At 37.5% G+C, this 72,089-nt stretch overlaps 1 non-coding gene across 1 annotated transcript; it reads left to right on the forward strand.

The window, feature by feature from the left end:
• Window positions 1-23,241: 23,241 nt before the first annotated feature.
• Window positions 23,242-23,348, forward strand: LOC141654288 (small nucleolar RNA R71). Its single transcript, XR_012547849.1, has one exon. It is a non-coding gene; the product is annotated as a small nucleolar RNA R71 (small nucleolar RNA).
• Window positions 23,349-72,089: the final 48,741 nt, after the last annotated feature.

Raw genomic sequence — 72,089 nt, forward strand, 5'->3', positions numbered from 1 at the left:
ACTCGGTCGAGTGGTCACACCACTCGGTCGAGTGGGGGTATTTACAGGGGGTTTCCAGAACCTATTTTTAGGCCTACTCGATCGAGTGAAGGGGGCACTCGGTCGAGTGGACCACCACTCGGTCGAGTGAATACGACACTCAGCCGAGTGTCGCTGGGCAGTCCAATTTTTGGCCATTAATGGCCTCTAAGCTTCCTTATGGTTGATCATACATGCCATGGGGTCCAAATGGTGATCACTACACGCACCATCCTACTATGAAAGGTCTACTAGTCTTGGCCTTATGGCCAGCTTACAACATAAAAATTAAATTGTTCAAAGTTCCGAATAAAAATTAAAAGTCTAAAGGATCTCGAATCATAAGGCCACTACTACTTGGAGGACTTTATCTTCTTGCCAATGCTAGACACCCACTTTGCCTATCCGGAGCGACTCTTCACCGTCTTGCATCCTCCTTCCGCTTGTTCCTCCTCCTCTTCTTCATTTTCCTCTTCCTCTTCCAGTCCCTTGCGAGCTGCCGCCTCCCACACTTCATCTAAGTCCATGCCCTCCGCCGCCGTGGATGTTCCCGCCTCACTTCCACTCCCTTGGTAGGCATAGCTCGGATAGAGCCTGGCATCACCCATGTATGGGTCACGCAAGTGTCCCACGCAGAAAGGAAAGTTGATCTCCCAATCCGATGGTTGTATACCATAGGCCTTGAAGACTTCTAAGGTGTCTCCGGGTCCGGACCAAAAGCTAGGGCGGTGGGCGGGTCGTACTCCTTGATTATAGGCCACCTCGTGCATGTACCTCAACACAAGGTCGGTATTCACTCGGTGTATAATGTACGACATGGGATAGTTGGAGTCAAAGGTGGGTGGGGCTTGACCAAAGTTCCCGGCATAAGGTGGGGGCATAATAGTTGTAGGCGTGGAGTGGGGAAAAGATGTGGGAGCTTGCTCGACGGGAGCCCGGGGTGAGGGAGGTAACGGTGGTGCCTCCCGTCTCTCGGTGGCATCCCCAAGGTCAATGGTGAGGTCACTAGGGATGGTATACATTTGGGCCTCGGGGCGGGGTGATTCCGCTCTCTCCAAAGGGGAAGTCGGAGGTAGATTCTCACCGGCGGGAAGTTTCATGTACCATTCCTCATAAACCCTCCAAGAATAGGTGCCATCCTCCTCTCCATCTACTACCCAAGACTTAACTTTCAACCAATCAAGATCAAAATAAACCACTTCTTTAGTCATGGGTGCATCCACCGCCCCCGGTTCATAAGCTAACATGTTCTTGGCCAATCGACTAACCAAGGCCCCACAATCTAAGGAGCATTGGTCCACCTCGTCCATCCTCTCAAGGGCAAGACTCACCAAAGACACGACATTAAAGTGAAGACGGTTTTCATGGCGGGAGTTAAGGTAGGAGCTCAAGAACAATACTTCCATGGAGTTGAGCTTGCTCGGGTCTCTCCTCCCAAAGAGGAGATTGGTCAAGGAGCGCAAGAAAATGTTTAAAATGGGGTGCTCAATGTCACTAGTTTTTGTTGGAGTATGTGTCCTCGACAATAATGCGATCACATGTTTAAATCTCATATTAAGAATACTAAAGGGAATGTAATATTTTATTGTCAACTGATCCACATTAATCGGTAATGATTGGCTGGCTGACTAGAGTTTGACATTACTGTCGTATGACGGTGGTGATCAGTTGATCCCTTAAGGTTATACCTCTAGGGTAACGCTCTTAATTGATTAATTAATTAATTGTATGATGATGCAAGTTAATTAATTCCTTAAATTTGAACAAATGATTTTGTGAGTAATGATACGTATCTTATTGTAATTCGATTAAATAAGATTCGTACTAAGTAATTAAATTGTTTTATTACTTAAGGTTTATTTATTGTTTATGAAACAATTCAAATAAAGAATGAATAGTTTATTATAAATACAAGTATTTGTGATTTATAATTCTATGACACATTTTAAGTAATTATAATTGTGAATTACTAAGTTAATTTTGTATGTGATTTATTTCATTTATATAATGATTTTTAATAAGTTAAAAATGCATTATTTAAATTACATGTCTAGTGACATGTCCAATTGTCACACAATACAAATTAACATATTGACAAACTTAAAATAGACCCTTATAATCTTAAAGGTGCCATGTAAATGAAGGGGTGAGGGTTGGTTGTGCTTTATTCTTTTAATTAGTGGAAGGCATCATCATTACCTACTAATCTTAGGCTTGCTTACCTAAACTCTTGAGAAGAGAAAATAGAAAAAAGCATTGGGCACTCTTCCCATGTCCATAATTCCGGCCACCCTAATGAATTAGAAGAGTTTTTCTCTTCTAATTTATATTATTCATTCATATAAGTTTCTTACTTAGACAAGAACTTATCTCTCTAGTTTTGTTGATTGAACACACTAGAAAATTCTCACATTATCTCTAATATTATTCTCTCAATACTAGAAGTAGTATACTAATAATATTAGTAATAATTTAAGGTCACAAATACTAATTTCTAGTAACAAAATTAGTACTTTGTTTAAGGGTTATTACCTTGGTACAATCCTTAAGGAGTAGATCTTGCAATTGGATCTAGGGTTTCTCTTGGGCATTTGGATTTTTTCTTTAAGAAGACTAATTTGGTAGGAGACCAATTAGTAAATACCATTCGGCCCTCATTGTAAGAATAATCGATTTTTTTCTTCTTACTTTGTATTTTTGTTTTGCATGCATAAGTTCCTTTTAGTTTATGACTAAACTAATAAACACATAGTTATTAGAAGTGTCTAATAAGAGATTAATGAATCTTACAGTTGTTACATGCATAATCGGTTTTGCTTTTCCGAGTTAAAATGTTAACATATAAAACTAGAAATTTGTGATTTATGATGATAATAGCCACGAAATTTTTGCATGTTAAACATTCTGGTCCTAAATTGATTTTAGGTCATTTTGATGATTTATGGTTTTTTATTGCTCTTTAATATGATTTTTAGTATTTTTATTACATGTTATTGAATAAAATGTCACTTAAATTACTAAAATTAGGTAGACTATGATTCTGACCTTGAAATTTTTACACGACCTCACATGCATATTTTACACATTGTATGTAAAATTTCGTATAAAATGGTTTTATATTGCATATTTTATGATATTTACACATTGTATGTAAATTTTGAGATAAAATGGTTTTATTTTGCATGATTTATGATTTTTAGATGTAAAAATCACATAAATAGTGACTATTTTGGCAAAAATAGCTAAAATGAATTTTATGGCATGAAAATTTTTCCCAATATTTTATATATGATATGAACATCAGATCTAAAGTTGCATGTTAAATTTCGTATGATTTAATTGGTTATTAATTTTTATGAGATATAAATTGATAAATAGCAACTTTAATAGTCATAAATATAAAAATTCGATTTTGGGCTTAAATTTGTCATTCCCAGGTTCTAGAAACTTATTTAGAATATTCAAAATTTTAGTTTTGATTTATTGCATAATTTTTATGTTTAATTTGGAATTAAAGGGTTAAAATTATGTTTTATTCGATTTATTTGTGAAATAAATTAAAAAAATCTAAGGATAATTTTTATTAAAATTTTGGGATGTTGGGAATTTTCCAAAATATACAAAATTATGATTTTGAAATTTTCGAATTTTTATGACTTAGTTGGGAATTATTTCTTTATTATTATGAATAATAGATGTTTAAAGAGCAATAATAAAATATCAAGTTGAATTATTGTCAAATGTTTAGTGAAGACTAAATTTTTGAGTCCTAAGAAGGTTGGGGTAATTAACTTGGACATAGATTTGATTTATGTAATATTTTGTGATTTTAATAAGTTAAGGTCACATTAATCCATAAAACCGGACCGAATATACGATATTAACTTAAATAGAGCGATTTGGCACATCACATGGCATGTTTCATACATATATTAATGCTGCATTTTTAGTATGATTGTCATATTTTATTCTATATAATTTTGAATTATGTAATTTGTACTTAATATGGCCTTAGTTTTTAATTGGTATTTCCCGAAATGACGGGGATATCGATTTGGTTGTAATTGTTGTGATCTCGTATCACTTTTATTTTATTTTGTTTTTTCATTTTATAATGTATAAAGTAGAAAAGCTATGTAATTTATTTATTTCGGAGTTCCTTGAAGACGGTGCAATTCGAGAAGGTGATCCGACAAAGACGGTGTTACCTTGAAGTGCGTGCCAAATGAAGTTCAGGGGACCAAAGGAGTTGGTTTCCGAATTTGTAAATAGTTTATTTGATTTACTATTTTAGGAAGGCCATACTAGGATTTTATTGTTTATGCTTTGCATTTGTTTTATATGTTTGCATGCATAGCCAAATCGCCATAACTACACATCCATATTATTTTATCGAGTCATCGACCGTGTCAATTATAATTATCGTAGTTCACCGCTTTAGTTCACTTAAAACGTGATAGATAATAATTTGACAAGACCTCTCACTAAATAATAATTGAGAATTAGCCTTACCAAATAGTAGAACCATGAATCCCAATTTCATAAGGAAGTAGGCTCGGCTCACCGGGGTGCTAAACTTGTTACGTTGGGTAGGTGGGTAATAAATTGTTATTGCATCAAAATTTGGATTGAGCTCAACGGAAGTATTCGTGACCGTAGTCGCATGTGTTCCGGACTAAAGATAAACATTAGAGTAATTTTATCGACCGAGAGTTCTAGAAGTAGAATCGATTAAAAAGTTAATCCACCGAGTTATATTAATAAAGGATGAATCAGCTCACCGTGCCCGAATTGATATGAATTTGGATATGGGATCATTTATAATAGTTGGGTAGAGGTCACTATATGAATGCTTAAAACTTGTTAAAAATGTTTACAAGTATTATTAAAACAATAGATGTTTATTAATTCCTTCACTTTTAATTTTGTAGTCCAATTTGTTTTCTCAATTGCAATGGCAACTCCAAATTCATCCGCAACCACTAGATCGAACACTCTCACCAATGTTTCATGGCTCCGATCCTTCATGGATCGTTGTAAATTAGAAAAGAATGGGTCAAACTTCGCCGATTGGGACGCTCAACTTCGCTTGGCCGCAGAGGGTGACGACAAGCTTCGTTACCTTACCGAGGCCTCTCCCGCCGCACCTAACGCTAGGTCTACCCCCGCCGCTAGGCAAGCCTATGAGACTTACCAAAAGGAGTCGGCCGCCATCAAAAATTTGTTGATCTTCTCTATGGAGGCCGAACTCCAAAGGAGTGCTATAAAGATTAGCACCGCCTATGAGATCTATACGAAGCTTGTGACCATGTTTTCACAAGCTCCGAGGATCATTCAATATGAAGCGGCATCCGCATTCTTCGATCTCAACATAAAGGAGGGCCAAAAAGTTAGCCCTCATGTGCTCAAGTTGATGGAGCATGTTGAGACCCTAAAATTGCAAAAGGTAGAGATTCCCGAAGAACTCATCATTGATCGAATTCTTCATTCCTTAAACAAGGTTAAGTCATATGTTCAATTCAGGGTGAATTTTAATATGCAAAACTTGAAAGTATCCCTCAATGAATTGCACAAAATGCTTGTGCAAGCCGAGAGGGACATGGGGCTAAATGCTAGCACCACCAAGGATGTGCTCAACATTAATCAAAAGAGCAAAGGGAATTTCAAGAAAGGTGGCAACAAGGGAAAGAAGCAAACTCCCTACAAGAACAAATGAAAAGCTTGTGAAGCTAACTCCTCTAGCCCAAGAAGGGTGCCCCGTCCGGGGACAAATGACACTACTGTAATGGTGTTGGGTATTGGGTATTGGAAGAGAAATTGTCCAAAGTACCTTGGCGATATAAAAGCTGGAAAAGTTATTCCAGTAGGTAAATTACTATCCCTATCTTTTATGTTTCAATCTCAACTTTGGTATTTTGATACAAGTTGTGATGTTTTACCCTTTTTATTTTAATTAGGGCATCAAGCAAGGACAAGGGCAAAGAAAAGCAAGCCTAGAAGATCTTGAGGGAAGCTAGATGTAGCCGCCCATGATGCTAGATCGATGGAAGCTTGGCTTTATTTTGCTTTGTCTTTATTTTTCATGCTGTATTTTGAAATTTTAGAACTATTTTGATTTCCTCGTTCAACTTGAAAATTTGGTTGTTTCCTTAAACAATGGTTGTATTTTGGATATTGGTGACTTGATTTACAACCCAAGTCACTTATTTTATCGTATCGTTTGTTCTAAAATTTGTCATCATACACTACTTGCTTCGAGAAACATTAAGATTTTATCAACTTAAATTGATCATTAGACAAATATAATGATCAAGTCATTATATGTCCATGAGCTATGAATTCGATTCTCCTCATGCCATTGTGACGAAAGTCACAACTTACTTATGTAAAATCAATTATAAAGTTATATTGAGTTATTGAACTAAGGAAATATTACCAACCTTACCCTATACACCTATCAAGTTTAAATCGTCTAGTATATATTATTTTTCCAAATTATCTCAAACAAGTCGCTATAAAGTTGATATGTGATATGTTTTCCTCCTTCACCATCATTATTTATGGCTCAAGAGCTATCTTTGGAGAAAAAGTGCTTTTCTCCTAAAGATAGAGTGGGAGTGAATCTAGCCACAAACCTTGACTAGATGGGATCTACGTGAAGAGACCAAAAGAAGATGTTCTTAAGGAAACTACGTGAGGAGACCAAAAGAAGATGTTCTTAAGGGAACTACGTGAGGAGACCAAAAGAAGATGTTCTTGGAATGTAAGATTTTGATCTATGGAGGGATATAACTGGAGATTTTAAAATTCGGTATTTTACTTAAGAGCCTCATGAAACTAAAATATGGTATCTATGCAAGTAAATGGATTTATTAGGGATTGTTGAGACCAATCCAAAGTAAATAGAAATTTATGATTAAAAAAGTTGCATAGAGTGGCATGTCGATGTCTACGGAAGTTAAGTTAATGGTTAACTATGCTAAAGATTCAAATCATTGCTATACCTTATTATGAAAATAAGTAAGGTATTAAAACCACTTTCCAAATGGGTATTTGAAAGGGATATGTGAATGACATATATGATTTTAACTAATACTTAGAAGAGCAATGATCATTCCAATTCATGTAATATTTCGACTAGATGGGATCTACGTGAAGAGACCAAAAAAAGACGTTCTTAAGGAAACTACGTGAGGAGACCAAAAGAAGATGTTCTTAAGGGAACTACGTGAGGAGACCAAAAGAAGATGTTCTTGGAATGTAAGATTTTAATCTATGGAGGGATATAACTGGAGATTTTAAAATTCGATATTTTACTTAAGAGCCTCATGAAACTAAAATATGGTATCTATGCAAGTAAATGGATTTATTAGGGATTGTTGAGACCAATCCAAAGTAAATAGAAATTAATGATTAAAAAAGTTGCATAGAGTGGCATGTCGATGTCTACAAAAGCTAAGTTAATGGTTAACTATGCTAAAGATTCAAATCATTGCTATACCTTATTATGAAAATAAGTAAGGTATTAAAACCACTTTCCAAATGGGTATTTGAAAGGGATATGTGAATGACATATATGGTTTTAACTAATACTTAGAAGAGCAATGATTATTCCAATTCATGTAATGTTTCGAATGAGATGTCAAAAACGAAACATGTGAAATTAAGTGGGAGTCAGTGGCAGTCATGTTTAGACATGAAGATCAGTGGGAGCAATCGTCCTTCATGAATCGCATAACTTATTACTCATTGGGAATGACGTGCCAATACTGTCTTTCATAAAGAAGTATTTAGGTTTTCAATTCTGGATGATATTGGACATTATGTGAATCTATTAAAACATGGGATGTTGTATTGGCACTTAGATTGGTATCTTATGTTGATAATGATCCTTCATCTTAAAGATACCAACCAGTTAAGTAGGTTTTTCATATTGATGAAAATTGAATTGTCATAGAGTCATGATTATTCAAATGAACCTAAGAACTGTTGTCTACAGGATTCAATTACTAATGTTTCCGCCGTTGGTATAATCATATGTGCCATAATGCACATATCCTAGATGAATTAAATGCTTGGAGCATGATAAGTCGATAACAAGTTAACCCATATGAGGGTCATTGATAAGCCTTAAGGAACCGTCATGAATTCTCAAGGAGAACTAATGGTCTGTTCTGGAGTTTGGAAGGATAACAAGTTGTGTGTTAAGAGGTTACACGAACTTAAGTTTCCAAACTCATTTGGATTTGTGAAAATCCTAGGCAGTTTATTGACATACGGAGTGAGAGACTAGAAAAGTGCATTTTGTTGTCATCCATTGCAAGATTCTACAAAATGAACCTAAGTACGTTGTGATTAGGTGGTGTACTTTAAAACTACAAGTAGTGTTGTCCACCGAAACCCACATCACAAGTTATATGATAACTGTAAGAGCTTCTTTCAAGCTAAAGAACCTAAAGTCTGGTATGGAGTCTAGACATGTACTTAGTAAAATTCATGCTATAAGGGATAACATGAAATTGAAGGAAATCGCAATTCACAAAGTTTGAACACTTGGACACATGGTATGTTCACAAGCTAAACTCTTATTGCGTTAAGCAAGTGCATAAGTACACTTATGATTATAAGACATAGAGTAGTAATATGGTATTGACTACTCGTGTGTGATAATCACATTTATTTTTTGAGTTATCATTAACTCATCTTATACTTTGTTACATCTAAATGGGTTGTTGAGACAATATTGAACCCCATTAAAGTGAACTGGATTAACATAGTATTCGCTCCTAGTTACTTATATGAGGTGACATCTCAAAATAACTAGAGTGTGATGCGATTGATGGCAAGTTCAAGTGCCATAGAGTCATGAGAGATGACTAGTCGATCACATAGGCATACTGTGAGGGACACTCTGTCGGGCTTATGACCGCTTATAGAGTTCTGGAAATTTTTATAGTCTGGTCATGGCGAGAGCTACTATGGTATTCTTATGAGTCGATTCTTTGACTAATGACTGTTCGCCTAAGATGACACAGTTTCAGAGTGACTTTGATTTATGTTCTGCGACCTTCGTAATTGGAGTCTAATGGGCATGTTTTAGGTCATGATGAGCTGTGGCTATTCGAAGGGAAGAGTGCAATAGGAATTGTCCACCCCCGTCGGGGTTATCTTATATCTCAAGGCCACTCGAGGAGTAATGAACTGGAAATGCGTGGCCACGCTCGGAAGATATCTATGGTAGATAATTCCGGCCAAACAGTTATTCTCCAGATCGAGAAAAACCACTCTTGATATGATCAAATGCAAGTACGACCTGAAAGACACCTTGCATTGAGTGGGAGATATTAATAGGACAAGAGAATTGGTGATGCACACTTGTCGCGGACACGTGGGAGATTGTTGGAGTATGTGTCCTTGACAATAATGCGATCACATGTTTCAATCTCATATTAAGAATACTAAAGGGAATGTAATATTTTATTATCAATTGATCCACATTAATCGGTAATGATTGGCTGACTAGAGTTTGACATTACTGTCGTATGACGGTGGTGATCAGTTGATCCCTTAATGTCATACCTCTAGGGTAACGCTCTTAATTGATTAATTAATTAATTGTACGATGATGCAAGTTAATTAATTCCTTAAATTTGAACAAATGATTTTTTGAGTAATGATACGTATCTTATTGTAATTCGATTAAATAAGATTCGTACTAAGTAATTAAATTGTTTTATTACTTAAGGTTTATTTATTGTTTATGAAACAATTAAAATAAAGAATGAATAGTTTATTATAAATACAAGTAGTTGTGATTTATTATTCTATGACCCATTTTAAGTAATTGTAATTGTGAATTACTAAGTTAATTTTGTATGTGATTTATTTCATTTATATAATGATTTTTAATAAGTTAAAAATGCATTATTTAACTTACATGTCTAGTGACATGTCCAATTGTCACACAATACAAATTAACATATTGACAAACTTAAAATGGACCACTATAATCTTAAGGGTGCCGTGTAAATGAAGGGGTGAGGGTTGGTTGTGCTTTATTCTTTTAATTAGTGGAAGGCATCATCATTACCTACTAATCTTAGGCTTGCTTACCTAAACTCTTGAGAAGAAAAATAGAAAAAAGCATTGGGCATTCTTCCCATGTCCATAATTCCGGCCACCCTAATGAATTAGAAGAGTTTTTCTCTTCTAATTTATATTATTCATTCATATAAGTTTCTTACTTAGACAAGAACTTATCTCTCTAGTTTTGTCGATTGAACACACTAGAAAATTCTCACATAATTTCTAATATTATTCTCTCAATACTTGAAGTAGTATACTAATAATATTAGTAATAATTTAAGGTCACAAATACTAATTTCTAGTAACAAAATTAGTACTTTGTTTAAGGGTTATTACCTTGGTACAATCCTTAAGGAGTAGATTTTGCAATTGGATCTAGGGTTTCTCTTGGGCATTTGTATTTTTTCTTTAAGAAGACTAATTTGGTAGGAGACCAATTAGTAAATACCATTCGGCCCTCATTGTAAGAATAATCGATTTTTTTCTTCTTACTTTGTATTTTTGTTTTGCATGCATAAGTTCCTTTTAGTTTATGACTAAACTAATAAACACATAGTTATTAGAAGTGTCTAATAAGAGATTAATGAATCTTACAGTTTTCATGTTACTTACACTAACCTTTTCCTTGCTTGTGTAAAGGTGGTAATATTTTGAAGCTTTCAAGTCCTTCTCAATATTGTCATGGTGACTCACAACTCGCTTACCCACCCCTAGATGGTCGGCAAAAGCATCATTACTCAAGTTGAAAGAGGTATTCTTTAGCCTAAAGCTCACCTTATGGTTCTTCTTGTTATAGGTGAAGGAGCTCAAAAACTCGAGGGTGAGGTTGTGGTAACTTATCTCCTCCAAAGTGTACAAACCCTCCAATCCAAGGACCGTGAAGATGTTATGCACCTCCTTCTCTATCCCTAGGGCCTCCAAGGTACTTACCGACATACACTTAGTTGGGGCCATCCTCCTAGTGGCTAGGACCTCAAACTTGTCTCGGTGCTTCTCACTCTCAAAAGCTATGGAGGGGTAGTCGGGGAGGGTGATAGCGGGCGGTGCCTCTTGTGGAGGTTGGCGAGCATTCCTTCCACGACCGGTTCTCGCGTTCCTTGCCATGCTACAAGAGAAGATCACACAAGATATGGAACAGGAAATGTAAGAATTGAAGCAAATTTTGAATATGGATAGGATTTTTTCAACTTTTCAATTTTATAGACACCAAAATAACGGGGATTTCTATCATAGTTTCTTGTAATTTAATTGACCTCTCCAAAATTTTCTTATGTTACAAAAATTATTTTTCCGGAATTTGAAGATCCTTGTGACATAACACGAGTTTAAGCATGACCTTAATTACATGTATTATCCCAATTCATCACCCGACTTGTCAAATTTTGACTCATTCATGACACACTATACTTTAAGGCTTCACTTAAGTGATTATATGACATTACCATTAACAACAATCTCGTCAAAGTTGGTGGAAATAAAACTTAGCTTGTCAAAATAAATATAAAAAAAAATTTTGGGTGAGTGAAGTGTTTCTCTATCACAAGAAAATATTTAAGTTGAACAAGTAATTAGTAATACAAGTAGTGAGTATAAATTAAAAATTTAATACGGTTGGTGTCGAATTTCCAAGATTTTGAGATAAAATTTCTTTTAGTCCCTCTTATAAGGTGGTAGTAACCATAAAATCCTCAATACTACAACATAGGCAAATCACCATTAAGGCACCAAATGCATTATTCATGAGGTTTTTAGAAAAATATAGAAGAGTTTTCACCCAAGTTTTAAGACAAAATTGTTTTCATTTTGGTTTACACAATACATTATCAACTAAGACAATAGTCTTACAAGGTGATTAAACTAAGTCTAGTTCATGAAAAATCAAAATTTGGGCATGACTTGTCAAGAATTCTAAAATTTAAGACGGAGTTTTAAGACGAAATTTACACATTTTATACAAGATCCATTCATGACAACAAAAGTTAGGCCTTTGTTGTCCAACTATACACAACAACAATCACCAAAATCCAATCATTGACTTAAGAACACCAATTTTCGAGTTCTACAATAGTGGACAAAAATTTTCTACAAAAAATTTGATTTTATCAACAACAATGGTATTAAAAGCTTACTAGTACCATGAATTAAGCAAAAGGTACAATTAATTAACAAAACTTGAAGGATTTAGAAATAGATCTAAGAAATTCAAATTTGGGGAAAAAAAGATGGAAGAAGATGAATAAGCTTACCTTGACCAAATTAGGGAGATTAGATGAGAAAGATGAAGAAATAGGATGAATTCCAAGCAAGTTAGAGCAACAATGGAGGTTTTTGGGAGAATTTGGTGATGAAAGAGATGAAGGTATGAAGATATGAAGATAAGAATGAAGAATTGGGGAAAATAAGAGCTTAAAGCCGAGTAACTCAACCCGTGTGAATCCACTCGGTCGAGTGCCGAGTGCACTCGGTCGAGTATGTTTACACTCGGTCGAGTGGATGACCCACTCGGTCGAGTGACGGGTTTTACAGAATGTATAACCCCCTGGAATCAGGTCTACTCGGTCGAGTCGAGGGTCCACTCGGTCGAGTACCCGCTTACTCGGCCGAGTTGGTACCTGCACTTGATCAAGTGACCCCGTTGGGTTTCAAATTCTCACTAAGAGTTTGTCGACGGAATTCCTGCAAGACAATACAAGGTTCAGGAGTCCACCACTTATCGGTGACCCATCCCGAGTTAGCTCATTACGACACTAAGGGTGCCGATCCCTACTTCTTACATCCACACTAGCACTCATCTTACCGAAATGTTGCCATTCATATACTAACAATAACACTATCAAGCATTAGATAAGCACAAGGTATGCATCAATGGAATGAGATTATCATTTTCCAAGAGATGTCAAGACATGTAAATCCATTTATACACATGTGAAATTTTATGGCATGCAAGAGTCTATCAAGAATCATATCATTCACGGAATCATATCACATTGTCAATATCGTTCACCCTTACTTGTAACCACCCACGTAGTGACCAACCGAGGCAATAAGTACTAGTTTTGATATGAGGGCACCCACTCATACAAAACCGATCTCCTATCATACTCAATCGGGTTCATTTTATTAGACTCACCTAGTTCATTTTGGTTCATTGGTTTTGGGTTCCAAAATCGTCGCTCTGATACCACTTTGTAACACCCCAACTATCCGGCCAAGATAATTGGGGCGTTACCATCTCGGTTTCCCGAGGTAGTGAAATCGGAGATACAATCTAAGAACAATTTTATAAATAGAATATTTAATGGTTTACAACGAATAAATGAATAATGAAAGATTACAAGTCATGACTCCTAAACTAATCTAATCAAACATGTCTGACTCGGAGATCATCAAGCCGCGTCCCTTCTCCCGCATGCTACCAAAGCTAACCTGTAAAACACTGCTCCCCATATGATCGGAAATATCATATGGATCAACACATGCCACCCCGGAAATAGGTGACATTTACACGGACACAACAAACGTCAGTTTTAATGATAAATGCAAGACATGACATAATAAGGAATTATGCAACATGCTGATTATATGAATGAGAGACGAATAAATCAACATCATACCGGTACCGGGACACGCCCAGACGTACCCATAACCATCATACCGGTACCGGGACACGCCCAGACATACCGACCATCACACTAGTGATCGAGGCCATTTCGTGTTCACAATTAAGCATATGTGGTCGTTGGTCAATGGTCGATACAAAACACAATTTATACTTCACAAACAACTCTACAATTAGTAAAGAGGCAAGTAAAGGTCGGATCCCAAGGGACGGGTATTGAAATGAGAATTCTATTGCAACTAGTAGTGTCTAGGGGTGTCACAAATTGAGTTGGTGTAGAAGGTCACTAAACTAGAATAACAATGAAAATAAACTAGCAAGATGAATGAAATAAGGGGTGTAAACAATTGATTAAAAGCACTAGGGTGTCATGGGTTCATAGGGGAATCATGGGATATGATCATACAAACATGTTCTCAAATTATAAGCAAGCAATTATTGTTGTGATGGATCGAGTTGGGTTATGTCTTACAATCCTAGGAAAGTTTGGGTCCCGGAGCCGAATCGATTAGATTGTACAACACCTACAAGTCGACTTAATCTTTCCTACTCAACACATGCATGGTCTAACAAGACTCGAGTTGGGTTATGTCTTACAAGTCTCATTGAAAAGATAGAAGATGATAGTAAATGCAAGGATTCATAGGCTTAGCATTTCATCAAATATAACATGTGCATGTATTAAGATCAAAACAAGCAAGCAAATAAGATATGAAAGCATATTGATTTAAGCATGAATCATTCCCCATGTTGGTTTCCCCTAATCACCCATTAAACCCTAGCTAAGAGACTACTCACTCATTATCATGTTGATCATGCTAGAAAGGTTGTCAATCATACTAACATAATGAAACATGATGAATAAATGAAAGTAATTAACAATAATTAAAAAGGGATTAAGAGATTATACCTACTAATGATTCCAATAATAAAGCAAGAATAATAGAAGTACTTGAATCCTAGATTGAGAGGTTGTCAATCTCCCAATAATAACCCAAATAATCTTCAATTACCCAAAATAAAGGAAGAACAAGAGAGAGATTAAAGAACTAAAACTTGGATTAAAACTTGATTAATACTTGATTACAATATTGAAGAGAGATTTGATTGATATTAACTACACTAATTATTGATAAGAAGAACATGCTCCTCTAATTAGACTAATGGGGTATTTATAGTGAAAATTAGGGAGGATGCATTAGGGTTAACTAAGGGCTAAACTAGTAATTACACTTTTTAAGTTGAGCAAGGAGGAGCCGGTATTTTCTGAGAGAAGGGCTTCTCTTTTCGTAGCTTGAAGAATGAAATACGTCTTTGTGCAGGAACCGTGCGGATTAGAGTCGGGACGGCCGGATTTGGCGGTGCAATCCGAGCGGATTCAGGAGAGGGACGCTCGGATTGTTGTGGGGGAATCCGAGCGGATTCCAAGGAGGGACGCTCGGATTGTGTCTTTGGGGACGGACGGATTGGCAATCCGGACGGATTGTTGGTCAGCGTCAATTCTTCTTCTTTTCTTCCCTTTTCTTCATAAATTCCTTGGGGATTTCCTTGGGGACGCAAGGATCCTTTCTCAACATTGCTCTTCTACTATGATATGTACAAAGGCCTTCTAGTCTTGTCTCTTCTTGATGCTTGGTCATTGAATACAATCAATTTAGCCTCGTTTTGCCATGAAAATGCAAGATTCTTACTCCTTTCCTACCAAGGGATCAAAATCTCAAAGAATATGCAAAACAAAGAACTAAAGATAAGAAATGACCCAAATAGGCACTAAAAAACATGGAAACAATGGTAATTCGGGGGCTAAATATGCGCCAATTATGGTCACATCAACTAGGTACCGGGACACGCTCAGACGTACCGGGTCCGAAAGCCAACCGGATCCCCTGCCAGACATCGTGTCTCAACCACACGCGTCCTTCCGTACTCAAGTCATTAATGTGAACGTTCCCCTTGGAGTGGGAAGCTCCAAGGGGCGACCCGAGCGTAAGACGGTTTCCCAACCATCTTACGTCTCTTCAACAATCAAGTACCACCATCGAAGATTTCCAACACAACACAAACACAACCGTACATGACAATTGGAATAACAACACTTAACATATGACCAAATTCATGAATTTCATCCCCCATGTTATGAATATCAACCCATCCAATACCCACATGACATACTAACTGATTCATGAATGCATATGACAAGGAAAGACACATAAACATGCTTATATAACATTGAAACCGAGTAGGATAACCTATCTTTAAGCGTAATCCTCAAGCTAATCGAAATCACCAAGTATCCATCTCATAAAATCGTTCATCCTACATAAATCATGTAATAACTATCACAATTCACTATATACTAGATTATAACATAAAATCCCTCATTATAGGTTACTAATTACTCATTTTACCTAATTAAATACTAACTAGTTTTGAAACCCGTGAAAAATCACGGGTCCTATACAAATTTTCTTTTTTTATTAATACTACTTGTATAAAACAGATTTTGATTTGGAAACATTGCAGACGATAAAATAGGATGGAAATTATGAGATTGAACATAATAACACGGTAATATAAACAATAATAATATGAGATTAGTGGGGAATAGAGGCATATCATGAGTAACTCTTCTTCTCCTCTATTAACAACCTAGTAAATGAATGGGATTTAGGCATTTAGTAGAGAGTTTTTTTGAATGTATATGTTGAACGAATGGCGTCGCTCATTGCTCTGATGATTCATGATTTATGCTAACTCGTAAATTCAGTAATGATTTGCATTCTCAATTCATCATACTCAAATTAAATAGTCTAATTACATGTATATAGACATAAGTTGTTTATATAGAAATCAATGATTAATACTTATACATGGGTTATGTATTATGTAACTTCAAGATATTGGTGCTCCGGAGATTGAAGATTTTCTTAACCGCTAATTTACCAAAGGCGGTCAAGTTTTTCTCCTTCAATAGGTAAAAGAAAAATAGCCTAACAAAGTGAATGAAGTAAGACTAATATAGTAATTGAATACATTGAATACGTGTCTCTCCATTTCAAATTTAATTATCATTTGATGGTTTTTTTTTTCTCTTGTAAGATTATCCGTCGATGTTGTGTCGATACTATCACTACAACTAAAAGGCCAAGAATAACTAATCACTTCCAAGTTGTGTCAAGCTAGGGTACCTTTGTCCTCAATCGTTAAATGCTTTCGTCAAGAGTAGATTCCCTATGGTGTTAGAAACACTGGAGGATCGCGGAATTTCCCCTCTTGCCTAGACAAGAAGAAGGGTCGTCCCCTCTCTACCATGCACAAAAATGGATACGATGGATAAAGGGATCAATAGATATTTGAGTTTCACTTTGGGAGTTTGCTTTTGTTTTTGTTTTTCCCCCCAATTTCTTGTGGCATTTGACATTTGAGAACACTTTCTTTGCCATTTCTTTTTGATTTTTGGCATTTCAACACTTGACAACTTTTTTGCATTTCTTTTTGAACATTTTCAAAGTCACCCCAATTAGTAACGAGGGTGCCTTGTATTTGAAGCTTAGGAGTTTTATTTTTTTGCTCCTCTTTTCATTTGATGCATTTTTGCAAACTTTCTTTCATTTTTCATTTCTTTGAACTCAAATTGATTTCTTTTTGTGCCCATTCCCTTTGATGACAAAAATGTGGTAGAACATGGATGAATGATGGAAGTATGCATGGTTTCAAGGGTCACCTTGGAATAAACGGTAGCCAAGGAGTTATCACACCACAAGGTACTCTTGACTCGGCCTTAAACCATGGGTCAAAGGATACTAGCATGACACATCCTAGGGTGTTTTACAAGTATTCTAACAAGCAAAGTCTTAAGAACAAAAAGCATCTACTAGGGCCTATGTACACTTGTCAAGCTTCCCAAATAGACGGTTTCACAAAATTTTTCTCACATGCAACTACATGCCATGATGCAACTAACATATAAACATCCTAATGCATATGATTCTACCAACTAATATGCCATATAAACTAAATGCAATCCTAAGTTCACATTGTTTTTACCGCATCAATCAAAATAAAGCCACATAGTCATTAACATAAAGAGGAAAAAGGAGATTGGAAAGATCATACCATGCGGTCTTCAATATCCTCATGTCTCGGATGTGGCGTAGTCAATCAAAGTGAACAAGGATAAAACAAACACAATCTATACAAGACAATATATACAAAGGAAATGAACTTGTTTTTGGATTTTTCAATTTTCAAATTTTTATGATTTTTGAAATTTTTCAATTTTTATGGTTTTTGAATAAAAGTTAAGTGTTAGAATTCCCATCCCCACACTAATATGGGCATTGTCCTCAATGGCCAAAATGATGGAAATTATGCAAAGATGATGCATGATTTCTATACTAAATGCAATTCTACACTAAGCTACACTACATGATGCATGGTTTTTGTTATGACGGAGAGGATAATTTAGATTACCTCCCGTTGTGTATGCATTAACTTCCCCAAACCAAATAAGACACTATTGCTAATGTCAAAGCATTGGGGTAGTTCATGCACACACTATGCTATGCATGAAACTAGTTTTGTCATTTTGGATTTTACAAATGGGAACAATAAAGAACACCTCAATGGTATCGAGGTGTGAGTCCTTTGATGTTGCTAGGACTAAACCAACAATGATCAAAATGAAATAAAATACAAAGAGATATAGACAAACCGTGGGAGAGTAGGAATCTCCAAGGCTTGCTAGTCCTCCATCATGCTATCATCATCACCACTTCCCTCATGAGAAGTGGTCACATTGCCACTTTCCTTGGCACTTTCTTCTTCACTTTCTCCATCATCTTGTTCATCATCATCTTCACCATCTCTTTCTCCATCTCCACTTGCTTCTTCCTCAATATTATCATCAATTTCTTCACCATTTCCAACAACCTCATTGTCTTCCACCACGTCCCTAGATGCACCCGGAAACAAGGCTTCTTTATCCGCCCAACTAGGCAAAGGACAAGATGGATCAAGGAGTCCTTGCCTAGCTAAATGTAGGAGGGGAGGATATTGAGCCAAATAAGCATTCTTCCGATCTTCATAAGCTTGCTTGTGCATTTCTTGCATAAGAAGAGTGACATAGTCTTTCCCAATTTCAACTCCTTGCGGTTTGAACTCTTCATACACAAAGGGGTAAGGCGGTATAACAATGGAAGAGGAGGGGGTTTCATGATCACCCTTTTGTTGTTGAATGATGTACTCGGCTTCTTCGGATAGGGGAAGTAGATAGTTGGTCCGGTGGACACTTAGACGACAAATCTTCGCGGGTAAAGTGAATGATCGAGCCTCACTAGTAAGCCATCCACACTTGGTGTCAAGGGGGTTTTGAGCAACCCACTTGAACTTGTTAATCATGATAGGCATATCAATAAGATGGCCACCTTCCTTTGCCTTGTACTTGCTATCCTTATTGAAATTAGGATCAAAGTGCTTGGCTAGGACCGTGACTAGGCCGCCATTAACAATAACGGTTGTACCCTTCTTCCCACTATCAACATGGAGCCATCTATCAACCAATAGCCTCAAAGAATTGAAAGGCTTGGTATGGATTCTTCCGACATTCAAAGCCGATTCAAGGAGAATAAAATCAAGTCTTGTGAAATGATTGGTGTCTTTCCTAGCAATTATGGTATTTCCCACAACTTTGTGCCATACTCTTATGCCCGGATGATGGACCAAAAGAGCATGACAAGCATGAAAATCATCAAATTTCTTCCCGGAGATTGCCTCCCAAAGAGGCTCGGGGTCATACTTTCCATAATGCTTAAGATATCTCGATTCATCGCTAAGACCCAAAATTTCACCCAATTCCTTAAAGGTAATGCGTCTACTAATGTTAGCTAGACGAAACTCAAGATTTTCCCTATCTTCAACTTTGGTAACTTTTAAAGAACTTAAGAATTCCAAGACAAGGGAAGGGTATGTTGATTCCTTTGTTTCAAACAATTTCTTCAAACCCATGGCGTTGAAAAAGGCTTTTGTTTGTTCAAGAACACCCAATTTCTCCAAAGCATCTTTACATATGAATTTGGTGGATTGAATTGATTTCATAGCAAACTTGGCAAATGTCTTTCTATGGGTATCGGAAATAAAAGTTACCTCCGGATAATGCAAGAGTTGATCGATTACCGGAGTAGAAGGTGATGCTCCCATAGAAGTTTGTTGTTGTTGTTGTTGCACTTCCAAGTTTGGTGTTGCTACCACCATTGCCAAAGCTTTCTTTGTTTGGAGAGCTTTTTGCCTTTGAGAGAGAGCCTTTGCCATTGGTGCCTTTGTTGCTCCTTTTTTTGCACCCTTAGTCCTTGCCATTTGATGAACCAACCAAGAAAAGAATCAAAAATCTTCAATTTGTAGAATGCCCAAATCGATTTGAAGGTGAAAGGCTTTGCCTTTATGAAATCAAAAATCGACTCAAAGGTTGAAGATTTTGTTCTTGGTTTTGATTTTTGTTGAAGATGGAGTGATTGATTTGTTGTTTGAAGGATGGTTTGATTTGATTTTGGTGGATTTTGTTGAGGGTTTTTGTTTTTGTGATGGAGAGGATGAGGGTTTTGATGTTGTGGGTAGTGTTTATGAATGAATGAATGAAGGAATGAAGGTGGGAGGGTATTTAAAGAAGTCAAAATTTTCGAAAACGCAGGGGCAATCCGTGCGGATTAGGCCCAATCCGTGCGGATTCTGCAGCTTCAAAATTTTCAGAAGCTCGCCTAAAGACGGGCGGATTCTGGGGAATCCGCTCGGATTCTTCTGTGATGGGACGGGCGGATTTTTGCTGCAGACGGACGGATTTCAGTCCGAGAGAAATTTCTTTGTTTTTCTTGTATGCAAAGACAGGCGTCTTCTTCACAAGACGGACGGATTCTATGAGACGGGCGTCTTTCCGGAAATCCGCTCGGATTCTTCAACGATCAAGAAATTTTCAATTTCAGCTCGGCTCAGACGGGCGTCTTCTCGGCAGGACGCTCGGATTCTCGTAGACGGGCGGATTCTCGGGAATCCGCTCGGATTCTTCCTGTTGTACACGGATTGACTCCACCCGTGCACAATGCATTACCCTTTACCATTCTTCCATTCTTCTTCATTTCTTGTGTTCTTCGTTGTGGGGGCATTACTAAGGCATGGATAGCCTAGGCAATTCCCATCCCCACACTAAGGTAAAGCACTACACATCAATTGAAATCGTTAGTCCCTCCCTCACTTCTCTCTTACATGACAATTATTTTGATCAAAGTAAATAAAAATCCAAAAATGACAAAAATGCAATACAAGAATTGAAATGTAAGTTAGGGAGTTAGAAATATTTACAAGTGGTGGTTTAGGGAGGACTCCACCAAACTCTCATTCTTGATGAGATGTCAAGGGGGCATGTTCAAGGTGTTGTTGATGTTGCTCAACACCTTGAAGAAGTAATCAAAAGCTTGTTCATTATTATGGTAGAGGTCCTCAATAGACCGTGCCCCTTGTTGTTGATCATGATCGATGGCATGCCCAATGTAGGGATTAAAAATCCCTTCAAATTCGTCGTCCCAAAGACCACAAACTTCATTGAGTTGATCATTGAAAATCTCTTGCTTAGATGGAGACAACTCTCCCAATTTCTTTTCTTGGCCAATGAGGCCATCCTCTTCTTCCTTGGTTGATTTTGATGAGCTTTGCAAGCTTTCCTTGTCACAATTCACTTGCTCTTTGAATGGAGCATCTTCAATTTTCTTCCTCCATTGGAGTTCCGATTTCTTCCTTTCATCTTTCCGGCTATAATGATCAATCATGAAACATGGCTCATATAAACGAGGAGCTCTCATGGTCTTGTCAAGATTAAAAGTTATGCTTTCATCTCCCACTTCTAGAGTGAGCTCTCCATGTTTCACATCAATCACCGCACCCGCGGTGTGTAGGAAAGGTCTTCCTAAGATGATTGGAATGTTGGAATCTTCCTCCATATTAACAATGACAAAGTCTACCGGGATGAAAAACTTCCCAATTCGCACGGGGACATCTTCCCATATCCCTAATGGTGTCTTCGTCGATCTATCGGCCATTTGAAGTGTGATATTGGTGCATTTAAGCTCTCCCATTCCCAACCTTTTACTTACCGAGTACGGCATGACACTCACACTAGCCCCTAGATCACATAAGGCTTTGTTGATCGTCGTGTCGCCAATGGTACACGGTATTGAGAAGCTTCCCGGATCCTTTAACTTTGGAGGTGAACTCCCTTGAAGTATTGCACTACTCACCTTAGTGAAGGCGATAGTCTCAAGTTTCCGGATCGACTTCTTCTTTGTGAGGATATCTTTCATGTACTTTGCATAGGCCGGTACGTGATTGATTAATTCCGTGAAAGGAATTGAGACTTCTAAGTTCTTCACAATCTCCATGAACTTTCCAAGTTGATCATCAAATTTTGGCTTGGCTTGACGACTTGGAAAAGGAAGTCTAATCACAATGGGCTCCTTTTCTTTGGCTTTGTCTTCATTTTTCTTTAAACTTTCTTCTTTTGATGATTCCCCTTCTTTGGGGCTTTGCACAACAACTTCATTTTCACTAGCTTTCACAACTTCATTCTCAACTTGCTCCTTTGGTGCTTCATATCTTGTACCACTTCTCAAGTGAATGGCACTAACCGTTTCATGTCTAGGGGATTACTTTGAGGTGGTAATTGCCCCTTTTGTCTTTGTGAGCTTGAAGATGCTAGTTGAGTCAATTGTGTTTCCAACATCTTGGTATGAGCTAGAATGTTGTTTATGGTGGTGTCCTTTGCTTGGCTATCTTTTTGCATTTGGGTGAAAAATTCTTGTTGATTCTTTTGCATTTGGAGGACCGCTTTTTGGACATCAAAACCTTGGTCATTTTGGTGATTGTATGGATTTTGATTTTGGTAACCTTGGTTTTGATTGTAAAAGGGTCTTTGATTTTGATTTCTCATGGGTGGTGGAGTGTATGTTGTTTGAGGGTTTTGAACATTTTGGCTTTTGTATGAGAGATTTGGATGGAACTTGGTGTTTTCATTGTAAAAATTTGAATAAGGGGTACCACTTTTGTAAGCTTGGAAAGCATTAACTTGTTCGGTTGTTCCCCTACACTCACTTGGGTCATGACCCAAAGTTCCACAATTCTCACATATCCCACTTGGGATTGATGAGGATGCCGTCATGGCATTGAAATGATGCTTCGATGATTTTGAGTTTTCCTCAAGTCTAGCCATAGCTTGTTCAAACTTCAAGTTGATTGTGTCAATGTGAGCACTAAGTTGAGCACCCAATTGAGTAACGGAGTCCACTTCATGCTTTCCTCCTCTAGTAGCCTTGCGAGGTCTACTATATTGTGAATTATGGACCGCCATTTCCTCAATCTTGTTCCATGTTTGATTGTCATCAACTTCGGTGAACATTCCATTTGATCCCATATTGAGAATGTTCCTAGAATCTTCATATAAACCATTCCAAAATTGTTGTACCAAAAACCATTCGCTAAGTCCATGGTGAGGACATGAGCGACAAACACCTTTGAACCGCTCCCAAGCTTCATACAAAGATTCTTCATCCCTTTGCTTAAAACCCGTAATTTGAGCTCTTAGCATGTTAGTCTTTTCCGGTGGGTAGAATTTTTGTAGAAAGCTAGAGCCAACTTCTTCCAAGAATCTATTCCAAGGGTGGCCTTATCAAGGCCCTTCAACCATTGCTTCGCGGTGCCGATTAACGAAAAAGGAAATAAGACCCATCTAATTTGGTCTTGAGTCACGCCCGTTTGAGAGATAGCATCACAATAATCGCAAAAGGTTTCCATATGAGAATGAGGGTCCTCACTAGGCATTCCCCCGAATTGGCTCCTCTCAACTAGTTGGATAAAGGCGGACTTGGCAATAAAATTACCGGTGAGATGTTGCGGTGTAGGAGTACCATTTGGTAGATTCTCCTCGGTGGGTATAGAGTGTGACGAGAATTTAGGCATTGTAGGTGGATTTTGTGTGGTATTGTTTAATGGGTTCTCTTCTCCTTCTATTGCGAAAGGATTGACAAACTCACTAGTGGGTTGAACAACTTCACCAACACCTCCCAAATTCCTCCTAACAAGTCTCCTATTATTCGTCAAGGTTCTTTCGATTTCACGGTCAAAAGGTAACAAATCACTTTGTAACCTTCTAGACATGCAAAATATCAAACAACTCGAAAACAATTAGAACAAACCTTGAGGAGTTTTACTTCCCCAAGGTGAAGAAGACACAACTAATAACAATAAAAGAAATCTTAAATCAATTAAACACCGTCCCGGACAGAACGGCGCCATTTTTGATCGAGGCCATTTCGTGTTCACAATTAAGCATATGTGGTCGTTGGTCAATGGTCGATACAAAACACAATTTATACTTCACAAACAACTCTACAATTAGTAAAGAGGCAAGTAAAGGTCGGATCCCAAGGGACGGGTATTGAAATGAGAATTCTATTGCAACTAGTAGTGTCTAGGGGTGTCACAAATTGAGTTGGTGTAGAAGGTCACTAAACTAGAATAACAATGAAAATAAACTAGCAAGATGAATGAAATAAGGGGTGTAAACAATTGATTAAAAGCACTAGGGTGTCATGGGTTCATAGGGGAATCATGGGATATGATCATACAAACATGTTCTCAAATTATAAGCAAGCAATTATTGTTGTGATGGATCGAGTTGGGTTATGTCTTACAATCCTAGGAAAGTTTGGGTCCCGGAGCCGAATCGATTAGATTGTACAACACCTACAAGTCGACTTAATCTTTCCTACTCAACACATGCATGGTCTAACAAGACTCGAGTTGGGTTATGTCTTACAAGTCTCATTGAAAAGATAGAAGATGATAGTAAATGCAAGGATTCATAGGCTTAGCATTTCATCAAATATAACATGTGCATGTATTAAGATCAAAACAAGCAAGCAAATAAGATATGAAAGCATATTGATTTAAGCATGAATCATTCCCCATGTTGGTTTCCCTAATCACCCATTAAACCCTAGCTAAGAGACTACTCACTCATTATCATGTTGATCATGCTAGAAAGGTTGTCAATCATACTAACATAATGAAACATGATGAATAAATGAAAGTAATTAACAATAATTAAAAAGGGATTAAGAGATTATACCTACTAATGATTCCAATAATAAAGCAAGAATAATAGAAGTACTTGAATCCTAGATTGAGAGGTTGTCAATCTCCCAATAATAACCCAAATAATCTTCAATTACCCAAAATAAAGGAAGAACAAGAGAGAGATTAAAGAACTAAAACTTGGATTAAAACTTGATTAATACTTGATTACAATATTGAAGAGAGATTTGATTGATATTAACTACACTAATTATTGATAAGAAGAACATGCTCCTCTAATTAGACTAATGGGGTATTTATAGTGAAAATTAGGGAGGATGCATTAGGGTTAACTAAGGGCTAAACTAGTAATTACACTTTTTAAGTTGAGCAAGGAGGAGCCGGTATTTTCCGAGAGAAGGGCTTCTCTTTTCGTAGCTTGAAGAATGAAATCCGTCTTTGTGCGGTGAACGTGCGGATTAGAGTCGGGACGGCCGGATTTGGGCGGTGCAATCCGAGCGGATTCAGGAGAGGGACGCTCGGATTGTTGAGGGGGAATCCGAGCGGATTCCAAGGAGGGACGCTCGGATTGTGCTGGCTGGACGGACGGATTGTTGGTCAGCGTCAATTCTTCTTCTTTTCTTCCCTTTTCTTCATAAATTCCTTGGGGATTTCCTTGGGGACGCAAGGATCCTTTCTCAACATTGCTCTTCTACTATGATATGTACAAAGGCCTTCTAGTCTTGTCTCTTCTTGATGCTTGGTCATTGAATACAATCAATTTAGCCTCGTTTTGCCATGAAAATGCAAGATTCTTACTCCTTTCCTACCAAGGGATCAAAATCTCAAAGAATATGCAAAACAAAGAACTAAAGATAAGAAATGACCCAAATAGGCACTAAAAAGCATGGAAACAATGGTAATTCGGGGGCTAAATATGCGCCAATTATGGTCACATCAACTAGGTACCGGGACACGCTCAGACGTACCGGGTCCGAAAGCCAACCGGATCCCCTGCCAGACATCGTGTCTCAACCACACGCGTCCTTCCGTACTCAAGTCATTAATGTGAACGTTCCCCTTGGAGTGGGAAGCTCCAAGGGGCGACCCGAGCGTAAGACGGTTTCCCAACCATCTTACGTCTCCTCAACAATCAAGTACCACCATCGAAGATTTCCAACACAACACAAACACAACCGTACATGACAATTGGAATAACAACACTTAACATATGACCAAATTCATGAATTTCATCCCCCATGTTATGAATATCAACCCATCCAATACCCACATGACATACTAACTGATTCATGAATGCATATGACAAGGAAAGACACATAAACATGCTTATATAACATTGAAACCGAGTAGGATAACCTATCTTTAAGCGTAATCCTCAAGCTAATCGAAATCACCAAGTATCCATCTCATAAAATCGTTCATCCTACATAAATCATGTAATAACTATCACAATTCACTATATACTAGATTATAACATAAAATCCCTCATTATAGGTTACTAATTACTCATTTTACCTAATTAAATACTAACTAGTTTTGAAACCCGTGAAAAATCACGGGTCCTATACAAATTTTCTTTTTTTATTAATACTACTTGTATAAAACAGATTTTGATTTGGAAACATTGCAGACGATAAAATAGGATGGAAATTATGAGATTGAACATAATAACACGGTAATATAAACAATAATAATATGAGATTAGTGGGGAATAGAGGCATATCATGAGTAACTCTTCTTCTCCTCTATTAACAACCTAGTAAATGAATGGGATTTAGGCATTTAGTAGAGAGTTTTTTTGAATGTATATGTTGAACGAATGGCGTCGCTCATTGCTCTAATGATTCATGATTTATGCTAACTCGTAAATTCAGTAATGATTTGCATTCTCAATTCATCATACTTAAATTAAATAGTCTAATTACATGTATATAGACATAAGTTGTTTATATAGAAATCAATGATTAATACTTATACATGGGTTATGTATTATGTAACTTCAAGATATTGGTGCTCCGGAGATTGAAGATTTTCTTAACCGCTAATTTACCAAAGGCGGTCAAGTTTTTCTCCTTCAATAGGTAAAAGAAAAATAGCCTAACAAAGTGAATGAAGTAAGACTAATATAGTAATTGAATACATTGAATACGTGTCTCTCCATTTCAAATTTAATTATCATTTGATGGTTTTTTTTTTCTCTTGTAAGATTATCCGTCGATGTTGTGTCGATACTATCACTACAACTAAAAGGCCAAGAATAACTAATAGGCTAAAAACCTTAGCATAATTATTGGAACAAAAATACATAGGCTAATATCAATTAAAATGTCAACGACATAAAAATACATCCTCAATATGGTGATTACTCTATTCACGAGCTTCAGATTTGATCATCCATATGAACACATCCTCCAACATCAAATATCGTGTTAAAAGATATTGAACTAATATCTAAAATAAAAAAAATTGATAATTCTTAAATTGTGTTCTGTACTCATCGATTGTCATGTATTAATAATTAAAATAGGAAAATCTCCCAAAAAAACAGAAATTCCAAGAAAAAAAAAATGAGAAATACTATGCTCCCTCTTAAAAAATCCACATACTTGTCGGTTGTCATTTGCACGTATTGATCTCCAGGTATGTCATGCTCCTGAAAGTTCAATCAATTGTACAAATTAGTATTATGCGAAAATCAATTGTAAACGAAATACAAAATTGCATAAGATATACCGAGTATATTTAAAATATTATCAAATAAGTTTGACCAATATAGTAAAATCTTATAATGGAAAAGAGAACATGAGAAAAATGAATGAGCTGTAGGCTGATAAAAAATTATAATAAAAATGCATGTCTATTGTTGTACTCATGGAATAAACATTATCATCTCAAGAAAAAAAAAGTAGTAATTAAGAAGTCATAATATCATCAAAAGATTTAAGGTAAACTAAAAATATGAATCATTATAAAGAAACTTGAGAAATGAGTTATGGAGAAAGAATATGAAAAATATGGTTAAATGCTTGTGGTGAATTGAATAAAGTATTGAAGTGGAAGAAGATAAAAAGTTTGTTGTCTTCTTTAATTTTTTTTAATATTGCAATTGTAAGAATAAATATTAGGGGACATAAAAGACAATAATGATGATATGATGAGACTTGTAATATGGCTTCTTGAAATCATGTGGTTATATCAAATGTCATTTAAAAGTGTACTCAATGTTAGCCTTTTTATACTATTTATTATATAGATTTTAAAGAAAATATATACTTTAATTTTATGAGTTGTGTTAATATGAAAAAATTTAACCGATTCACTAACATCTATGTTCTCTTCCAAAAATTTCAATTAAAATGTGAAATATAATTGTAAATTATGAAACTTTTATGTGAATTTTGGTAAATTACATCTTTTTTTGGTTTTTTTAGCTCATCAAATCTTTAATATATACGTTTAGTTTAAGAATATTAATGATGTCTTTTGATTTTCTTATTTGTATGTTACACAATATGTAATGACTATTTTGTAAGGACTTTTAGTAATCATTCAATTTTTTTAAGAATCATATCAAATAACCAATAATCTAATAATAATTAATAAATAATAATTAAACAGTCAATAAAAATTAATGGAAATTAATGGGGTATAAAATAATAAATGCTAATGCCATGTGAAATTAAATTAAATGCTTTAATCTAGCCTTTTAACTATATTGTATAGATTTACTTAAGTATTTACAGAATTTGTTTGTAAATTACTTAAATTAAATAAATATTTTCTTTTCCATATATTTTATATTTTTCAAAACCTTATCCTTTACGTGAAATAATTTCATGAACTAAATACGGTATTTCTACCCTTTTAAAATTCTATTATTAGTGTTTAATTTCACTTAAGTATTTACAGAATTTGTTTGTAAATTACTTAAATTAAATAAATATTTTCCTTTTCATATATTTTACATTTTCCTAAGAAAATATTTTATATGATCTTTAATACTTATTTGTCGATTAATTAGTTCTGTAAAACATCTTCTATATATAACAAAGTTATAGTAACAATAATAGTGAGTTAATGCCTTTAAAAAAAAAGTAGTGAATTAGTGACAATACAATTTTTTTTGTTTTCAACTTCATTTATTCTTCTTCGTTCTTAATTTCTTATGCATTCAATTTTTTTTATTTCGAATACATATAATAGTACTCCATATGAAATATCTTGAAATTATTAACTTATAGTTAATGCGTATTTTTTTTATTGTAGTTTTTTTTTAGTTAATTAAATTTAAATCTAATGGAATATGGATGGATTTTTAAAGTAAATAAGTGAATTAAATTAATGCAATATAATAATAAATTGGATAATCCACGTCATATTAGTTTGCCAAGTCACATGTTATTGTATACGTGGCTTTTTTTCATCCAATGTGGCATTGTCTATGTGGCATTTTTAGACTAGCCTTTTAATAGTATTTATAGATTAACCTCTCTTAGTAAACCCTAACTTGAATTTACTCATAAGACAAAGAGGAAAGGGTGAGATTTCTACTTACAAAGGTAGATCGGGGTATAGGAGGCATGTTCCACCATTAATCCAAGCTTGAAGGTTGAGGGAAAGGCATTTAGGGTGTTTTAGAGAGAAGGGAGAGGGTTTTAGTGTAAGAAGGAAGAAGGATGAGAATGAATGGGATAGGGTTGGATAGAATGGAAATCCCGAAATATCATCTCTCGGGTACAGTTCAGCACACTCGACCGAGTGGCCGGTTCACTCGACCGAGTGGCTCTCACTCGGTCGAGTGTACCCTGACTCGACCGAGTGTCAACTCACTTGGTCCACTAGAGGTATCACTCGGTCTACTAGAAGTACACTAGGTCTAGTTTAGGTCTTACTTGGCCTTATCCGAGTACGTGTGGGTTCCCTCACGCGTCCCTAGGTCTAAGTACGGGTCCCACAGATGCCGGGTATTACATTGTATACCCATTTGGCTCCTATGGGCGTCTTTCCTGCTGGAAATTGAGTCAAAACCCATGTATTATTATCCTCCGGTGCTTGTAACTCTGCATTCATGGCATCTATTCACTTGGGATCACTCTTTGCCTGATGATAGGAATAAGGCTCATGATGAACATTTAATGCTGGATTCAGAGAGGCAACAAAATCAGAAGAATATGCAGAAAGATTTGCAGAATGCAATGCTGTAAAACATAAAGAAGAATCTGATGATGTATCAGAAGAACACGCCCCTCCCGCAGGAGGATGAAGTAATGAGGCAGGTAGTCCTTTACAACTGTATCCTTGCAACCTCACTAATAGCTGTCTGTTTCTTACTGACTACGTGTTGTTAGGGCAGGTATCAACGGTAGAAACGGGAAGGGTAAGAATCATATTGTATATCTGTGGGATTAGTAAAATCATTGTAAAAAATGTTGTTTATGGATATTATGTGGAGTATTAGTAGTATCTTGGGAAATAGTAGTTGTAGTATTATTATTAGGGTTTTGATATATACAACCCATTTGGTTGTATTTAAGGAACTAAATATGTAAAGAAGTTCTAAATATATGCATTAATTACATTGGGTTGTGTATAGTTTAGTCTTGAATTTCTAACTTAATACCAAATATGGAAGATATTAAATGTTTAAATACAACCCAATGGGTTGTATATATCAAAACCCTTATTATTATTGTTAGACACTGAACTAGTGGTATTAGAAATGGAAGTAGGTGTTTTATTTGGAATATTAACACTATTATTGGAATTACTTGTATTATTGGAAGTATTAATACTATGAGGTATATTATTGTGGAAAGGAGTTGTATTTATTATAGTCTTTGCTAATTGATGAATTAGGAGAAACTGGTGAAACAAGATTTGGTGGATTATGGGAAGAAATAAGAATGTAAGGTGTTCTTAACTCCTTATTAGGGAAGTTAATACAGCCAGTTTATTTTGAAATGAAAATATACTCTCTTGAAAAATGACATCTCTGCTCACTAGAAGCATATGAGCATCAAGATCATACAATTTGTATCCTTTTTGACCAAATGGATAACCCAAATGTATACCTCTTTGCCCTTTTATCAAACTTGTTCCACTCTTTTCTGCTGCATAGCATACACAACCTATAACCCTGAGATGATCATAATTTGCCTTGGTACCAAACAACACTTCGGATGGTATTTTCCATTGAATAACAGAAGATGGCATTAGAATTATTAAGTGTGTAACAAAAAGAATTAGTTTGCCCCGGAATCTGTTGGGTAACTGTCCTTGTAGCCTTAATGCACGAGCAGTTTCTAACAAATGTATGTGCTTCATCTCCACTCTCCCATTCTGCTGTGGATTCCCAAGAAGACTCTTTTGATGAAAAATGGTAAAAATAGGAAGCACTAGTACAAGAATAAATCCTATAAGGCCCCCCCAGAGGTCCACATGGATTAAATAAAACACTTTAGAAGCAAAAGAAGTACTAGAAGAATATGGTAACTTGTGATGTTTTTGATGTGACTCCTATTTACACACATTTAGTCCCCTAATTAGCCTAGTTCCTATGCTTTTTAGTATGAATTAGGGTCGTTTCTTGTCTTTAGCCTCCTTCTATGCATATTCTATGAGGATTAGTGTCCTTTGTAGGAGAAGAGCACTAACTCGGTTAGACGGAGTGAAGCGGAGCTAAATTGATATCACATAACGACCAAGCATCAAAGAGGAAGCTATTACCTAAGGCTCAAATCAATAAAACGAATAAATGGGCAGTGACAACCGACTCCCGCGACCCCTCAAATGATCCCCACGGATCTTGAAGCAGTCACAAGAAGAAGAACCAAGATGTCCCATAATCCGGGCATCCCGATCTCAAGACGGGCGTCCCAGGCCATAATCCGGGCGTCCCGTGCCCAGGACGAGCGGATCCCAGAGCAGCACGAGCAAGTACTGAGCGAAGTCGCGCGTGTCCTTAAGGGACTTGCAAGCTAGGACGTGCGTGGCCTTGCGGGACTTGCAAGACACCAATCTTCTCTTAAGGACTTAATCGTCATTTAAGCCCTTTGTAACCCTAATTCTTGTACTTAATCTTTAGTATAAATACCCCATGGTACTACCTAGCTAACAAAGAAGTTTTCTTAAATTAAACCAAGCTTTCTTAGATTAGATTAGGAGTAGATTAGGATAGATTATCCTTTAATCTTTCCACAAATTACACATTAATCTTTCCTTAATTATTGTTCAAGTTTTATTAGGTAATTGAAGATTATTGAGTTATTATTTGGAGATTTGACAACTCTTCATCAATTAATCAAGTTCTCTTCTATTATTCTTTCATTTCCATTTGTCCATCTTAATATTGGTATAATCTCTTTACTCTTTACTCTTTATTGCTTATTCCCTCACTCTTTAATCATGTTTATGCTTTTTAAGATGATTGACACCATTGATAACATGTCTTCTATGATAATAAGTGAGTAGTTATTTAACTAGGATTAGTGGGGGATTAGGGGAGTCAATCATGGGATAAATTTATGCTTAATGAGTTCATATGAATGCCTGCTTATTGTTCTTCAACTTATGCATATATCATGTTTGATGAAATGCTTGATTGACAACCTAACATATTTCTTTTTTCTTTTCAACAAGGCTTGTAAGATATAAACCAACTCAAGCCTTGTTAGACCTTGCATATTGTTGAATAGGGAAAACCCAAGTCGACTTGTAGGTGTTGTAAAGTCTTAACCAACTCGGCCCCAAGACATAAGTTTCTTTAAGAATTGGTTTATCATGCATGTAGTTTAATAGGAAGAATTAAGTCGACTTGTAGGTGTTCTAAAGTCACAAATGACTCGGCTCCGGGACCCAAATCTTCTTATGAATTATAAGACATGAACTAACTCAATTCCAACAATAATAATTGCTTGCATCCACATAACTCATTTATGCTATCTCACCATGATTCCCTTATGATCACATGACATCCTAGTGCTTTTAATCATTTGTTTACATCTTTTAATCTATTGCTTGCTTTACTTTATTGCTTTCATTAGTTTAGACTCATCAACTTCAAACCCCAACAATTGTGACACTAGCATAAATTGAGATAGATAGATTTAGAACCCAAAGCACACCATCCCGTGGATCAACCTCGACTTAATCACTTACTAGTTGTTTGTTGAGAATATAAATGTGTTTGATTGAGTGAACAATGACTCGCTCTACCATCAAAATAGCGCCGTTGCCGGGGACGGTGTTTTGTGATTAAGTTCTTGTTTGTTTGCCTATTTTAATTGTGCTTTAACCTTGAGGAACTTATTTCTCAAGGTCATTCTTACCGTTTTTGTGTAGTTTCCTTGGTTGTAGTTGTTTTCTTGTCTTTGCTATGATGGCTCAAGACTTGACACATGGAGTATGTGGTGGATCTTTTGAGTATGACTATAATAGGTATGGGAAGTTTGAGGAGGAAGTCAACACAAACTTACCTTACAAATCATACAATGAAAATCCTAACTACTACCCCAACTTTCCCCACCAAAATTCCCACATCCAATATCCACAACAACCACCCTCCCAATACCCACTTTACAACCAATTCCAAATGCCACAATACAACCACTTTCACACTCACACGCAACAAAAAGATGAGCCCAACTTTGGCATTCAAAATATGGTTCTCCAAATGATGGGAGACCAACAAAATTTCTTCAAACAAATGCTAGAAGAGAGCCAAAATAGAAACAATGTTCTTCAAAGCATTGCTACCTATGGTGAGGAATTGGCAATTTGAATTGCCCAAATAGAGGCAACCCAAGAAACCACCCAACCAACCACTCCCCACCAATCCTTGAGCATTGATCATGAATGTGAATTTGAGGTAATGATCTTTGATGAAGAAGATGTAAAGTGGGAAGAGCCAATCTCCTTAAGTTCTTGTGAGTATAAAAGTGTGGTATTTGATGAAGAAGACATGAGGTTGAGTAAGCCAAATACTCTTAGCCTTTGTGAGTATGAGGGTGTGACTTTTGATGTGAACATTGAGATAGTGGAGGAAGAGTTATTGAGGAGAAGTGAAGCCCCTATTTATGATTCATATGGAGAAAGCGATGATGACGCATCTATGGAAGAAGATGATGAGGGAAAGATAGACTCAAATGATAAATGGAGTTGTGAGATCAACTTGCTTGAGGAACCCATCCTTGAGAAGTTTAAAGATTGTTTCGATGAGGAGGAGGAAAGCCTTCATGAAAAACTTCTCACACCCACTATATATGGAGCTCATGATAGTTGGAGATGACATTATGGACCTTCTCACGAAAGTCAAATCGTTATACAAGAATTACTTAGTGGAGAAGCTCAAAGACAAAGCTAAGAAGGAGCCTACATGTGGAAATTTGGCACCCACTATCCCAACTCTTAAGACACCCCATCATCGATGCCATGAAAGTTCACCTTTTATCCTTGAAGGATTGACTAGTCCAAGTCTTTTCGTCATCAAATTTGGAAGAATAGGAGCAACCGGAAAACCCCCAATGACAATAATTTCAAGTTTGCTAGTTTTAAAAGCCGGGAAGGCCAACATGACAAAGCAAAGAAGAAGGGGAAGGAGTTCAAAGGGAGGTCCCTCATGGATTGGCCCTACTCTATTTTTGCAATGGTTCAAGACTTATTCATGCTTACTTGAGGACCATTCACAAACTTTTGATCAACTTTTAAGAGCCTTGAGCTCTACGGAAAATGGATTACAACATTTCAAACTAGTTTGGTGGAGTCTTATCTCAAACCAACGTTTGTAATATATTCCTTTCTAAAACTTTGCATTGTATAATATCAAACATACTCATTGCATTTTTCTTTACATGAGAGTTGTGAGGGAGAGTTCTTTATCTATTCTTTGAGGAAATTTCAGAAAATGATGATAAGAGGGAATCACAAAGGGTGCAAGGGAAAGGATTATTATGAAATGATTGAAAGACTTGACAAGGAGCAGATCAGGACGCCCATCCCGACAGTAGCCCGCTCGACCCGAGATGTGCTCCAGGCAAAATTATTCACTGACATAAGATCTGCGTGATTTAAAGTGAGGCCGCACGTTCCAGCTACTGATCTGCTCGAGCCAACTTTAGGACGCTCGTCCTGGATGGTACATTAAGCAAAAATTTTCCTGGTTGAAAATCTGGGCAGATTATTCAGAGGACGCTCGACCCCTACTCTAAGACGCTCGAGCCGACCTCAAAACGCTCGTCCTGAGCTGTACTCAAAACAAAGAGGATCTGTTGCAAGAGAATCCGCGCGTCTCCTTGATAGGACGCTCGTGAAGCAACTTCAGGACGCTCATCCCGACGTCAAGACGCCCGGACAGCAGAGGATGAATGCTGGGCTGCAGTTTTGTACGCCCGAGCCCAGCCCCTAGCCCGCTCATCTCAGCACCTTTCTTTGATATAAACGCCTCCCCCACAACCCTATTCCCTTATCTTATCAACATCCAAACCAAATATCATCATCCTCCTTACAAAATTTCTATCACAAAAACCCCATCAAAATCACCAATCATTTTTGAAATCCCTACCAACCACATCAAGCAAGAATGAATCTAAGGAGCAAGAGCAAGAAGGCCGCCAAGACCATACCCAAGCGTCGCAAAGGTGCTACTTCAACCGCCTCACGGGAGGCAAAGGGCCAAAAGAATGTAATGATACAGGGTGTTGCACAACTTGAGTATTTCCCGGAGGTACACTTCACCAAAAATGAACACTGCCAACGATTTGAGCAATTGCTAGGTAAGGACTATGAACCTACTTAATTCATCGATCTAGATGTATTTGAAATACTTGGCATTAGGCATCAAACGGAGGTATTCTTCAATGGCTCTGGTCTTGTGAAGATGTTCTATGCCCATGAGGACACTTACTTGAGTCTCACAATAGAGTTTTTTTGTAGTCTTCGTGTTGTCACTAATCGGCGAAAAGATGTCGGTTTGGAGTTCCGTCTTTGCAATAGAGACCATAGCTAGGTTGACTCTAGACCAATTTGCACGTATCTTTGGTCTTGAAGTACCAAGGATTGACACCGATAAGCCCTCCGACTTTATTGTTAACCATCTTTGGAAGGCCATTTCCGGGGGAGAACTTCTCTCCTACAAGCAATGTTATACTTTTGCTATCCACCTAATGTAGCGTGTCGCCATCAAACACATTTATACCCAACTACTAGCATAGAAAGCAAGTCGGGGTCGATCCACGGGACGGGGGTACTCAAATTGTTCAATCTAATTGTAGTTGTGCTTGGGGTTGTCACAATTGAAATGGGTTGATGATTCTAAACTAATGAAACCAATAAAAAGCAATGCAAGCAACAAATGAAAGGATGTAAACAAATGATTAAAAGCACTAGGATGTCATGGGTTCATAGGGGATTCATGGAAATAGATCATACAAACATGTTCTCAATTAGATGCAAGCACTTATTGTTGTGATGGGATTGAGTTAGTGTATATCTTACAATCCCTAAGAAGGTTTGGGTCCCGCAGCCGAGTCGTCTAGACTGTACAACACCTACAAGTCGACTTAATCCTTCCTATTCAACTCTATGCATGGTCTAATGAGGCCCGAGTTGGTTTAAGTCTTACAAGCCTCATTGAAAAGATAAGAGATGGGTAAAAAAATGCAAGGATTCATAGGCTCGCATTTCATCAAATATAACATGTGCATAGGTTGAAATCACAACAAGCAAGCAAAATAATTATGAAAACACATTAAATTAAGCATAGATCAATCTCCATGTTTGTTTCCCTAATCACCCACTAATCCTAGCTAAAAGACTACTCAATACTTATCATGATTATTATGCTAGCAATGGTGTCAAACATCACAACACAAGTGAACATGATAAAAGAGTAAGGAAATAAACAATAAAGAGTAAAGAGTAAAAGAATTATACCAAACTTAAGATGAACAAATGGAAAGGAAATAATAATAGAAGAAAACTTGATTGATTGATGAAGAGTTGTCAATTCTTCAATAATAACCCAATAATCTTCAATTACCCAATAATAAACTTGAACAATAATTAAAGAAAGATTAATGTGTAATTTGTGGAAAGATTAAATGCTAATCTATTCTAATCTACTCCTAATGAAGGCTTAATCTAATCTAAGAGGACTTCCTGCCTTGATTATTACAAATGGAGTATATATAGTGGTACATCATTAGGTTCAAAGGGTAGATTAGTAAATAACAATGCTAAGTGTTGAGTAGAGAATTGCAACTCCCGAGGGACATGCGCGGATCACGTAGCAAGGAAAAGCATTTTGTCAAACAACCCGCTAGTCCTGAGTGAAAAACGCGCAACCTGAGCCTCAACTTAAGCGGGTTGATATTGTCCTGAGCGGGTTGAGCTGTAACTCGCTCTACTTGAGCTTGACCCGCGCGGGTTGAGCTGCTGTTCTCCTTTTTCTTGCTTTTAAGCCTATGATCCTTCTATATACTCTTTATTCCTACTTCCTTGGTCATTATTCTTGCCTCCTCTTCATACTTAGTCCATCCAAGATCGTCAACAAGCTTCCGAATATGCGCGAGAGACGGGAATTCCACCTCATTATCTTCTTTCCTACAAGACATATAAAATGCAATAGGAAAGCAAATAGGAAGGATTTGATAGATAAAATGGCCATGAAATGCTATATTAGTATGCAAAATAGGTTCAATTAGGGGACTAAATGTGCGCAATTAAGAGGTACATCAAACATCCCCAAACCGAACATTTACTCGTCCCGAGTAAAGAGGTGACTAGAACCAGACCTTTATTTAAACTATCCTAGTAATAATACAACCGATGTGAGACAATTAGCGGGTCTCACTCCGCCCCTTCAACTCACAACAAGACACTTATAAGGTAAGATGCCTTTTTGCAAGGCAAGATGGGGCTTGCTAAAATGGCGATACATCCAAGCATTAAGCACACAAAACAAGTGATGGATGCATCTACAAAAGAATAGCCACTTTCCTCATCTAAGTGGCGGAAATCATCTACAAGGGAAGCAATTTAAAGGTACACAGTGCATCATAGATATTGTTTCTCCAAGCTACTAAGTCTAAAAGGATACCAACAAATCACCTCTAAGTTGTGTTAAACTAGGGTACTTTTGTCCTCAATCGCTAAATGCTTTTGTTAATAGTAGGCTCCCTATGGTGTTAGAAACACTGTAGGATCGCGGAATTCCCCCTCTTGCCTAGACAAGAAGAAGGGTCGTCCCCTCTCCACCATGCAATAAAAGTGGGATCAATGGATAAAAGGGATCAATATGATTTGAGTTTCACATTTGTAGTTTGCTTTTTGATTTGCTTTTCCCCTCAATTTCTTGTGGTATTTGACTTTTGAGAACATTTCTTTTGCCACTTTTGATGTTTGGCATTTTGATACTTGGCAAATTTTTCAATCTTTGCATTTTTGAACATTTTTCAAAGTAACCCCATTTCGTAACAAGGGTACTTTTATTGAAACATAAGAGTTTATTTTTGTACTCCTCTTTTCTTTGATGCAATTTGTGCAAACTTTTTGATTTTCATTTTGATGCTTGAACTAAAATTGAGATTTTTGTGCCCATTCCCTTTTTATTTGGCAAAACATGATGATAGAAGTGTAAGAACGGTTGCATGGTTTCAAAGGTCACCTTGGAATAAACAGTAGCCAAGGAGTTATCACACCACAAGGTACTCTTGACTAGGCCTTAGTCCATGGGTCAAAAGATACTAGTATGACACATCCTAGGGTGTCTTGAGGGTATTCTAGCAAACAAAGTCTCAAGGAGAAAAATTATCTACAAGGGCATTATATACACTTGTCAAGCTTCCCAAATAGGCATTTTCACAAAATTTTCTAACCATGCAACTACATGCCATGATGCAACTAACATATATACAACTCTAATGCATGTGCTTCTATCAACTATTATGCCACATAAAATAAATGCAACTCCTAACAACACATAGGTACACAAACCGCAACAATAAAATACACCACATCCTCCTTGACATGTAAGCCCATCCTCCTCATATGAATAATGAAAATAAATAGAAGGGAAATAGAGATTAGAGCGATCATATCAAGCGGTCTTCACATTCCCTTGCTAATGCCTCAAATGAAGTGTCGTATCTATGTGAGAAGAGAACAAAATACAAGTATATACAATTCTACACTACTAAATTAAAGAACATGTTTTTGGTTTTTGCAATTTTCAAATTTTTATGAATTTTTATTTTTATGAAAATAAAGAACATATTTTTGGGAATTTTTGAAATTTTTCAATTTTTATGCATTTTGTAATATAAATTCCCATCCCCCACTTTATTTTGGACATTGTCCTCAATGTACATGTAGGAGTAGGAATGAAAAAGAAATACATGTTTTTAGATTTTTAAAGTTTTATGGAATTTAAAGTACAAATGCAATGATATGATATGAATGAATGCATGCTCTAACTAAATGCAATTTTATATGACATATATAACAAATGAATGCAATCTACACTATACAAGATGATGTATGTTTTCTATTTAAACTATGGTCACCTATGATCAAACCTCCCCAAACCGATTTAAGCACTATTTCTAGTGTAGAAAGGAATAGGTTTGGTCATTAGTGATTATGCCTGAATTCAAGTCTATATGCAACTAACTATATGAATCATGTGAGGTATGCAAACTAATATAATCATGTGAGATATATTACAATGCAAAATATACATAAGAGATAGGGAAAGAAAGGGTCTTAATCACGATCTCAATTAAAGCCTCCATCATTAAGGCTATCATCATCTTCACTTTCTTCTTCTTCCTCTCCTCCTCTTTGATCATCTTCATTCATGCCTTGGTTTTGGAACACAAGGTGAGGTTGCACCCAAGAAGGCCTAGGACCATTAGGATCAATAAACCCTTGTTGTGCCATATGGTAGTATTGAGGATAAAGGGCTAAATAGTTGTCTTCTTGCCCTCGGTGGATCCTAAAATCCATGTTGCTCATCATACCCATCAAGATATCCATGGCCGATGGCGGGGTGCCGGGAGTAGGAGGAGGAGGTGAGTAGGGTCGGTAGACATGGGGGTATGGAGGTATCTCCGCATAGGAGGGCCAAACACCGTGAAGGAACGGTGGAAATCCAAGGCTTGGGCCTTGGGACGGTGATGGTGCATGGGAAGGAGTAGAAGGTGCCTCCTCACGTCTCCTAGGTTGTGGAGCCACAATCCTCTCAATCGGGAGGAGGTAGCTCGGCATAGGTGCAAGGTAGCTCAACCTAGGTACGGTAGGAGGAAGGTCCCAACAAGGAAGGGTGAATGTAGTGCTTCCCTTGGTGTACCAATCAATGCTTCCCAAATCATTATACTTACACCATTTGTGATGCCTAAAGATAGCCTTCTCATCAATCAAAGTGTCTCCGGGTAGAGCTACATACCTCTCATCATCATTAAACCCCGGACATAAAACATTGGCCATCCTAGTCACAAGACCACCCATCACAATTCCCTTTGACGTTGTCGTACCCTTTGCTAGATTCCGAAACCGGATAAGTAATTCAAGTGCGGGATTAAAGTTGTACTTTGGTAAACCTTGGACATTTAGATATGACTCGATAAAAGTCATGTCAAGTTGACTCATACTTCCCGTCTCACTCCTACCATGAATAGTCCCTAGTAGTTTCACAAATCGCCTCCTATGCTCATTTTTGATGAATACTACCTCCGGGAAATCATCAAGTTGCTCTACCTACGGTACTAGCTCCTCTTCTTGCATTTGGAACTCCGGTGGAGCATTAGAATTGCTTCCTTTTAGCCTCTTTGATCCCTTAGTAGTAGTAGTCTTACTCTTGCCCCAAAAACTCATTGTTGTAGTCTTAAAATCCACCAAGTATCACTACTCAAGAATGCTTCAAATCTTTACAAATAAGAGCCAAACAACCTTGAAAGTACCTTATTAGAACACTATAAGCATTGAAGTGAAGCTAGAAGGCAAAAATCAAACCCAAAGACAAGATGGAGCTCACGGATTTTGGGACCTCCAAATTTTAAAGTGATGCAAATGGGTGATTTTGAGTATGTAGAAGGTTGGAAAGTTGGTTTTTATTGTGTAGAAATGGATTAGAATGATTTTTAGAGTAATTTGATGGTGATTTGGTTGGATTTGATGGTCATTTGAGTGATTTTTGTGAGTTGGGATTGAGCTTGAAGGTAGAAGATGGTAGGTGAGATTTGAGTGTAGAGAAATGTCATGGCTGAAATAAGAGCATACACGGGTTAGTAGCTGAACACGGGTGGGTTGTAAACAATCTGCCCGGATTCCTGAACAGATTCTGCAAATTTAAGCTGAACCCGCTCGGGTTGAAATGAACACGCTCGGGTTGGCAGCTGACACGCTCGGGTTAATCTGAACCCGCGCGGGTTGAAGTCTGGGATGCGGGTTTTCTTCAGAGCTCGCGCAGATTCTTGGGTATGGAGCTTTTTCTTTTTTTCTTGTCCTTCAATCCGCACGGGTTGGGCTCGGGGTGCACAGATTTCGAGCAATTTTGTCCCAACACCTTTTTAATGATAGAAAATATGTGCACAACCCAAAATCTCCATTTTCTTCATTTCTTTACATTTTCTACGTTCTCATTGTCATCAATTTCCTTCAAAAAGCTCAATTAAAAGTATGAGATCCCTCCCTTTCATCTCTCATGCAATTTATTAAATGAATGAATGCAAAATTACACTAAATGCATATATAAAAATTAATGGTTATTTAGGAACTCCATCAAACCAAAGATTATCAATAAACAATTTCATGGAAGATTATCACTAGCACTCAAAGCACGTAGAAGTCGGTCAAATTCTTGGGAGTGAGATATAAATAAGCATGGATAACAACACAAGATTGTGCAATGAAAATATGCCCAAGTAATAGACCGAACAAGCATGTGAAGAATGTTATGGCAAAAATTATAAGAGACGTGATGGATGGTAGGAACATGAAATGGGTAGTTGGTTGGCAATTCACTCAACTCGTCCTCCAAATAGTCAAAATCACCACATTCAATGCAAGTACTCTCATTATCATCTAAGGTTATTTCAAGGGTGTCTATTTGGGGTCCCCAAATGTCCTCATATTCTTCATCCCAACAAGGACCATTATCAAAGGGGTTGTCATAACAAGGCTCACCAAGTTCAACACAATTGTCTCCCTCTAAAATGTCATCCTCAAAGGGTGAGTTTTCACTCAAGCTCACATCCATCTCACTCTCAACTTGCCCATTAACATCAAATTTCATGGAAGTTGGGTTATGTTGGGCCTGGAATTTCACACTACTGACAGGATGGAATTCTACCCTGGCCTGACGATCAGGGCAGGTCCGTCAGGGTAGTCCAAGTTTGGCACCAGCCGATGAGCCTAGACTCCCGCGTCATCTTCAGGATCAAGTTCAACCCTGGCCTGACAATCAGGGTGTCAGGAAGTCAAGCCATCAGGGTATCAGGACGTCAGGCTATCAGGGTATTAAAAGATAGGCGCCAGGCCGGAGAGGACAACGGTCAAGTGTATGATCAACATTTGACCAATTCATGGATAATTATATAGGATTATTACCACATTAATATGGTAATTAAGAGCATATTGATGATGAAGATTCTGTCATAAATAAGGAGCATTAATAGGCATTAATGCGCAATAAAGACATCAATTAAGGAGGAATATTCAGCATTAAGTACAAAGATTTGGCAGCCATTCAGCCTGGCTATATAAGGAGCATTTGAAGATTATTTGGCAAGACGAGACACACTTCAACATATACAACACACGCTCTACAAGATTACAAGCCACACAACACTTAGAGAAATATTACATACATAGATCTATTACATACTTATATTCTCCCAATTACATAGTGAAATCCTCTCCTGGCTTGGTGCCCGTGGTTTTTTCCCATTAAAGGGTTTTCCACGTATAAATCATTGTGTCATGTTTTCTTATATTGTTTATTACATTTACATTCGTTTCCACTTATATTACAATCAACCATGCCCAGGTACGATCATGATAACATCAAAATAGGATAATACTAGTTAACCCCCATACTATTCTACCCTGTTCAAATTTCCAGCCTTGCGTAAAATATGGACAAAACAATTGGCGCCGTCTGTGGGAAAACTAGTTTATTAATCCTACAAAAATGTTCACAAGATTTTTTCTTGTCACAAGTTTGAGAGCCTTGAGAAAAATTGGTACAATGGTTTTTTATAACTCTCATTTGGAAAGAAGAAATGCTAGATCCTAGGGAAATATTACTAAAACAAGTAAAAAACCCTTCCAACGATCATAAGTGTTACAACCTCCGGTGTTGCCTAAGGAGAATGTGGAATTCAAGGACATATTTGTCACTAAAGAAATTCAAAGATAAATTTTTTTCTATACCCAATACATGTTTTACAAAGTATAAGAAATATATCTTAAAATTTTGGCACTTGCTTTTATTCTACGGTGAATTTTCCTAATTATAATAATTTGATGTTTTTAGGAAATGTAACCTTAAACTTCAAAGAATTCGAGCCTGGCTGGAAAACTTAGTCCTGACCGGAACAGGCTTCCAAGTCAGTTATGAATAGTATCAGTGCAAGCCTGATCATCATTTCAAGCCTGAACATTCTTAAGATCTGATTAGGACAGGTCAGTCCTTTCAAGGCAGGCCCGATTATTCTTAAGATCTGATCAGGACAGGTCAGTCCTTTCAAGGCAGGGAATGCTAGCCTGATTATTTGTAAGATTTGATAAGGCCATCAATCCTTCTACCGCCATAGTGCAAAAATAAATCATCAAAGGTATTAAGTAATATTCCTGCACAGGTAAGTCGTATCCTTCGCATAACTTTTAAACAAATATGTCATCATAGTACATATTCCAAGGTAAATATGAATTAAATATTTGTTAGTAGTGACCATATTATACATGATAGTTTTTGGGCAGTCCTGATATGCCAGGGTGAGTCAAGCCAATCCTGACCTGGCTGATCAGGGAAAAATAAATCGACCAAGCCTGACCTGATTGTCTTTTTGAAGGATGAATTAACCTGTCATGAGTAGCCTGGCCTGATATGCTTAGATCTTTTATCACGCTACTATTATGAATCCTTACGTGATTACTCGTTAACTTTTCCTTACTATATATCAAACATGTCTGGCATGATTTTAGAACCTTTGATCAATAGAATTTTTAATGTTACACACATTATACAACATGAACGTTTGGAGACATAATCTATCATGGCCTGCTAGTTAACATGATTGTGATTTATAATTCATGTGTATCATTTATAAGCTACTTGTGATATCCTTGTAAGATATTTCGGTCCTGCAAAGTGCAACTTTATGTGACATGCGGTAAGTTTATGAGTTACATGGTGATCAAAGGAGACATAACCGTCAGCCCTGAACGGATTCAAGCAATACTGGAGTTCCAAATTACCAAAACCTGTCAGGGGCATCCAAAACTGACAGGGCGGATTCTGACCTGAACAAAAATCAGCCCTGGACTGTTATTTTGAAACCTTAAAGCCTTCCGAGTCAGGTAAGTTCCTCACCTAGCAATTACAGTACCCAGTTAGGGGCATATGTGTAGCATCATCTGACATGGAAATAGATCAGGTATGAGTACCCTGACATGCATGTCCTAATAAGATCTCACTCCCCTGATTCTGTCAGGCCTGAATTAGTAAGTTTCTAAAAAAAAAAGAGATAAATATATACATATATATATGGCTTTGCTTGATCTCATTTTGATAAAATTGGAGTATATGCTGATGTTATCACCTATAGGCTCAATATTGATATATCTTTGAAGTCTGTGCGGCAGAAACAACACAAATCCGCCCCTCAAAGAAATATAAACATCTACGAGGAAGTAAAAAAACTCCTGAATACGAGGCAACATTATCCGAGGATTAGAAGCTATATTTATCATCGTCTCCATTTTTACTGGCCAAGCCAAGGAAAGGAAAACCCCCACCGGTTTATCCCTCTTTCATTGACAATACTGTCAGTGCCTAGTTAAAGTACAGGAAGGTTAGCAACACCCTGTCTACCTTGTAAGTAAAAGTCTACTAGATGCTGAAATGAGGTATGTTTTACTTGAGAAATACGTTTTTTGTCATGTACCAAGTTGCTCCCTTATTTTAAGTGTCATCCCATAATAGTCAAGACTAACCTGCCTATAAAATCTGTCCTGCCTAAACCTGAAATATCAGGCAAGGTGGCCAAATAGTCAGTTCAGCTTCGTACCTATGATATCACCTTTGAACCCAAGACATCAATTAAATCACAGGCCTTAGCAGACTTTGTGGCTGATTTCAACCCTAACCTAGAATCTGACCTAGAAAAAGAAGTTAACCAATAATACAATAAGACCTCAAACCTGGAATGGACTTTGTTCATAGATGGGGCATCTAATGCCAGGGGAGAGGGTTATGATTAGTGCTTAAATCGTCACAGGAGGACGTGATAGCTCAGGCTGTGATTTGTGAATTCAAAACTAGCAACAATGAGGCTGAGTATGAAACCCTCATAGCAGGACTCAAGGTATGTATAGACCTCGGTGTTCAAAACTTAAAGGTAAAACTGATTCACTATTAATTGTAAATCAAATAAAGGGAATTTATACGGCTAAGGATGCAAAAATGATTTCGTATTTAGAATATGCAAAAAACCTTACCGCTAAATTTGCTTTATTTGACATTGAACAAATACCTAGAGACCTGAATAATCAGGCTGATGCCTTGGCTAGCCCTGATTCAGACTTCATCCCTGTAATTTTTAAAAGGTATATATTCTACATTTACTTGAACCTGCCATTAGCAAGCCTGGACAGGTGGACCCTGTCAATACTGACAATGATTCATAGACTAAGCCTTATTATAATTGGTTCCTGCGAGATATACTACCCTAGGGCAGGCATATGGCTAAGAGCATTTAGAATTAGAGCTTCTACCTATTTTATCATCAATGATAATTTGTTTAAAAGATTTCAGGTCAGATCATACTTGAGATTTCTTGTACTACATGAAGAAAAGCTAAGTTCTCAAGACTGGCTATATTGGCCAAACCTGAGGGCTGACTGCCTGGACTACAACATGAAATGTGAAGCCTGCCACAAGCATGCTCCGACTATTCATCAACCCCCTAAGTTATTACATCCAATCTTTACACCCTAGCCATTTGTGAAGTGGGGCATGGCTAACCTAAAGCACATGGTCAAGCTGAATTAAATGAAAATGTGGTCGTCAAAAAAAAGAAAAATTGCCAGCCTGGCCAATCAGCCTGAACCCAACAGATTGAAGAACCTTACATGCCACAAACATTGCAAGGAAACATGATTCCAATATCCTGGAATGTCATCCACCTAAAAGCACAATCATACTTGTGGTAATTTCTGCTCCGCATGTTCTAGGTAAAAATTCCAAACTTACTCATCTGAATGTGTGCTATGCCGTGCCTTTCCTGAAACATGTTACGTGACAATATGCATTCTTTTCCTGCCTATGTATTTGCATTTCACATGCTAGATGTTCTAACCAAATTTGTTTTACTTGAATCCTGAACAATTATACATGATAAATGTTTATATGCATAAATATTCAGGATTGAGGGCTACTCTACTATATATTTTTGAAACAAAACTTTGCACTTGACTGTGCCTGACGAGTTGGTAACCACTACCAGATACAGTAAATGTCAGGACCAATCAGGCATGAAATAATTGCCTGACCTGACTAGGTTTACTGCCACGGATTACAACCTGGCGGACGCAGCAAGACAGGTGCAAGGGTGTTCTCTCCCAACCACTTAGTCTAAATGCCCTCCTGACAGGCCGATTACCAAGACTTCCAGCTAGGCAGGGGACATAAGCCCTCCTGACAGGCCGGTTTTCCCACCCCTTCAACCACTATGGCAAAAACCATACATGGTTGAATTACTTACGACGGCTTTAATCGCAAGACAGGAGCAACCACTAAAAAAAAAAACAGGTTAACAGGTTTGAAGAAAACAGGTTAAACAAGTTAACAGGTTTGAAAAGAATGACGGGATTAAACAAAGCAAGCCTGAAAGACGATCTTTATATCATTAATAAAACCCTTACCCTCTGGGGCAAAGGTAGCAAAATGTATATCTATCCTATCAGGGATAATCTCCCTGACTAGGACCAACAAAATATAAAATTGTCTTTATAAAGACAGTCCCCCGGGCAAACGTACAAAATGATTAATGATTCTACCAAGGAAATTCTCCTTGGTTGGACAAAATACCATTGCTTGACGTTTCTGCGAATGATATCCCTCTTGTCAGGGCTAGATACTAACACCGATCAGAAATTATTCCTCACCTGACCGAGCGCCATAATTCCTCTTTCTCAAGAAACATACTAGCCTTCATCGGTTCAAGATACTTTTCCAATATAATCCTTGTCTTACCCTGCCTTGTCGCAGCAATGAACATTGACTCACACACTCCGCGAACACACTTGATAAAAAAGCAAACATTACTGATTCATATGGTGGGGCAAAGACAAGCCAGGTCAACTGTACGTAGGCTACATGACTGAATCATACGTACAGGGTAACATACTGAATATACCAAGTAGGAATGGCAGGGGCATCAGTCAGATCAATTAGCTTATCAAGATCAGCTCCAGTACTGAAGACAGGCCAACCACCTGTGAACTTTCATACTTTCCTTTGAACTAACAGAATATGTGTAGGATAAGCAAAAATTGAAGGGTACTCACCACCAACGCATGCATCGAAATTAAGATACGCCAGGTCAGGCCCAACCAAGTTGGCCCTGATACATATAACCAGTCCACCCAAATGGGAGAATTTTCAGGAATCCATACGCCAGAATCAGCAGGAATGATCCCTTCATCCTTCAAAATTTTCTCAAACTTAGGTTTGAGACGATTGAGGAAAAAGTGTTGTTCATCGAGAACCTTCATCGGCTCAATTTTTTGTAGAAGATGGTGACATTATCAACAACTAGAGCAGGGATGCATCTCCAAGAGTGATGGGTTGATTTCCAGAAGATTCAGGCTTATTTTCAGAAATATTTTCAGGGTTTGGGACGAAAGGTGTGCCAGGAGCAATGGCAACCCTGGTTGATTTTTTTTTTTTTTTTTTTTAGCCATAGTTAGATTTTCTGGTAATTTTTGGGAAAATAGACGAAGGTTGAAGACAAAGATCGAAGAAAGATTGGGAGAATTATAGAGGGATTGATCAAGTTTTGATGGGTAGTAAAGCATGAAGTGAAGAAGTTATTTATAGACGGTAAAAATTGGGATTTACTGCAACTAGTCGTTTTCTTAATGATGAATCGCGTTGCATCATCCTGGAGAAGTCGTCTAAAGATGAAAAGAGAAGGTTATCTCCTTATTTCTGGCCTGACCCAGCGATAATAAGGAGATAAGGGGCAATTGTTGGGCCTGAAATTTCGCACTACTGACAGGATGGAATTCTACCCTGGCCTGACGATCAGGGCAGGTCCGTTAGGGTAGTCCAAGTTTGACACCAGCCGATGAGCCTAGACTCCCGTGTCATCTTCAGGATCAAGTTCAACCCTGGCCTGAAAATCAGGGTGTCAGGACGTTAAGCCATCAGGGTATCAGGACGTCAGGCTATCAGGGTATTATGAGACAGGCGCCAGGCCGGAGAGGACAACGGTCAAGTGTAAGGTCAACATTTGACCAATTCATTGATAATTATATAGGATTATTACCACATTAATATGGTAATTAAGAGCATATTGATGATGAATATTCTGTCATAAATAAGGAGCATTAATAGGCATTAATGCGCAATAAAGACAACAATTAAGGAGGAATATTCAGCATTAAGTACAAAGATTTGGCAGCCATTCAGCCTGGCTATATAAGGAGCATTTGAAGATTATTTGGCAAGAAGAGACACACTTCAACATATACAACACACGATCTACAAGATTACAAGCCACACAACACTTAGAGAAATATTACATACATAGATCTATTACATACTTATATTCTCCCAATTACATAGTGAAATCCTCTCCTACCTTGGTGCCCGTGGCTTTTTCCCATTAAAGGGTTTTCCACGTATAAATCATTGTGTCATGTTTTCTTATATTGTTTATTACATTTACATTCATTTCCACTTATATTTTAATCAACCATGCCTAGGTACGATCATGATAACATCAAAATAGGATAATACTAGTTAACCCCCATACTTTTCTACCCTGGTCATATTTCCAGCCTTGCGTAAAATATGGACAAAACAGGTTCATTGTTACACAAGAAGAGTAAGGTGACGGCATCCAAGCATTGGTTTCACAATCAAGAACGTACTCCTCCTCATCATCACTCTCTTCATCTAGCACTCCATCTTCCCAAGGAGGGGCAAATTTGTGGGCATAGTAGGTTGGCTCAAGGTTATAGGAAAGTGTCCTATTCTCACAAATCTCATTTTCATCATAGTTTTCCTCAATGAATTTTTGAAATGTGGTTTTTATCGCTTCCATACCTTCCTTGGCACTTTCAAATATGTCATGTATAATTTGCTTGAGACATTGGGTGGTCATAAACTCAACAAATTCCCAAAATTCCTCACAACTCATCTCACATATCCTACCACCACTCAAGTGAAATGCCAAGTTGCGGGTTTCAAGGTTCATGCCATTATAAACAACACAACATGCTTCATAATTTGAAAGAGTAAAACCATGATGCCAAGTATGAGTCATATAATCTTTAAATCTTGCAATATATATATCAAATGACTCACTTTCATATTGCCAAAAATTGAATGTAGACATGTTGATCCTATGAAAAAGAACAAGTACAAGAAATAAAATCCTCAAGGAACAAAGATTCCTCAAGAAGAAGCACAACTAAAACTAGACAAAAGAACGATTCAAATACACAACACCGTCCTCGGCAACGGCGCCATTTTGATGTAGCGTGTCGTTGTCCGCCATCAAACACATTTATACCCAACTACTAGCATAGCAAGCAAGTCGGGGTCGATCCACGGGACGGGGGTACTCAAATTGTTCAATCTAATTGTAGTTGTGCTTGGGGTTGTCACAATTGAAATGGGTTGATGATTCTAAACTAATGAAAGCAATAAAAGGCAATGCAAACAACAAATGAAAGGATGTAAACAAATGATTAAAAGCACTAGGATGTCATGGGTTCATAGGGAATTCATGGAAATAGATCATACAAACATGTTCTCAATTAGATGCAAGCACTTATTATTGTGATGGGATCGAGTTAGTGTATATCTTACAATCCCTAAGAAGGTTTGGATCCCGGAGCCGAGTCGTCTAGACTTTACATTACCTACAAGTCGACTTAATCCTTCCTATTCAACTCTATGCATGGTCTAACGAGGCTCGAGTTGGTTTATGTCTTACAAACCTCATTGAAAAGATAAGAGATGGGTAAAAAAATGCAAGGATTCATAGGCTCGCATTTCATCAAACATAACATGTGCATAGGTTGAAATCACAACAAGCAAGCAAAATAATTATGAAAACACATTAAATTAAGCATAGATCAATCCCAATGTTTGTTTCCCTAACCCACACTAATCCTAGCTAAAAGACTACTCAATACTTATCATGATTATTATACTAGCAATGGTGTCAAACATCACAACATAAGTGAACATGATAAAAGAGTAAAGAAATAAACAATAAAGAGTAAAGAGTAAAGGAATTATACCAAACTTAAGATGAACAAATGGAAAGGAAAGAATAATAGAAGATAACTTGATTGATTGATGAAGAGTTGTCAATTCTTCAATAATAACCCAATAATCTTCAATTACCCAATAATAAACTTGAACAATAATTAAGGAAAGATTAATGTGTAATTTGTAGAAAGATTAAATATTAATCTATTCTAATATACTCCTAATGAAGGATTAATCTAATTTAAGAGGACTTCCTCCCTTGATTATTACAAATGGAGTATATATAGTGGTACATCATTAGTTTAAGCAAGGGTAGATTAGTAAATAACAATGCTAAGTGTTGAGTAGAGAATTGCAACTCCCGAGGGACATGCGCGGATCACATAGCAAGGAAAAGCATTTTGTCAAACAATCCGCTCGTCCCGAGTGAAAAACGCGCAACCTGAGCCTCAACTTGAGCGGGTTGATATTATCCCGAGCGGGTTGAGCTGTAACTCGCTCTACTTGAGCTTGACCCGCGCTGGTTGAGCTGCTGTTCTCCTTTTTCTTGATTTTAAGCCTATGATCCTTCTATATACTCTTTATTCCTACTTCCTTGGTCATCATTCTTGCCTCCTCTTCATACTTAGTCCATCCAAGATCATCAACAAGCTTCCGAATATGCGCTAGAGACGGGAATTCCGCTTCATTATCTTCTTTCCTACAAGACATATAAAATGCAATAAGAAAGAAAATAGGAAGGATTTGACGGATAAAATGGCCATAAAATGCTATATTAGTATGCAAATTAGGTTCAATTGGGGGACTAAATGTGCGCAATTAAGAGTCACATCACCAACATCCGGTGATTAGGATTAGTGAGCGGTTTGTGGCCGGAACTTTGCCCCCGGTTCAACTTTGATGGAAGCTATGAAAAGCTCAAGGGAAGCACCTTGATAGATGAGGATGCTATCTTCAACCACCATCATTGGCGCAGATACATTGAGGCCGGAAGTGTAGAGTGGTTCACCAAGGGATGCATACCACTTATTCTCATGGGGTGGAACATACCACCCACCGAGCCCCGCTTGAGCCGGTACTCACCAAGGACAAGCTACCTCCTCCCCATTGAGATCCTCGACCACCCACCACCAAGAGAAGAAGCACCTCATCGACATCGCGAGTTGGCGGAATGGGGTGACGCACCACCATCTTATGTACCCATTCCACCCTACCCAACACCACATGTACCATTCACTCCTCAAGATCCGAGAGCTCCATCCATGAGTGAATTGATGAAGCTCATGCAAAATGTTGATCGTCAAGTGCACGATGAGAGGGTTGACAACTACTTGGCCCAATACCCCTCCTACTACAACATGGCTTAACAAGGGTACATCAACCCTAGAGGACCTCATCCATCTTGGGCTCAACCACATCTCCTGTCCCTAACTATGACAACCAAGGAGGGAACTTTGGAGACCAAAGTTGGGGATTTTATGGCCAAGGAGGAGGCTATGACCAAGGAGGATCAAGCGGACATGGAGGCCACAACAATGATGATGATGACGAGTGAGATGGCTAGCCACACCACCTCCATTTGTATGATATCTCTTCTCTCTCTCTCTCTCTTGTATAGTTGCATTGTATTTTAAATACTTTGCATTGTAATATATCTCACATGATTCATGTAGTTAGTTGCATATAGACTTGATTTCATGCATAATCACTAATGACCCAACCTCATTTCTCCTACACTAGAAATAGTGCTTAAATCGGTTTGGGAGGTTTGATCATAGGTGACCATAGTTTAATAGAAAACATGCATCATCTAGTATATTTTAGATTGCATTCATTTGTTATATATGTTATCTAGAATTGCATTTAGTTAGAGCATGCATTCATTCATATCATACCATGCATTTGTACTTCAATTTCCATAAAATCAAAAATCAAAAAACATGTATTTCTTTTTCATTCCTACTCCTACATGTACATTGAGGACAATGTCCAAAATAAAGTGGGTGATGGGAATTTATATTCCAAAATTCATAAAAGTTGAATTTTTTTGAAAAATCCAAAATATGTTCTTTAATTTCATAAAAACAAAATCCATAAAAATTTAAAAATTTAAAAATTCCAAAAACATGTTCTTTCCTTTGTAGTGTAGAATTGTATATATTGTATATATTTGTTTGTTTGTTTGTCGCTCTTATCATATTGGGTCGACTACGCCACATTTGAGGCATGAAGGAAATAGAAGACCGCATGGTATGATCTTTCCAAATCTCCTTCCTCCTTTTATATGTTAATGACAATGTGGCTATATTTTGATTGATACAGTATAAACCAATGTGTTGCTAAGAGTTTGCATTTAGTATATGTTGCATAATAGTTGATAGAAGCCTATGCATTAGAGTTGTATATATGATAGTTGCATCATGGCATGTAGTTTTCATGGTTAGAAAATTTTGTGAAAATGCCTATTTGGGAAGCTTGACAAGTGTATATAAGGCCCTTGTAGATAATTTTTCTCCTTGAGACCTTGTTTGCTAGAATACTCTCAAGACACCCTAGGATGTGTCATACTAGTATCTTTTGACCCATGGACTAAGGCCTAGTCAAGAGTACCTTGTGATGTGATAACTCCTTGGCTACCGTTTATTCCAAGGTGACCCTTGATGCCATGCAACCGTTCTTTCATTACTATCATCATGTTTTGCCAATACAAAAGGGAATGGGCACAAAAATCTCCAAAATTGAGTTCAAGTCTTGAAATGAAAATAAAAAAAATGTTTGCACGAAAAATGCATCAATGAAAAGAGAAGAAAAAATAGACTCCTAAGCTTCAATAAAAGTGCCCTTGCTACAAAATGGGGTTACTTTGAAAATGTTCAAAAATGCAAAAGAAATTGCCAAGTATCAAAATTGCCAAAACATCAAAAGTGGCAAAAGAAATGTTCTCAAAAGTCAAATACCACAAGAAATTGGGGGGAAACAAAATAAAAGCAAACTACCATTGTGAAAGTCAAACATATTGATCCCTTTTATCCATTGATCTCATTTTTGTTGCATGGTAGAGAGGGGACGACCCTTCTTCTTGTCTAGGCAAGAGGGGGAATTCCGCGATCCTGCAGTGTTTCTAACACCATAGGGAGCCTACTCTTGACAAAAGCATTTAGCGATTGAGGAAAAAATTACCCTAGTTTGACACAACTTGGAGGTGATTTATTAGTATCCTTTTGGACTTAGTAGCTTGGAAAAATAATATCTACAATGGAATGTGTACCCTTAGATTACTTCCCCTTTAGATGATTTCCGCCACTTAGATGAGGAGAGTGGCTATTATTTTGTAGATGCATCCATTACTTGTTTTGTGTGCTTAATGCTTGGATGTATCGCCATTTTGGCAAGCCCCACCTTGCCTTGCAAGAAGGCATCTTACCTCATGGATGTCTTGTTGTGAGTTGAAGGGGCAGAGTGAGACCCGCTAATTATCTCACATCGGCTATATTATTAGATTAGTATAAATAAAGGTCATAGTTCAAGTCACCTCTTTACTCGGGACGAGCAAAGGTTCGGTTTGGGGATGTTTGATGTGACTCCTATTTACACACAGTTAGTCCGCTAATTAGTCTAGTTCCTACGTTTTTTAGTATGAATTAGGGTCGTTTCTTGTCTTTAGCCTCCTTCTATGCATATTCTATGAGAATTGGTGTCCTTTGTAGGAGAAGAGCACTAACCCGGTTAGACGGAGTGAAGCGGAGCTAAATTGATATCACATAACGACCAAGCATCGAAGAGGAAGCTATTACCTAAGGCTCAAATCAATAAAATGAATAAATGGGCAATGACAACCGACTCCCGCGACCCCTCAAATGATCCCCACAGATCTTGAAGCAGTCACAAGAAGAAGAACCAAGCTGTCCCATAATCCGGGCATCCCGATCTCAAGACGGGCGTCCCAGGCCATAATCCGGGCGTCCCGTGCCCAGGACGAGCGGATCCCAGAGCAGCACGAGCAAGTACTGAGCCAAGTCGCGCGTGTCCTCAAGGGACTTGCAAGCTAGGACGTGCGTGGCCTTCAGGGCTTGCAAGACACCAATCTTCTCTTAAGGAATTAAATGTCATTTAAGCCATTTGTAACCCTAATTCTTGTACTTAATCTTTAGTATAAATAGCCCATGGTACTACTTAGCTAACAAAGAAGTTTTTTTAAATTAAACCAAGCTTTATTAGATTAGATTAGGAGTAGATTAGAATAGATTATTCTTTAATCTTTCCACAAATTACACATTAATCTTTCCTTAATTATTGTTCACGCTTTATTGGGTAATTGAAGATTATTGGGTTATTATTTGGACATTTGACAACTCTTCATCAATTAATCAAGTTCTCTTATATTATTCTTTCATTTCCATTTGTCCATCTTAATATTGGTATAATCTCTTTACTCTTTACTCTTTATTGCTTATTTCCTCACTCTTTAATCATGTTTATGCTTGTTAAGATGATTGACACCATTGATAACATGTCTTCCATGATAATAAGTAAGTAGTTAATTAACTAGGATTAGTGGGGGATTAGGGGAGTCAATCATGGGATATATTTATGCTTAATGAGTTCATATGATGCCTGCTTACTGTTCTTCAACTTATGCATATATCATGTTTGATGAAATGCTTGATTGACAACCTAGCATGTTTCTTTTATCTTTTCAACAAGGCTTGTAAGATATAAACCAACTCAAGCCTTGTTAGACCTTGCATATTGTTGAATAGGGAAAACCTAAGTCGAGTTGTAGGTGTTGTAAAGTCTTAACCGACTCGGCCCCGAGACATAAGTTTCTCTAAGAATTGGTTTATCATACATGTAGTTTAATAGGAAGAATTAAGTCGACTTGTAGGTGTTGTAAAGTCGCAAATGACTCGGCTCCGGGACCTAAATATTCTTATGAATTATAAGACATGAACTAACTCAATTCCAACAATAATAATTGCTTGCATCCACATAACTCATTTATGCTATCTCACCATGATTCCCTTATGATCCCATGACATCCTAGTGCTTTTAATCATTTGTTTACATCTTTTAATCTATTGCTTGCTTTACTTTAATGTTTTAATTAGTTTAGACTCATCAACTTCAAACCCCAACAATTGTGACACTAGCATAAATTGAGATACATAGACTTAGAACCTAAAGCACACCGTCCCGTGGATCGACCTCGACTTAACCACTTACTAGTTGTTTGTTGAGAATATAAATGTGATTGATTGAGTGAACAACGACTCTCTCACCATCATTTTGGCCAATACACATATTTCACAAAGGAAATTGTGAATTTTTATTAATTTCAGAGTGTACAGGAACATGCTGAAGCTTAGAAATGGAAACTTGATCTATCCTAGCATGAGCTAGTCTGAAATCTGCTTTATTGAAACAAGCACTAGAAACTGCAACATACAACCTATATTAGGACTATAAACTGTCTTGTTACAATATTATTCTTATCCAACTTAATCTGATAAACTCCAGCAAACTTGTGACCAACACACACCACTTCTTAAGTGACAGGGTCCACCTAGAGTTAGTAAACTTATTACATAAACATGTATCAGTGACTAACCTTCTTAATGATACCAGATTATGTTTAAAACCAGGTAAGAACAAGACATTCTATAATAGTATATCCTTAGTAAAATACACATTGCTTGTGTGTGTAACTTCCTGAATCATGCATTAGGTAAAGTAACTTTAATTGGCTTCAACAAGGGTGTCAAGTCCTCAAAAACAGACACATCATGTGTTATGTGATCTGAAACACCAGAATCAAATATCCAACAATAAGATTCAGATTTAACTACTGCATTAATTACTGAGGCAGTAAGTGAGATACCTGTAAAATTTATAGATTGTGAAAATTGAGACTCAGACCTCCTTGGAGCAACATCATGCATTCCACCAAATCTGACTGCATTGACAATATCATTGAATACAGCTTTAACCATGGCAGGATCAACTTGAATTTGTTTATCATATGGCTGAGCAGGAAGATTGACAAATCTTTCTTAAAAAATGTAGAAATATATTGTGAGATCTCCTAATTGGAACCTTGCCTTTCACTATCCTCCGTCATTCTCATTCCCCGGTCAAAGAAGGAACTCTTCATCCAGAGGACTCTCATCGACTCCTTCAACATTAGCTGCATACCTTCTGGATCCCGAGCCTTTATATCCTCCTCTCTGCCTTGGATTCTCTCCTGGAAATCCATGGAGCTGCTAACACCTATTGGTAGTGTAGCCATCCCTGTTACAGTAGATACAAGTGAGCTTGGGTCTCTTATTGAGGTCATCAACACTGTCTTGCTTCTGATTAACACCAATATTATAACCATTTAGATAACCTGTGTTGTATCCTCTATTATCAGCAAATTGATTCTTATAACCAGCATTATAGCTAGCAACTTCAGTATTATCTCTTCTAGCTGGATTTCTTTGATAATTCTTGAAATTTCCACCAACTGAATTCTCACCTACTTCTTGTAATTATACTGGGCATAATGAGGCTTATGAACAACAAGAGCCATGTCTTCAAATGCAAGACCATTGATGCATGCCTTTTATATGTGATTATTCATCTATTTTGGCGCGTATTTTTGTGTTTTTTATATGCTATTTTATTGCTATATTCCCCGCGTTTGCTACTTTTGGTACATGTTATGAACTTGACAGGCTATACGCCCAAATGTGCAAATGTAAGCCAAATCCAATCAACAAAGGTGAGATGAGCTCCCGTTCCTAGTCTTGATGTAAATGGAGCTTGAAAATCATTCTCTTGGAGTCCGTAGTGAAGTAAGGAAGCTTATCGAGCAAAATAAGAGCTTCACATTACTAGTGCCTACTTTGAAGAGCCATAACTCTACTTTGAAGAGCCATAACTCGAGTTCTACAAATTATAATAAAGTGATTCCAACTAGACCTGAAAGCTTATCCTCTTAGCTTTCCAACGCCACCAAAAACGTCCGATTTGCACATGTAACTACTAAATGGCGCCCATTTGAAATTCAGTGCGCGCTGAAGAAATTGCGCGACGCTTGTTGGTCGAACGACTTTATAGTTCATGTCGGTCGACATAGTAGCCATGTCGTCCTACCTTTCTCATGCAGTCGTTCGACCAACTCTTTTCTTCACTTCTTTTGATCGACATAGGAAAAATTGTTTGGGACTTGAAGCAGTTTTGGTCGTCCTACATACTCAGCTATGTAGGTCGACTTCATGATTTATGTCGGTCGACCTATGTTTCAGTCGGTCGAACTCAACTGTCTTTTTGATAGACTAAGATTGTTTTAAACGTTTTAAGTCTTTTGTTTTATTTCCTTTTCGGGCTTTGACTATAAAAGCTCTTGTAATCTTTTAATTAGGTTTACAATCTTGACACTTGAATTGTAGGCAAGCAGACGACCGAAAACATTACTACGTAGAAATTCTCTCAAACTTTAGATCTAGATTTATTTCTCTTCTTGCTCGTACTTGGATTCATACTTGGTAATTTAATTCAGTCATTTCTTTTATTCATCTTTTTATTCTCTTCTCATTCTTATTAATTTTAGTTTATGTTCATTTATCTTTCAATTTATTTGAGTACGAATTCTCATTATTTCACATCTATATCAATTGTTATCCTTATTATCGACATAAGTAGCTAAATCCTTTTTTGCTAGGATTTAGGGCAGCCATGGATTGAGACGGTCTTAATTGGGTAATTAGATTGGTCGATATATTTGGTCTATGTTATTAATTATGACATTTACTTACAATTTGGTTAGTTAATGCGCATAATTAATTAGATTGAATTGATAAATCCCGACCTAAGATCGAGAGCCTGGAAAGGGTTAGACCTGTCACACATATTAGAGTGCCATAGTAAGTTGTGAGAGCCCGCTAGAAGCATTCTAGGGAAAATAGCGGACCGTGAGGACCCTTTCACTGCCCAATAGACCGGTAATTGAGACTGACCTATGACCCTACCTATGACCCGTAATAATCCATGGTGAACCGATGTCCTAGCTCATTTCTCTTATATTTTTCTTGACTCAATTTGTCTCTTTAAACCTTTATTTTATTGCTTTAGTTTAGAACAAAAATCAAACAAACCCCATTTGGTTACTTAGACAGACTTAATTTGACAAGTAGAACGCTAAAAGTGTAATACCCAGATATTTTGGGACTCGGAAAGGAACCTTGGGATGCGTGAGGGGACCTTAGAATAGACTAGAGGTGACTCGGGAGTGAGATATAACTATAAAGTGGACCGAGTATAACCTATACTAGACTTAGTGGAGTTGTTATAATGTCCACCTATAGAAGGGTCGTCTTAAAACTAGCATAACTTGAGATCTAGACATGGTATTAATGTGATTCCAATAGGAGGTGATAGCTTGTTCTCTTAAGATTCCAACGGTCGGTCACACACCCAAAATGACCAAGAAACGAGTGAGATATGACTGTTTTATAAAAACTGGTCATTGTTGAGAACTGTGTCGCACTCGACCGAGTGAGGTTCACTCGACCGAGTGGACTCGGCACTCGATCGAGTGAGTGACACTCGACCGAGTGGACTCGCCACTCAACTGAGTGGTGCTGAATCAGAACACAGGATAAGGAAATCTTATCCCCTTATCCTCATTCATTCTATCTTAGCTTCTTCCTTCTCACTCAAAATGCTCTCCCTTCTCTCTAAAACCCTAACAAACACTCTTACATGGTATTCAAGCTTACTTTCATGGATTGTTCATCTTCTTTCTTTCCTCCCTCAATATTTGTAAGTTAAGATCTACCCTTGTTTAATTAGTTTAAACCCTAACTCTTGGGGATTTTGTGTTGGGTAATTAATTAGTAATTAGTATATGTAATATGGATAATTAGTGGGTATTAATAAGGGGTTTTGTAGTTTATAATAATGTAGGATGTATTTGTGATGGTATTACATGATTTATATAGGATTATGATGGTCTTGCGAGACGGAATCATATGGGATTCGAGTAGCTCATGAAGAATGTTAAAAGGTAGGTTTATCCTACTCGGTTTTAATATTTTTATGTCCATATTTGTGTGTCTTTCATCATCATTTCGAGTATGAGTCGATTGGATATCATGTTGGTATTTGAGGAAGTTTTATCCATGATATGTTGGGATTGAGTTCATGATCATGAGTCATATAATTGGTGTTGTGTTGCATTTCCCATGTATGGTCATTGTTGTGTTTTGTTGGAGATCATTGGTGGTGTTACTTGGTTATTGTGGAGACGTAAGGCAATTGGGAGACCGTCTTACGCTTAAGTCGCCTCTTGGAGACTCTTGGAGCTTCCCACTCCAAGATGGATGTGCACATTAATGTCTTGAGTTACGGAGGGACTCGTGTGGTTGAGACACGACGTCTGGCAGGGGATCCGGTTGGCTTCCGGACCCGGTACGTCTGGGCGTGTCCCGGTACCTATTTGTGGTTGTTGGTATGTCTGGGCGTGTCCCGGTACCAGTGTGGTTTTCGGTATGTCTGGGCGTGTCGCGGTACCATGGTGGTTGTGGGTACGTCTGGGTGTGTCCCGGTACCGGTGTGGTGGTTGTTTGATAGCGTCTTATTCATATCATTGTCATGTTGCATACTCACACACTTTGAGTTGTGTCACACTTTATTTGTTGAAACTGACGTTTGTGTGTCTGTGTAATTGTCACCTATTTCCGGGGTGGCCTGTATCGATCCATATGCTATTTCCGATCATATGGGGAGCAGGTTAAGTACAGGTTTTTCTTGTTCACGTGATCGAGACTCGGGCCGCGCTAAAGACTTTGGAGTCGAGTACTTAGCCACTAGGTAGATGATATAGTCATAGACGAGTTGTATTTCATTTATCATTTGTTTACGTTTATGGTTTGTAATCACTAAACTTATTTATTTATAATAAATGTTTCTTGATTGTATCTCCGATTTACCGCCTCGGAAAATCGAGATGATAACACCGCCCAATTACCTTGGTCGGGTAAAAAGGGGGTGTTACAAAGTGGTATCAGAGCGACGATTTTGGAACCTAAACAAATGAACCAAAATGAATCTAGGGGTGTCTAATAAAATGAACCCGACTTCAGTGCAATAGGAGGTCTGTTTTGTGTGAGAAGGATCCCTCATTTCAAAACTAGATCCTATTATTTCGGTTGGTCCTTGCGTGTGTGGTTATGGGTTAGGAAACGTGAAGTAAAATGTTGCATGATATACTTGTGTATAGTTTTGTTGAGCATCTTGCATGGTTGTGTGGTGAATGATAACATATGATAGTTGAAAGGATGAAATGGAAATGTCTACTTGAATGGGGGTATATGTGATATGAGTAGAGAATTGTTTGATATGAAATGCATTTATTTGTATGAGTGTTGCGTGTTTGAATATGATGAGTTTTGAAGCCGTAATTTTCATAGTTGATAGGATTCTTGCATGTTATAATTGTTCATATGGTATGTGATAACATGTAAGAGTTGGAGGAAAGTAATGATATGTATGACATGTTTTGGGAAAGCTTGTTACGTGTTAGTGTGTGAAGAGTCTTAGCCCCGTCCTTTACCATTTCAATACCGTATATATGTTTGAATTTGATTAGTAATGGTTGTTAGTAAAATAGTTGCTAGTATAAGAGAAGTAATCCTTAGTCGGAAATTGCAAACCATAGAGAAGCACCCAGCCGAGTGCGAGCTAGTACTCGACCGAGTACCAGTCACTCGATAGAGTGAACCATACAACTCGACCGAGTGGACCAACTTCCAGAAACTTGAAAACTTCTGGAAGTGAGTCACTCGACCGAGTGGAGAAGGCACTCGACCGAGTGGACTGTCACTCGACCGAGTGCCATTTTCTGGGTTGTGAAATTCGCAAGATTTGTATTATTACCTTGTTTCTTGCATTTCTTCATGTCTCATGGCAAAAATACCAAAATCTCTTTAAATCTTTTTCTAAAACCCCATTGTGGATGATTGTTGCTTGGACTTTCTACTCCGTTTTATCCTCTTAATTCTTGCTGATTAAACAATTTAAATGATTTTCTCATCACTCTTAATTTGTTCCAATTTGATTTCATTTAAATCCACGCGATTCCTCCAAATTTCGCCAATTAAGTGCATGCCTTGTTTGATTCATTATATTAATCACCTTTTATACCATTTATGATGTCAATTGCAAAATTTTCATGTTGAATTTTGCCTAAAATGTTTCTTATGAACTCGAAAATATGTGTTTTCTTGAGTAAATAATTTGACTTGGTGTTTATTGCATGATTAATCGTTTAACAAGGACTAAAGTTGGGTTGTTATCGCTAACTCTTATCATACATTTAAAATTTTATTTTTGAAAATTTTGTCACGAAATTTTGAAGCTTGGATGTTCATGTTTGAGTTTCAATTTATTCTAATGCTTAAAACTTAGTTTAGTTGACTAATGAGGCCTAAAAATCTTGTCATGCTTAGGTTTTGAATTTCCTTTGTCAATATCGACATGTATTATTTTGAATCGGAATTTAACTTTAAAATGCTATCCAAAATCTTTTGAAATTTCATCTTATAACGAATGATTTAGATCTTTGCACTCAAAACATGATCCAATTGTTCTTGATATTTAATGCTCATTGATGTTGCATTGTATTGTATTAAGCTAGCCATTTTGCCTTACAAATCACCTCAAGTTTTGACATGTGTCTTGTTATATCGAAAGTGACCTAATCTTGATTTTCATGCTCCATTCTTCGTAAAATTTCAAGTGTTGTTTGTTGATGTTGGGCATAGCCTTAAAATTTGAAAATTTTGTTTTAAAGTTTTCTTGAATTTACTGAGTAATAAGACTTTAATTTCTATTAGTAATGCTATGTATTGTCCTAAGTTTAGAATTCTGCCTTAAAATCTTGACCGAATTTTGATTTCCTTCTTTTATCTTAAAATTGGCTTAACAGTATTTTTAAGGCAATTATCTTTATGAGTATCACTGTAATAACATGGTTTAAATCGAAAATTTCCGTTTTAAAAGTGGACCAAGTTCTTTTTGAGACTTCATGTGTACATCACTAAATTTTGATTTTCATGATTGAAACATGGCTAATTGTCCCATAGTGCCCCCAACCTTTGTTAACGGTGATATGTATGGAAAATTATAGTGTTAATGCTTAATTTTGGATTTTGTGCTTAATAGTTGGTTTTGTTTTGACGCAAGCTTACAACCTTTGTTAATAAATGTGTTATTTTGCTTATATATGAGTCTCAATGCTTTGTTTACTATTTGGGTCGTATAGTTTTGATGAGTAAACACGTGTAGATAATTTGTTGAGTAGTAGTTTTGATGAGGGCAGTTGGGCAAACGCTAATAATTTGTGATGAGTGGTGTTGTATTTGAGAGTTATGAGTGTGAACCATGTGTTTTATTGGTAATAATGTAAGTTTCGTTTGAGTTGGATTTGAACCGTGTAAGTAGGTAGGTGTATGATTCATGTTTGGGAAGTAGGGGTAGTAGGAAGTGAATTTAGCTTACGTAAGGTGTTTTGGAAGTAAGGTGTTTTGGAATTGAGTAAGATAAGTGTATGAGGTAATTGTGGATAATGAGTGATATTTGATCTAGGTTGAGTATTTGTTGAATGTTTGAACTCGTGGATAGTGAATGAGGTTTGGGTTGCATATTAAGGAATATTATTCTTGAGCGTGACTTGGAAAATTGGGTTGATGAATAATTAACATATATGATGGTACATTTAGTATTACCAAGTTTGATTTTCGCGGTCATGAGAGTAATAGTGTGCGTGTAATACTTGAGGATTCAATCATATTATCGAGGTAGTTGATCCTTCGTGTTATAGAGTGTAGCCGTCTAAATGGGAAGTAAGTGTGTATAAGTGTGAAAATGGCAATGTGAGACTTGATCCTATGACTGGTAGTATATATGTTGTTTGTAAACTTGCCTCCCAAACGTTAGGAAAACGTCCATAATATACATCGTGATCTTGTGGTAGTGCCCACTTGGGTGATGATGTTGTCATTATTTCTTGAGAGTAATGAGTGAGTAGGGCCGTGTCCATGAGATAGTATAAGTGTTGTGGCTACCGACGTGACTATTGTGGTTGTTGATGACGGTATGGTGATACCGTCGCCGGGTAAGGAGAGAGAATAGAACGGTTGCGAAAACAACTATGAAATAGTATATTTGTGTCGATAGTGTGTCTCAGATGTTTTATCTTAATTGTGTAATGATGGTGGCCATAGAACCAAGAGTTATGCTCAAATTCGGTTATTTAATGGTATGTTAGTCACCATCGGAGTCTATTAGCATTTATGTGATGAAATAGGAAATTTGGAACCGAGTTGAGAATGAAACATTCTGCCCTAGGTGACACTCGACCGAGTGGACTGCTTTGACTCTTGTTTTGTTGATATTTGACCAAATATGGAGCATGTACCCTTCTTTCGTGGTTTATATTAGTTGACTTGTGTTTGGATGAACATGTTGACCTTACATGGGGATATTTGTGAATTGTTTACGTTTGATTATATGGTGTGTCATTTTGAAAGCAAGTGGAAATTTTTAATTCGACATGAATGGATTTGTAATACCCGTAAATTTTTATAAAGTTAATCATCATTTTATATTTGAAAAAAAAAAAAAAAAAAAAAAAAAAAAAAAAAAAAACTAATTGTCACGGTTTAGGCTGAGTTGGGTGAAGCCCAATATAACCCATTATATATATACAAAAATAGGACACCATCATCTTTCATAACACATTAAACAAAAAAAAAAAAAAAAAAATCGGGCAGAGAGACGATACAATACAGCAGCGACGAACTCGACGAAGGGACTTGGGGGTTCGTTGATCAGATTTCTTACCTTATTTTCAACCTAATTCGTAAGTAAGACTATCCTATCATCATTAATTCGATTATTAGCTTATTATTGTAGTGTATAGTTCGAACTATGAAAACATAGAAATAAAAATTGGGGGTTTTGGTATAATTGTATTAAGACGGATTTAATTGTTGTATAATTGTTATAATTTATCTAGGCCTGTATAAATTGGTATAAAAGACCGTCTTATGTAACGACCTTAGTCGTGCCCGAGTGTAGCTCGGTGCCGTGACCAAGGCTTCTACCACGAGAGGGTGTGGGGGGGGTTTGTCGAGGTTGGCTTGTGGCTGTAGCTGGTGGGTTTTGTATGGTTAGTGTAGTTTGTATTAAGACGGGTTGTATTACATTGTTATACCATCTTATAGCGTGTGAGACCGTCTTATACATGGTGTATGGGTGACAAGGGGAGCTCTGTGTATACCGTATATAGGCTGTTGTGGGCGTGGGTTAATGGAGGAATTTCTCGCTTATTTTAATACATTGTGTCAAAATTTCCACCTGTGTGGCCGTCCTTAGCAATCAGACTTCCCTACTCTTTCAGTATTCATACGCACTCCAATTACAGCTAATTTTAAAAGTAGTTCTTAAAAGTAGTTGTTGGTGTGGGTGAAATCAAGAAAAAGGAGAGGGAAAATAGAAAGAAAGTCCTAGTATTATAGTTTGTTTACATACTTTACTAGTCTTCATCTTTAAACATTTAAGACAAATCAAACTAAGCATTGTGGTTCTCTGAACTTTTCCGTTTTATTTGTCAGTTATCTTTTCATACTAGAATTAATTAGAAAGGTTAATAATTGAATACTATTGAATTCTTAGGTGAAGGCTTTGTCGAGGAACCATTTTAGCATTTGTTAGCTGAGCTTGGATAATTGCTAAAGGTAGGCTAGCTACTCAACATTTGTATGCGGGGTTTTCTTATGTGCCTTACATGCCACGAATGCTTATTAGCTCTGTTGAATTCATTGTCAGCTTATTTGGCATGTTCATATCACAAGATGGCATTTTATTCTATTTTATCATGAATTGACATATTACATTGATTTTAAAGGAACTTGGCATTGTGGAAAGATATTGTTGTTGGCATTTATATTGTTATTGGTTATTATATTGGCATTTGGTATTATTTGGCAACGAGGTTGCGAGATGGATTGTGAATTGGATAGGCCAGGCACGGGGATGTGGAAGAGCCGTGGACCTTGGTTTGGATAGGACAGGCAGGGCATGGTGTAAGGAGTTAGCCCTGGACCTGGCGTGGCTAGTCCACATGGTGTGGTTGAGCTTGGGCCGAGAGCCTCGGCAACAGACTACTTGTGGCATATTATTGAGACCGTGACATTGTGACTTCGTATTCATTTCATTGTTTATTTTTTTTTATATATTATTCGCATGTCCTTTTATTTTATTATGGTTCTTAGATTGTTGACTTGTGTGTTCATTGTTGTCTTTAAATTGTCTATTTCCGTCATGGAAATAGATTTATAAGCAGGTATAGCTGATGGTTGTTGCTTGGCTGGGACGTGTGAGCTGGGACTCGAGTCATCACTTTTACTTATCATTAGTAGTTGGACTTTACTTATTAGTTATCACTTAAATTTGTCAGTTGTAATTAAATTTATTGAGTACTTTATTTATTGGTGGCTTTTAGCCGTGGGATTTGTAAGTCCAATGCGGACAAGTATCTTTTTTTTTACCATTCGCTAAATTTACATTTAAAGTACCTGGTAACGTTTTTTCTTATACTATTTACCTCAGGTAACTGAGATGGTAACACCGTCTCTTATCTTAGAGGCCTAACATAAGGCTCTTGGATAAGCGGGGTGTTTAACACCGTCTCTTATCTTAGAGGCCTAACATAAGGCTCTTGGATAAGCGGGGTGTTACAAAGTGGTATCAGAGCGACGGTCCTAGGGCATAAAACAAATGAATTAAATCAACCTAGGATGTGTCTAAATAAAATGAACACCGGGTAGGAACTATTAGGAGCCCCCTTAGCTCGGTTGGAGAGACGTCTTTGATTCGGGTTATGGCCCTTCTAGTTTTGAACCGGGCACCTTGGCGGGAGAAAAGAGAGTGGGTAGTTAGAGTGAATGCTTTTATGTATTATTTTTTTTTTTGTATGCTTATGTAACTAACGAAAGTTGCAGGTACAATATGATAAAATTTGGCCTTAATGGCAAAAGGTAAGTACCCGTATAGGGTGTAGAACCGCAAGGTTCAAAGAAATTAATTTAAAGTGCCCAATGCCAAGTTTCCATAAAATATGCCAAATAAAAGGAGGAAATCATACTGTATTTGCATTATAACATGTGTGGTGATTAATGTTTGCTTAATTAACATGTTACTGTGTAAGTGAGTGTGTGAATTCTTCTATGTACTGTATTGTGAATATAACATGCGGAATGTGTGCCCCTAAGCCAAGTACTAAGTTTAGTGTATGATAAAGTGAATTTTAGAGTGGATATAAGCAATTGAGGACTGAAATTTGTGCTCTTAAGAGGGCTGATTTCTAGATTATTTACCTTAGTTCGGGGTGGAATAGACCCGACTGAGTAGTTTATTGTTGATGCAGGGATTTATTCGTCTCATTTATATTTATTCCTAAGTTAATAGTAGTATATACATAATATATTAGCTCCGATAAGTAAATGCTTATTCCCTATCTCATAAATCTTATTTATTCTTAATAGAATTTCATAATGCCTCCAAAGAAATCTGTCCCTACTACAATGTCCCAAGAAGAGATAGACCGACTGATCGCTACAAATGAAGCCTTGACTGCTGCGTTGAAGGCTAAGAGTTCGACCCAAGATCCTGCAAAAATGAGTGCCACTATTGCAAGGCACAATCCAACAAAGTATGATGGCATGGGTGAACCATCATTACTAGGGGACTGGTGTAGCGAGTTTGACAACATATTCGAGCTATTGAGTTGTCCGGCGGAGATGCAAGTGGATCAAGCTGCGTTCTACTTGAAAGGAAAGGCTAGGCTGTGGTGGACTCGCAGTAAGGAGGCCATAAGAGAATCTGCTGCTAATAATAATAGTCCGTATGTGAAGTGGAAAGGATTTAAGAAGATTTTGCGGGCTACATTTGTTCCCGAACATATCAGGAGCAAGATGAGGGCAGAGTTCGATTCTTTCAAAATGACAGATGACATGACAGTAGAGACTTATCATAACCGGTTTATGGAGCTGTCAGAGTATGTAGCAGACCTGAATTTCAATGAAGAGATGCTGGCGATGAGGTTTGAGAAGGGATTGACTGTGAGCATAAAGAAGAGGCTAGTAGCTGGTGAGCCAACCACTCTGGAAGAGGTTTACCAGCGAGCTGGTCATGCGGAGAGGATAGCGGATATGATAAAGGAGGAGAAGAAAGTAAAGGGGGAGAAAAGAAAGGCCGAGACGGTTAGTGAAGGAGCAGGTGGGAGTAAGAAGCAGAACCAGTTCCGGGCCTACTTCTACGATGGGGGGCGGCGGGCGCTATGGAGGTAATAATGGTGGGAGCTACGGCCGTGGGGTTAGTGGAGGCCGCGGCCAAGGCTCCATCCAGAAGCGACAATGCTTTGGCTGTGGGAAGTTTGGCCATGTAAGAGCCGAATGCAGATCCGGAGGAAGGAATAACTACAATAATGGTAATGGAGATGGTGGTTTCAGGACTCCTCAGTCCGGTTATAGAGGCAATTCGGGGTATAATCAGAAAAGTAACTACAACAGCAACAATAGGTACAACCAGTTTCTCAACCAAGGGAGTAATAATTATGGGAATGGTTCATATCAGAGGCAGAATGTGGGTAATGGCAATCAAGCAAGTGGAGTAAAGTCGGGTAACCAGTCAGCTACAACTGTTCAAGGTTCGGGTCAGAAGTCAGCTGGGAAATTATTTATGGTTGGGAAGGAAGTAGCTGAGAACGACACTCACATCGTTTCGGGTACATTTTCTGTGAATCTTAAACCTTCTTTAGTATTATTTGATTCAGGAGCAACCCACTCATTTGTGTCATCCGAGCATGCCAAATACCTAGAATTAAATGACCCGGTTCTTATTAATGATAATGTGGGGATACCTTCGGGAGAGTCTGTAAGGTGTACCAATATATATAAAGATGTAAAAATTAAAATTGGTGAGGTGATATTTTTAGTAGACTTAATTGAGTTTCCTGTAGGAAGTTTCGAAATAATTCTGGGAATGGATTGGTTGATTAAACAGAGAGCCTTTATAGATTGTTACCAAAGGAAAATATCTTTAAGAGGGCCTAAAGGGGTGAGAGTATCTTATAAGGGTTTTCTGATGAAACCAAAGGTGAAATTTATAAATGTTGTGACCTTAAAATCGTATTTGAGGAAGGGGTGTCAAATTTATTTGTGTCACGTAAGGGACACGAGAGAGACCGAACCTAAGAGGGATGAAATTCCAGTTGTGTGTGAATTTTCTGATGTTTTTCCTGAAGAAATTCCTGGGTTACCACCTAAGAGGGCGATAGACTTTAGCATTGACTTAAAACCGGGGACTGCACCAATTTCAAAAGCACCCTATAGGATGGCACCAAAGGAGATGGAGGAATTAAAGAAGCAGTTAGAGGAGTTACAAGAGAAAGGTTATGTGAGACCGAGTGTTTCACCTTGGGGAGCACCTGTCCTATTTGTAAAGAAGAAAGATGGAAGTATGAGATTGTGCATTGACTATAGGGAGTTGAACAATGTGACTATCAAAAACAAATACCCTTTACCTCGCATTGATGACCTGTTTGACCAACTGAGTGGCGCTGGTGTGTTTTCTAAAATTGACCTGAGATCGGGGTACCACCAGTTGAGAGTCAAGGAAGGGGATATTCCTAAGACAGCTTTTAGGACTAGGTATGGCCATTATGAATTTGTGGTAATGCCTTTTGGGTTAACTAATGCACTCTTTGTATTTATGGATTTAATGAACCGGGTGTTTAGTGCTTACCTAGATCAGTTTGTGGTTGTTTTCATTGTTGACATTCTAGTTTATTCAAAAACTAAAGAAGAGCATGAACGACATTTGAGACTAGTTTTACAAACCTTGAGGGATAATGACTTGTATGCAAAATTGAGCAAGTGTGAGTTTTGGCTAGAGGAAGTAGCATTCCTTGGCCATGTGATTTCGAAAGAGGGAGTGTCGGTGGACCCAAGTAAGATTGAGGCAGTATCTAATTGGGTAGTACCAAGAAGAATGTGGTGATATTAGAAGTTTCTTGGGGTTATTTGGGTATTATAGGAGATTTGTGAAGGATTTCTCGAAAATAGCTAAGCCCTTAATGACTTTGATGAGGAAGGAGAATCGGTTTAGGTGGGATGAGAGTTGTGAGACAGCATTCCAAACTCTTAAGGAGCGCTTGACCCACGGCTCCTATCTTAGCCTTACCGAGGGAAGTGAAAATTTTGAGGTGTACACCGATGCCTCAAAGAATGGGTTGGGGTGTGTCTTGATGCAAGGTGGGAAGGTGATAGCCTATGCTTCGCGCCGATTGAAACCATATGAAGAGAATTACCCTACCCATGATCTTGAATTGGGAGCCGTAGTATTTAATTGAAGTTATGGAGACACTACCGTATGGCGCGACATTCAAGGTATTTTCGGACCATAAAAGTTTGAAGTATATTTACACCCAGAGAGAGTTGAATATGAGGCAGAGAAGGTGGATAGAGCTAATTAGTGACTATGATATGGAAATTGTTTATCATGAGGGGAAGGCAAACGTGGTGGCCGACGCACTAAGTAGGAAATCTATTCATCACTTATGTAGTGCTTTGTCCCGTGTGAGACTGAGAGATGAAATTGAAAAGATGGGTGTTCATGTGATAAGAAAAGGAGAGAGTGTTGGTGATTTGACAATAGAGCCTGAGTTGTATTCTGAGATCCGGGAGAAGCAGCAATATGATTCTAGAATGGCGAAATGGTGGGCCCTTGCTGCCAGTGGGGAGACTACACGGTTTGGGTTAGATCGATGGTAGCCTCCGCTTTGAGGGTCGTTGGTGTGTTCGATGATGAAGAATTAAAGAGGAGTATCTTGTCCGAGGCTCATAATACTCCATATTGATTCACCCTGGTGGAGATAAATTATATAAAGACTTGAAGAAAACATTTTGGTGGCCTGGAATGAAAAGAGAAGTAGCGGAATTTGTAGCTAAGTGTTTGACTTGTCAGAGGGTTAAAGGAGAGCATAAAAGGCCTCAAGGGAAAGTGCAGCCCTTGGAGGTTCCTGAGTGGAAATGGGAGTGTATATCTATGGATTTTATTGTGGGATTACCTAAGAGTCAAAAGGGGAACAATATGATATGGGTAATAGTGGACCGATTAACTAAGTCGACCCACTTTATTCCTATGAAAGATACTTGGGGTAAGGTGAGTTGGCTAAGGTATATAGGAGGAATGTGGTAAAATTGCATGGGATTCCTAAGGATATCGTGTCAGATAGGGATTCGAGGTTCATATCTAAATTTTGGAAGGAGCTGCAAGAGTCTTTGGGAACACAATTGAAGATGAGTACAAAGACATTTCATCCCCGCGACGGACGGGCAGACAGAGCGAACCATCCGGACACTAGAAGACATGCTTAGGGCATGTATTCGGAGTTTGGAGGGTCTTGGGAGGAGAAGCTGGATTTGATTGAATTCTCTTATAATAATAGCTACCATGCCAAGATCGGCATGGCCCCTTTGAGGCCTTGTATGGTAGGAGGTGTAGAAGTCCAATCTCTTTGGGATGATAGTCTTTGAGAGAATGGTGGTAGGACTGAAATGGTCCACGAGATGATTGAACAAGTTCGGATAATTAGAAAGAAGATGAAAGTGCACAAGATCGTCGGAAAAGCTATGCGATTTGAGGAGATCCGAGATTGAGTTCAATGTTGGTGATAAGGTGTTGCTTAAAGTGTCACCAATGAAGGGAGTCATGAGATTTGGGAAGCGTGGAAAGTTGAGTCAGAAATATATAGGACCATATGAGATTCTGGATAGAGTTGGGGAGGTAGCATACCGTCTTGCACTACCTCCAACTTTAGCAAGAGTCCATAATGTGTTCCACGTGTCTGACTTAGAAAATATGTAAGTGACCCGTCACATGTCTTTGGAAATTGAGAATATTGAATTGACGATCGACTTACTTATGAAGAAATTCCTAAAGAGATATTGGACACTAAAGTTCGCAAGACCAGGAATAGTGAAGTGTCTTTAGTGAAGGTGCTATGGTCTAATCATGAAATGGAGGAAGCTACCTGGGAAACAGAAGCCTCCATGCGCGAGAAATATCCTCATCTCTTCCATTAGGTATGTATATGGTTACGGGGACGTAACCTTCTTTTTAGGAGGGTGGAATGTAGAACACCGTTAATTCAATAATTTACATTTTTTTTTGGTAGGTTGTGTTGTGATAGCTTTGGGTGAACTTCGGGACGAAGTTCCTTTTAAGGGGGAAAGACTGTAATACCCGTAAATTTTTATAAAGTTAATCATCATTTTATATTTGAAAAAAAAAAAAAAAAAAAAAAAAAAAAAAACTAATTGTCACGGTTTAGGCTGAGTTGGGTGAAGCCCAATATAACCCATTATATATATACAAAAATAGGACACCATCATCTTTCAT

This window comes from Silene latifolia, chromosome 4 (genome assembly GCF_048544455.1).
Source record: "Silene latifolia isolate original U9 population chromosome 4, ASM4854445v1, whole genome shotgun sequence".
In the NCBI taxonomy this organism is placed as follows: domain Eukaryota; kingdom Viridiplantae; phylum Streptophyta; class Magnoliopsida; order Caryophyllales; family Caryophyllaceae; genus Silene; species Silene latifolia.